This window comes from Ranitomeya imitator, chromosome 2 (genome assembly GCF_032444005.1).
Source record: "Ranitomeya imitator isolate aRanImi1 chromosome 2, aRanImi1.pri, whole genome shotgun sequence".
NCBI lineage: Eukaryota > Metazoa > Chordata > Amphibia > Anura > Dendrobatidae > Ranitomeya > Ranitomeya imitator.
This window is the reverse complement of record NC_091283.1, coordinates 549,016,424-549,088,512: the sequence shown is the minus strand read 5'-3', so window position 1 is coordinate 549,088,512 and position 72,089 is coordinate 549,016,424.

The following is a 72,089-nucleotide window of genomic DNA, read 5'->3' as shown; positions in this document are numbered from 1 at the left end:
TCACCACTCATGCCGGCTCCATTTCAGCGGTGTCAGCATTTGAGGTCCCAGGGTTGTGATGCGGTGGAATGATTCATGATGCCTGGTGCCCAATCAACGATGGCATTGCAGTCTTCCCCTTCGGACAAACTAAACATGAAGATGGTGATGTCAGCATTGATTGTATGACGGCGTCACGTACCACAACACCGCATCACAGCCCCGGGGGAAGCCAGTGCCGACACAGCTGGAACGGCACTGGCATGGGAGGTGCGTATTGGCTTTATTATTTTATGGAGGCCGAACATTTAGTTTAAGAAGTGGTTGTACTAGTAGTGGATAACCCCTTAACTTTGAGTTAGTGGTCTCAATTATCAAGTTATATACGGTGGTCCAAATTACAAATATTACAAATATGAGTGGGTAGTTTAGCAAGACTAAACTACCCAGACTACACAGTCCAGTAGCCGGAAAACTCCACCAATCTAAAATTTACTGTCTGCGCAATGGATACATGATAAATGTTCCTGCCTGGAATACGCTTTTAATTTTCACACCAAAATATGAAAATATGAAGTTATCTGAGTTTGGTGCAACAACAAATTGCATAGCAATATTCATTCTGTAGTCAGCCAGTACTTCCGCGATGTGTCTGTTGTCGCCCAAACACTTCATTTCTAACACAGCCTGCTGACGCTTACCACTAGCTGTTCGATAATGGGACACCTCATGTGCAACACTGGCAGCTGCGGATGGAGTGGTCGGGCAACTGCGCTCTGTGGACAAGCTTTCGCTTCTGGAGGAGGAGGAGGAGGAGGGGTGGCTAATGCCTACAGCCAACTGTTTCCTAGACTGTGGGCTAGGCAGAACTGTCCCACTATGGCTGTCCCCTGTGGACCCTGCATCCACCTCATTAACCCAGTGAGCCGTAATTTACACGTAACGTCCCTGGCCATGCCTACTGGTCCATGCATCTGTTGTGAGGTGCACCTTTCTACTGACTGATTGCCTCAGTGCATGGACAATGCGGTCTTTGACATGCTGGTGGAAGGCTAGGATGGCTTTTCTCACAAAGAAGTGTCGACTGGGTAGGTCATATCATGGTACTGCGTAGGTCATCAGGGCTTTGAAAGCTTCACTTTCAACCAACCGGTAGGGCATCATCTCTAACGAGATTAGACTAGCAATGTGGGCGTTCAAACCCTGTGTACGCGGATGAGAGGATGAGTACTTTCTTTTCCTAATGAGAGTCTCTTGTAGGGTGAGCTGGACTGGAGAGGTGCATATGGTGAAACTAGCGGTGGTGGTGGTGGTGGACATGGTGGATTGAGAGAGGGTTGGTGATGGTATTCTCGATGTTGGCCTACATACAGTGTTTCCTACCAAGAACCTTGTGATTCCCTGACTGCTTTGGCCTTGCGACGATACCTCCACATTTGCTGCTGGTGGTGTCCTAACCGGTGGGCTTACAGTGAGGGAAGCAATGTAGCGTTGCTGACTATCTTCATTCTGAGCAGGTGCACCAATGGTATGGGACGTTTGGTAGTTAGTCCAGGCTTGCAAGTGCATGCTGGTTAAATGTCTAAGCATGCACGTTGTATTTAAATTTAGAAGATTCTTCCCTCTGCTAAAGGTCTTTGAGCATTTCTTACAGATAACTTTTGACTCATCATTCGGATCTTGGTTAAAAAATTGCCATACTGCACTCTTCCTACTATGGAATACCTTTTCAGGCATTGCACGCTGTGCTACTTTCACCGGATGGCCACGCTGTCCTAAAACTGTTTTAGTTTTTGACAAACGTTTTTGGCCTGATACGGGCCTGCCAGATGTCAGCTGTTGCGATGTAGATGGCTGCTGTGGATCATCCTCCTCCGCTTCTGAGCTACTGGCAGCGGCACCCTTTTCCCCAATGGCTGCCAATCTGGGTCAACAACTAGGTCATCTATCACCTCCTCTTCAATGTCATGTGCACCTACCTCTGTGTCACCGTGTAAGGTGCTATAGCGTTCGGGACGGGGCACCATAGTCTCATCAGGGTCAGATTCTGGCTCAGTACACTGCGAGGGCAATGTAGTTATCTGAGCCAATGGAACAGCATTATAATCTAGCTGTGACTGTGCATCAGTGCACTTCATGTCCGATTCATCTTGTAATGGGCAGTTAACAATTTCCCGTTCTAACCCAGGCACGGTATGTGTAAAGAGCTCCATGGAGTAACCTGTAGTGTTGCCTGATGCATCCTTCACTTTTGGTTTGGGTGAAGGACACAAGGAGACGTCTTGTTCCTGACTGAGAGCATCTACTGACGACTCGCTGCTTTTATATTTGGAACTTTCTGAAGAGGAGGCGAGAGAGCTAGAGGCTGAGTCAGCAAGGAAAGCCAAAACTTTTTCCTGCTGCTCCGGCTTTAAAAGCTGTTTTCCTACTCCCAGATAAGGGAGCCTTCGAGGCCTTGTGTAGCCAGACGATGATGCTGGCTCAACACCTCGAGCCTTTGGTGCTATTTTGCTTTTCCCACTACCACCAGTTGCTCAACCACCACCACCACCACCATCAGTACCAGCTGGCAACGACTGCCCATGGCCTCTTCCACCAGACTTCCTCATTTTTGGAAAAATCTAACCAAAATAACAAGCATTATATGGTACTGTAAAACAAGGTAGAAGGTGTATATAAACGTGTTGAGATTTTAAATCTCCCTTTTTTGGGGGGGAGACTGAACAAAAAATCAGGCCCTGTGCAAAAAACAACACAATATAAGTGGCTGAAAGTAAATGGCTGATATACAACAAACTAACAGGACAGAAGTATATCCACTTTGTGAGAATTTGAATCTCCCCTTTTTTGGGGGGAGACTGAACCACAACTTAGGCCCAGTGTATATAACAACGCAGTCTAAGTGGCAGAAAGTGGCTGGCTGATATACGACAAACTAACAGGACAGAAGTATATCCACTTTTTGAGAATTTGAATCTCCCTTTTTTGGGGGGGAGACTGAACCAAAACTCAGGCCCAGTGTATATAACAACGCAATCTAAGTGGCAAAAAGTGGCTGGCTGATATACGACAAACTAACAGGACTGAAGTATATCCATTTTTTGGGAATTTGAATCTCCCCTTTTTTGGGGGGAGACTGAACCATAACTTAGGCCCAGTGTATATAACAACGCTATCTAAGTGGCATAAAGTGGCTGGCTGATATACGACAAAATAACAGGACTGCAGTAGATCCACTTTGTGACAATTTGAATCTCCCCTTTTTTTGGGAGACTGAACCACAACTTAGGCCCAGTGTATATAACAATGCAATCTAAGTGGCAGAAAGTGGCTGGCTGATATACGACAAACTAACAGGACATAAGTATATCCACTTTGTGGGAATTTGAATCTCACTTTTTTGTGGGGAGACTGAACCAAAACTCAGGCCCAGTGTATAAAGCAACACAATGTAAGAGGCAGAAAGTGGCTGGAAGATATATGAAAAAATACAAGGACTGTAGTACAATTTCAATCTCCCTACAATGATCTCAGGAAATGTATGGCAGCAATAAAAAGGACTGCTGCACATAAAAGTGTGGGCAAAAACAAGATAACTGTGCAGAAAGGAGCAACAGGATTTTTGCTTTTAAAAAATCAGTTGGTTTGCACAGCAGCGTACAAATAGCAATGCAGCCATCAGGGAGCCTTATAAGGCAGCCTAATAAGCTACAGAGCTGATGCACAAAAATATAGCCTCCACTGTCCCTGCAAAGAAAAGGTGGTGTTGGACAGTGGAAATCGCTACAGCACAAGCAGTTTCGGGGCTTAATCTTCCCTCCCTAACTATATCCCTTCTTCTGATGAAGCTGCGGCATCCTCTCCCTATGCTACGATCGACAGAAGTAAGATGGCGGTTGGCGTGCACGCCCCTTTATAGCCCCTGTGACACCACAGAAAGCAAGCCAATCACAGTCATGCCCTTCTCTAAGATGGTGGGGACCGAAACCTATGTCATCACGCTGCCCACACTCTGCGTCCTCCTTCATTGGATGAAAAATGGCGCTGAAAGCGTCACACGAAACGCAACTTTGGCGCGAAGATCGCCGACCTCATGGCCGATCCCACACTAGGATCGGGTCGGGTTTCATGAAACCCGACTTTGCCAAAAGTCGGCGATTTTTGAATTTGTCTGATCCGTTTCGCTCAACCCTAGTGTGGAGATTACATTGAGGGGGTCATCTTATAGTGTTGGAGCCATCAAACAGTTTGGAGGCTACTAAGGGGTCAGTATACTGTCTGCGGTGTACTATGCAGTGAAGGGCATTATACTGTGTATAAGAGAGAATCATTCTCCTCCACTATTAAGGTGCGTCACCCAGCTGTAATCAAGGTTACCTGGCTAGGGGCCCACTCAGAAGCTTGCCCCCCCCTGAGCCAGAACCCTAGCTACGCCTCTGCTTCCATCTCTTACCATCCAAACCCATTTTGTTCTGGAAATCACGTCCTAATCCTCCTGCTTCTACAACAAGTACTTAGTGGTTATACTGTCTATGTAAACCCCATGTGGGTAATGTTTTTTAAATTTGCAAACCTTTGTACATTGTGCAATGGTGAAATTTGGACTCCCTATCCCAATTACTGTATAATAACCTCAAAATTTATTGTACGGTCAGCATCATGTTTTCTTTCAGCATGTATGATACAGACCCCTTGGGTAATTTTTGGAAGCCTTTGCACATTTTGCAATGGTGAAACTTGTACTCCCCATGTTTAGCTATTACATTAACTGCAAAATGTATTGAGTGGTCCTCATCACGGTCTCTTTCACTGAGTATGATACAGACCCTTGGGTAATTTTTGAAACCTTTGTACATTGTGTAATCGTGCAACTTGTGCTCCCTATCTCTGGAAAAAGTATTTAGAATTGAAAGTCCTCAATGGTTGATACCTTTTAACAACACAGAACCAGAACCCAATCACAGGACAATAAAACTTTCACACTCTTTATCTATGAACCTTTCCAATATTTATGGCCACAACTGTTTATCCCTCTCCCATAATGATAGTTCTGCTTCACGTCACTTGTCTTATCTAATGCATTATTTCTGTGCTGTGTTGTGCATAAATACATGTCTCTTCAGATTTTGTATTAGTCTATGCCTGATGAAGAGACCTGAGTAGCCTCGAAAGCTTGCAATTTGTTACCATCTTTTCAGTTAGCCATTAAATCGTATCGACCACTGAGGACTCTCAATTCCAAATATTTTTATATCTACTGGCTAACACGGTACGAAGATATATATCTTTCCTGTAGCCTTATCTCTAGTAATTATAATAATTGGAAAATGTATTTGGATGTCCCCATCATGGTCTCTTTCAGCATGTATGATACAGACCCCATGTGTAATTTTTGGAAACTTTTGTACGTTGTGCAATGATCAAGTTTATACTCTCGATTTCTATATATTCTATTATTATTTTATTACTGTGTTTCTCTTCTCACTGTCTTTTTAAGTGTGTATCTGGGAGCCTGATGTTGATTTTTGAATCTGCACTTGGACATTGTGGAACATCAGTGCATTAATAAGTAAAGTCTTATTCAGCAAGCTACAGAGCTTACCGAATTAGCTGCAGAGGGAAACCGGCTTCCTGGATCGCGCCAGCTGATCGGCGCCGCAGCTGCATGTGTCGCGCCTGTGTAACAGTCACAGCACATGCATGGAAAGCCCAACAAACAGGCTCCCCAAGTACAAAATTCAAATGGGCATGTCTTAGCGAACAATTTCGAATGAGGAGTGAGAGCCCTCAAAGTGCAAAAGGAAAAACTAAAATAAAAATGATACGTGTGAACATATGCTAAAGGTGAGGTATAATTTTTTTTTCATAATTTTTTTTTTTATTTTGCATTATACACAAGCAATTGTGAACAAAAAAATGTTTCTTAACATTTTTCCCTTTAAAAAAAAAAATTAAGTTTGATTTGGTAGGTCTTCTTATAAATCCCTAAAACCGGCACAATTTTTCCCAGATACCATAGGTCAGTCATAAAGGCATGCAGCCATCTTCTTCATGCTGTTCATATTTAGTTTTAACACTTTACCATCCATTTCAGCTTTTTCCTCAGGTCCCCAGACCTGTTTGTTGGATCCAGCTTTCCCATTGACTTGCATTTGATTTATTATTCTATACGAACACATGAATATTAGAAATTATTCGCACTGATTTTCCAGAATCCGAATATTTCACTATTTGATCATCACTATACATCAATCATGACCTATGCTCTGTGGCTAAAATTAAGTGTAATCTTATGTGGAGATATTGTTCCCCATGCTCGAAGGCTAACATTTTTAAACTTTTTCTGTGGGGGTATTGCATACCATGCTCTGTGGCTGTAATTTTAAGGGCCCCCCCAAGCAAAGGTTTGATAAATATCTAATCCAGACTGGTGCTAAAGGCCCTATCATGCTCTGTAGATTAAATTTTTAATAATATTATGTGGTGGTATTGCTCCCCATGGTCTGGAGGTGAAGTTTATAAGCTTTGGGGGTACTCTCTCCCATGCCATCCTGGGTGTCAGGTCCGAGCATTCCTACATGGACAGTTTCCTAGAAAGTGGATTGGTCATTGTGGGCCAGTTGAATGGCCACCAAGGAGGTCTCATGATCTGACCCCCTTAGAACTTTTATCTTTGGGGTCATCTGAAGGCAATTGTCTATGCTATGAAGATACGAGATGTTCAGCATCTGAAACAACGGATACTGGAAGCCTGTGCTAGCATTTCTTCTGTGGTGTTGCTATCAGTGTGTCAAGAGTGGGAGAAGAGGGTTGCATTGGCAATCAAACACAATGGGAAGCACTTTGAATAAATTGTATAAGTGGTTATAAACTTGTAAATAACTCGTGAAAGAATAACGTTACGTTGAAACCAAGCACACCCTTGTTTTTCTTGTGAAATTCTCAATAAGTTTGATGTGTCATATTACCCTCTTCCCATTGGAAAAAAAATACAGTTGGATCAAAAATGGCCAACTTCAAAATGGCCACCATTGTCACCACCCATCTTGAAAAGTTTTCCCCCTCCCATATACTAATGTGCCATAAACAGGAAGCTGATATCACCAACCAATCCCATTTTGTTTAGGTCTATCCATATAAATGGCCCACACTATACAATCTTTCCCGTACATAGAGTCCACATTTTTCTGACACATTCACAATATGTATGTCAGTCACGAACAAGCAAATATATATCTGATTCCATGACACATAGTAATTGTTTAGAGAAGTGGTCTCGCTCCTCACCTGGATATTGGTTATTGTGGGAGGTTTATTTATTGCTGGCTCCTTGCTGTTCTTGTCGCCCTGCATTCTGTCAGATTCTGATAGATTTAATGAATTTGCCGTGCGGCTGATTCCCAGAGGGGGTCCGCTGCGTACTCCAGTGTGATACACATCTTATTGACTGCAGGGACTATATAAAACAAGTGGGGGGATGTTCGTTTCTTCTGTTTTTTCAAATCTTCCAACTTCTGGCTCAATATTTGGGTACAATCTTTTTTCCTTTATGATCTTATGCTTTTGGAAAAAAATGTACTGTATTGTAAAACATTTTTTTTTTAAAGCTATGTAAAAAATGTAGTTAGAATGGGAAAATAATGGAATGCAATCCATTAGGTGAAAGCTTTCCTTTCTCCTGGTACCTAGTGCTCTTGTCATTCAGAGCAAATGCGAAACGGTGAAATATAAACAGGCTTTTACCCATTATGAAAAGGGAAGCTTTAAATAAAAATAATCATATTTTAAAGGCTTTAGACCTGTGTATAAACTTTGAAAGTGGTTTAGTGGAGTCTCCACTTTAACGAGGAGTGTTTTTATCAGTTAAAGGGAACCTGTTACCTGAATTTGGCGGGACCAGCTTTTGGTCATATGGGCGGAGTTTTCAGGTGTTTGATTCACCCTTTCCTTATCCGCTGGCTACATGCTGGACGCAATATTGGATTGAAGTTCATTCTCTGTCCTCCGTAGTACACGCCTGCGCAAGGCAATCTTTTCCGCTTTAATATCACCTCCCCTTCTTTCTTCATATATTCAACATTCTGTTCCAATGTTTAACTTTGCTCAATTTCCTATAACCTGGCTTCCTTACTCTTTGACTCAACTTCATACTTACCTTTATACTCACCTGTGAAACTTACTGCATAGGATTCTAGAAAATCCATCATTGAGTTCCCTTCTGTTCAGTAGTGGTCACTTAGCCTCAGAAACTCTCATATGGAGCTAATATCAACATTCTTATACTGTATGTGTACCTCTATACAGATATCATTGTCTTCAGATGAATTTCCAGGAAACGTGTCTATACATTATAATGTATGTTTGTATATTGCAAGATGGCCGCTGGACAGGTCCTTGAGGGGAGATATACATCATCGAGGTTGGTAGCTTCAGTGATGTAAGCTTGGATAAGCATGCTCCAGCACATATAGCGCTGAGAGAATTAGTACGGAATTCCAGGGCCGGTTTTTTAGGAGCAGTCAAAATAGTTGGGTGGGAATGACTGCTCACATATTGTTCAGGTAGTTAGGTGTCCTTACACGGTTCTGTTGTTCCAAGGTGTCAGTCTGCATTTTCAGCTGTGCTGTTCCAAGGTGACTTTAGTGAAAGATAAACTTAGGCACTCAACTTAAATGGAGTTTTTTGTAATTTATTGTAGTCATCAAAATAAATGCGTCGCACTAGCACAAGCCGGCACCGGTCTCTTGATAACTAACTGTGGACACTATAACCCGGACTTCATTACCTCGAGCAGCTCATACTGCACTAGTGCCGTACATCCCACATCACATCCAAGGGACGCTTCTATATCTTCCTTATGGAAATTGTTACTGAAGAAGGCCGAAACGTTTATTTTGATGACTACAATAAATGACAAAAAACTCCATTTAAGTTGAGTGCCTAAGTTTATCTTTCACTATATACGGCTTTGGTTCTACTAAGGCACCATTTCCGGATAGTGCACGTGGTGTTCCTCTATATGTTTCAAGGTGACTGTCCTCACACTTGGTTCCTCTGTTCTTATGTACTTGTCCGTACACTCGGCTCTGCTATTTCAAGGGGCATGTCTGTATATCCAGCTTTGCCATTCCATGAGTGATATCAACATACTCAGCTCTGCCACTCCAAAATCAAAGAAAACTCATGAAAGACTTAAGTATGTTAAGACAGACAGTACATATAGTTTTATGTATAAGACAAAACTGCTTACATAGGTAGCAGACTAAAATAGGAACTGATCATCATATAACATGAAGAAGGGGAGGAGGAGAAACCAAAAATCACCAGAAAGTCCCATGGGATGTAATAATTGTATCAACTTTATCAAATCATTAATAAGACAGGTATGGGGAGACGTGAACAATTAGCATGTGACTAAAAATGCACCAAATGACGCGTAGGACACACAGAACCAAGGAGCCAATATATTCCATAAAACGGTTGTATTAGTATATTAGCAACGTGCTGAGACTAAGAGGAGGTGAGGAAATCCTCCAGTGTATTGCCAAGTATTGAGTACAAGAATTATGTACAAACTGTACTGGCCACATAGTGATGGCTAAAATAGTATGTTGATAATGCCAAAAGGGTAATTGTACCTGGAAGGGAACACAGGCAGGGACTCGCAGGGTCCGTGCATCCCCCCAATGCGCGTTTCGGATGCTAGCCTTCGCCAGGGGGCATCCAAAATCAAGCATGCCCTATTCTGATGTTCCACAAGTGCCATCCATCATACTCAGCCTCAAGTGCCAACCAGTCTATCTAATTCTGCTCTTCCATGCTGTTTCTGGATATATATATAACAGATGGGTAAACGGAGAAATTGGACCCCAAAAGTTGTTGTCCAATTGATCCTGAGTACGCTGATGCCCCATATGTGGGGGTAAACCACTGTTTGGGCGCACGGTAGAGCTCAGAAGGGAGGGAGCACCATTTGACCTTTTGAGAGCAAAATTGGCTGTCGTGTTTGGAGACCCCCTGATGTACCTAAACAGTGGAAACCCCCAATTCTAACTCCAACCGTAACCCCAACACACCCCTAACTCTAATCCCAACCTGATCCATAATCCTAATCACAACCCTAACGATAATCACAACCCTAACCCCAAAACAACCCTAATGTCAACCCTAACCATAACCCTAATCAAAACCCTAAATCCAACACACCCCTGATCTTAATCTCAACCCTAACCTCAAACCTAACCCTAATCCCAATACACCCCTAACCCCGATCCCAACCGTAACCTTAACCCTAATCCCAAACGTAACCCTAATCCCAAACGTAACCCTAATGCCAACCCTAACCCTAATACCAACCCTAATCCAAATCCTAATCCCAACTCTAACCCTAACTTTAGCAGCAACCCTAGTCCTAATTTAGCCCCAACCCTAACCCTAGCCCTAACCCTAACTTTAGCCCCAACCCTAACCCTAGCCCTAACCCTAACTTTAGCCCATCCCTAACCCTAGCCCTAACCCTAATTTTAGCCCCAACCCTAACCCTAGCCCTAACCCTAACTTTAGCCCTAACCCTAAATTTAGCCCCAACCCTAACCCTAAATTTAGCCCCAACACTAACCCTAGCCCTAACTTTAGCCCCAACCCTAACCCTAGCCCTAAGGCTACTTTCAGACTTGCGTTGTGTGGCATCCATCGCAATCCATTGTTTTGGCCAAAAAAATGGATCCTGCAAATGTGCCCGCAGGATGCCTTTTTTGCCCATAGACTTGTATTGCCAACGGATGGCCACACATCGCGTCCGTCATGCACTGGATCCATTGTGATTTGGCAGACTGTCGTCACAATAAAACGTTCAATGTAACCTTTTTTTTGTGCGTCGCGTCCGCCTTTTCCAACTGCGCATGCGTGGCCGTAACTCTGCCCCCTCCTCCCTAGGACATAGACTGGGCAGCGGATGCATTGAAAAACTGCAACCGCTGCCCACATTGTGCACAATTTTCACAACGTGCGTCGGTACGCCGGGCCGACACATTGCGACGGCCCTGTACCGACGCAAGAGTGAAAGAAGCCTAACCCTAGCACTAACCCTAGCCCTAACCCTAACCCTAAATTTAGCCCCAACCTTAACCTTAAATTTAGTCCCAACCCTAACCCTAACCCTAATTTTAGCCCCAACTCCTCTAGCTGCCGGCTAGCAGATCATGGCGGGCACACTATGCATGCACCTGTCATTTTCTTTCCCGATGAAGAAGCCGGCGGGCAGGAAAGGACGCAGGATGATCCAGGGACACCGGTAAGTGTAACAGGGTCCCCGAATCCCCCTATTTCTCTGTCTTCTGATGTGTGATCACATAAGAGGACAGAGAATGACAGATCTCTTTTTTTTTTTTGCGACCGCCGGTAAACGGTTAATTACCAGCGATCGCAACCCGGGGGTCGGTACAAAACCCCCGAATCATGTTCTCTGGGGTCTCGGCTACCCTCAGCAACCGAGACCCCAGAGAATATCCGACTCTGGGGGGCGCTATTCACTTTTTCCACAGCGCAGTTAATTAACGGTGCTGTGGTTTAAGTACCCTTAACTGCCGCCATTAAAAGGCGTATCGGCGATCGTTAAGGGGTTAATATTACTAATAATATCACTATAAAAAGCCCAAATAATTTCATAACACAATGCCCAATATGCAATTATAACTCAATAGTACCACCATACTGTTACTGCATTAAATCACTATGTGAAGACCAATTTTTATATTTTATAACTCATACAGTGACCATTTACGGTATTTAGAGTTTATTGTTTCACCCAGGAAAGAAATATATCTTGGTACCGTGTTAGCCAGTAGATAGAAAAATATTTAGAATTGAGAGTCCTCAGTGGTTGATACCTTTTAATGGCTAACTGAAAAGATGGTAACAAATTGCAAGCTTTCGAGACTACATACATCTCTTCATCAGGCAAAGATTAAAACAAATTCTGAAGAATCACATGTTTATGCACAACATCGTATAGAAAAAAACAAAAAAAAAAAACCACCATGGATAAGCCAGGTGACATGAAGCAGAATTACCATGGGTGATAAACAGTTACGTCTATAAATATTGGGTCAATTCTTAGATAAGGATTGTTTTATTGTCCTGTGATTAGGGTCTCTGTTGTGGTGACCCTTCATGGTCTGAGGGGCAAGTTCCTTAATTGATGTAAAAAGACATACATCCGTGTGACACATTCATTCCTGCATTTAGAGTGTCAAAGGACGACCTTAACTGTTTATGATGAGAAGGTAATTAATGCAGTCCAAATATAGTGCATACAACTAAGACATTTCGGTCATCTATGACCTTCATCAGTATGCTATAACAGAAATATAAACATAAGTACATAAAGCAAAAATAGTATATATATCCAATATCAAAATACACGAGTCATGATTCACTGGTGTATATTCACTGACACTTTTCTGACATTATAAATCAATTAGTAGAGATTGGCAAGCAGAAAGGGAAAAATAGCATCCTTAAGACTAATCCTTTAAATAGGGGTACATCAGGATAAATATCATTATGCACAAATGATTATCAAGGGAAAAAAGGGTGATCCGCAGGCATCTGTGGACGAATAGTGGACATGGGATATCTTGAAATCCCATCCACTATGCTGTCACATAAATATGCAGCGTCAAACCCTCAGCAATTCCTGATCATTGACACATACCCTTAGGCATCTAGGCAAAGGACATCAATGGAAGGAGTTACGATGTGCTGTATGTGTAGATTGCTTTATTATGAAACATCATAGTGCAGCATTCCCATAAGAAACACAGAAGATGAATAATCACCATAGAGTAGAGGCAGCAGTTAGGAGCGATACTGCGAAAAAGAGATAAGAGATTAGAAACAGGTCAAAATGGGGTGACAACCACATGACTGGGTACATTAGGAATCAATACAGAGTAACTTAAGCTGACCATATTAAATATATTTTAAAAGAAGAAAATCATATTAAACGGCCACCATAATCCAGGGCAAGCAAGTATAAGTATTATATGACGTATCAATTTAAAACCTTGCATCTCATAGTCACGGTTAGGACCCTAAGGTTCCAGGGTCTGTAATTCATGGATCCAAAATGCTTTTCTTCTTTTAAGGGTCCAGAGGGGATCGCCGCCACTGAGAGGAACAGGTATATCTAATATATAATTGCCTAGAATACTACTTCCTGCAATTTGTGCCAACTTCCGTGGCTTTGTCTGGAGCTAATGTCCGGAGCTAATGTCCGGAGCTAATGTCCGGAGCTAATGTCCGGAGATAAGTGACGTCAACAGTGTCCAGTGTCTGATTGGTTGCCGCCTGCTGCGAGCGACCAATCAGAAACGTGCCGTACTGTGACACACTCCGCCCGCCATTTTGGTGTGATTTTTGAATTTTTACCTCACAGCAAGTTTCTACTGCGTGGAGGCGGGCCCAGTGACGTTGCTCTTCAAGCTCCTGCCGAATTTCGTCAAAAAAATGATAATACCATTTACCAAAACTATATATATTTAGTTGTGAAGTGGTTCAGTGACATTTTCACACCAATTTTGAACTTTTGTTTGGTGTTTTCTCCATATACTGCCTATTATTTTTGTTCTTTCTTACTATTATTTATTAATTGTATTATTCTTACATTTGAATAAATAAAGTATATATGGATTCTAGACTCCCGATTCTTTAGAATCGGGCTGCCATCTAGTGTTCAATAACCTGATATTTCAGCTGTGATACCTGATGTCCCTTTAAATTAATATGATATGAGATGGAAAGTACCAGATTCTTGCACCTAATGGTGGATTGTGTTTGGAAATGCGGTGTTGGATATGGTGGGTAGTTTCACTAACATATCTGAGACCGCATGGAGATTTAATCAAATAGACCATGAAACTTGAATAGCAAGTAAAAAAATCCCCATGTGAGGTAACCCTTCCCAGGTGATAAAAATGATGCCCTCTTTGAAAGCTATTTCACTAATAGCATTGCAAACATGGGAATGTACCCTTCCAGGGGGTATGTAAATATTGTTGGCATGGTAACAATTTCAAGGGTCCTGCACCTTCACTGATAGTTTGTTTGATACCATGGGCCACCCTTGATCGCTTTAAGTCACCCTCCCATGGCACCCACCTGTGCAAATACAGTCCGGAACTTACAGATATTGTTATCCCTTAGGCCTCCACCTCTTCTTCCACCTATTCCTCTGAGACCACCACCTTTTCACACAGACTGTTCAAAGTGTGCTCCAGCATGTAGCATGTAGATGACCGGAATAGTGATGCTGATGATAGTATCATCAGTGCTAAACATCTTAGTAGCCAATTCAAAACTGTGGAGAAGGCCGCAGAGGTCCTTCATATATGCCCACTCTGCAGCATGATTTGTACCACGTATGTACTGCATTGGCCCAAGCTATGCAAAATGACATAACACACTAGTGGTCGTCACTGCTTCCACAGTCGCTGCAACATGTGAAGAGTGAAATTCCATCTTATCGAAACATCACAAATCAAACAGTTAACCGGTAGGCCAAAACACCTCTGTAGTGATGCACGTCGATGACCTGCAGGGAAGTAAAAACACAGCCATCATGCTTTCAAGGAGCGCATTCAGGGCAGGATATTGTCAGAGAAATATCTGTACCACCAGGCTGAGGACGTGAGCAATTCAAGGCACATGTGTGAGGTTGCCCTGGTGTAGGTCCGTCACCAGGTTTGCACCATTATCTCACACGGCCTACAGGTTCAGTGGAGACAGCCATTGATCTAATTCAGCGTGAATAGCTATCCACAACTTTTTAGCTGTGTAACTGATCTCCAAGGCAAATTAAATTGAACACTGCCTGATTGCCATGAGCCACAGCTGTGCATTACAAGGGGGGGATTCTATCTGCAATGTAGGAATGCGTGTCTGATTAAGGGAGAGGTTGATGGCACAGGTAGAGGCCCTAGAGAAGGTGGAGGAGCCAGCAGTGGAGAAAGTGTTAGATACAAAGGCTTTTCCCACAAGCCCTGGGTATTCAAAGACTTGTGGAGCAACCCCTTGACCACCTGCTTCCACAGCCACCAGGGTCACCCAGTGTCCAGTCAGTGAGACGTAATGCCCCTGCCCATGTATGCTTGTCCAGGCGTCAGTGGTGAAATGCATCCTGGCAAACAGAGGTTTTTTCAGAGACAGACTGAGGTTATATGCAACATGCTGGTGTAGCGCTGGCACGGCTTTCTTAGAGAAGTAATGGTGACTGGGCAATAGGTACTGGGGGCTTGCAACGGCCTTCAACTTTCTGATACCGTCTGTATCCACCAGGCGGGAAGGCAGCATTTCTGTGGCCAACAGATTGGAGATGGGGGAATTCAAGCTTTGGCATGTGTAGGATGAAACATTCTTTTACATGATGTGAGGCAGTGGCCCGTGTCACAGGTAGGGGTCGCTGTTTGTGCTCCCCAGGATGCGTACATAGGCATAGTGAAGTCACAAGGGGGTATTGCAGTCACAGGTGTGGCTGTGATTGCAATGGTGAAGCAGTGACCGATGTCACAGGTAGGGGTCGCTGTGTGTATTTCCCAGGTTGTTCATGAAGGTGCATATGTCCATAGGAGTGCATGGAAGTCACGGGCATAGCGGTGACTGCAATGCAGACTATTAGTAAAAATAAGTGTTAGTCTTGGAAATGCTATTGTCCAAGACAGTGGTAGGGGAAAACCAGCTCTGGAATGTGTGTTTTGAAACTGACTGCAGTTTGTTAGTGGTGCAGTCCATTTCATTTCGGGCCCGAGTTTTCCATGTGGCTGAAGGCCACAGGTCTTAGTGAGTCTGAGGTGTCTCAGGAGTCTCAGGTATGTCAGGATCAAAGTGAGTTGGTGTCTGCTGTCATGCAGAGCTGTTAGTGTGTTGCAGAGCACGGCCTGTGTAAGGCAACACAGGACAGAGCGAAGCCAATAGGCCTGGCACCCACAGCGTACACAGCGATGCTGCCGTCCATGATAACTTGTCTCGGATGTGGACAGTCCTGTGCCCAGAGGTGGATGTCTTGTGCCCGAAGGAGGACTAGCGTGTTTAGCGGTTGAAAACAGGTGGATATGGTGCCCAGCTGCAACCCGGAGGATATCAAGGACTGTGTACGGCTGTGTAAGTAAAATGAGACTGTGATACAGCAGTGCAGTACACCCACAGGAACAAGTCAGAAGAGGACTGGTGTGTGTAGTGCCTGTGATATGTAAAGCTGTGAGTGAAAGAGACATTGATACAGCATGCGGTCACCCACGTTAACTGGACAAAAGGAGGTGTCTGCATGTTTAGGGGCTGCAAACTAATGAAGTGAAGCTGTGTGTAAGAGACTTTGTCACAGCATGTAGTCGCCCATGGAAACTGGACACAGGGAAGTCCGGCGTGTTTAGGGACTGTGATTTGAAGCTGTGTACTATGTATTGCTATGAACTGGTGTGAACTGAACACTAATGAGATGCACTTGCGTGAAATGGACTTTAGTGCTGTGATGATAACACATTAAAGAGACTTTGTGTTTGAACTTTGTGGGTCACTGCCTCTTCATTGTGTATGGACCTACTGCTGCTCTACAGTGACCAGAACTGCAGGACCAAGGCATGGCTGCTGTGCTGAGAGAGGGTGTAGTATGGAAAACAGGAAAAACTGCTTGGCTGTGAGTGAGGTGCAAGCAGAGATGTTGTGTATGATTGAGAAAGATGTTTTCTGCTAGGTGACACAAAAACAGCAGTGATGCTTACTTTTGAAACCACTCACGATCTCTCACTCACGCTGACTGTTGGGGTTAGACAAGTGGAGTCTCTGAGGCCAGAGAGCAGTGTGAGAATACTTGGCAGGATGACAGAGTTGGAAGAAGCAGCAGATGTGGCTGATAAGATGGCCGGTGGTTGGCGAGGCCCACTAGTGCGCATTTTAGCAAGGGAGATTCCCACACTAAGGTATGTTGATTGCACAATGGGGCTGAGGATACAGTGCTTGTCATGGTTGCATCACTATGTGTTTGTGTGGGAAGCTGCAACCTCTCCCCTTGTCTTCCTCCTCCTCCACCTATTCTACTGAGCTACTCAGCTGCATACCTCTGGGTTCACACCTAGTGGGATCTACAACCTCATTGACATCCTCTCTGTTCTCACATTCGTCACCCTGAATGTCACCTTCCTTCTTTTTCTGCCCTGAGACCACAGTACAGTTCGCATGCATTTCTGGCATATGAGTATCATCAATATCATCTCCACTCCCGGTGGCTAACGTCTGTGTGTCTGAAATCAGCTTGGACCGTATTTCATCTGGCCCGGATCCAACATGAAAAAATTTTGGACATCAGTGCAGATGCTTTCCTTCTCTAGACTCTGTAAATCTTCGGAGCAGACTTTTGATGCCGATGGAATGGATGTGTGAACAGCTCTGCACAATGGCCTATCTGTGGTTCCCCACAGTCAGTTGGGCATTTGGAAAATTGTAATGCAAGGGTAAACTAGGATGAGATTGGGGTGCCACCTCTAATGATTGTACTGTGTGTGATTTTAAGGTGGAGGAAGATGAGGAGTGGCCACCTGATGCAATCTTGCCATCCACTGTAGCACATGCTCTTTTTGGCCCTCATCTACAAGGTGCTCTGCTGTGCGGCTTCCAAAGAAAGGGAGTGAAGAAGCCCATCCAGTAACAGATGTTGTAAGTTGTCTTTCGTGTTATGATCTGGTGGCCTTGGAGCAGCATGAGACGTACTCTGGAGAAGGTGGTCCCTGTACTGACCGCAAACCCTGAACCTAGCAGCGCAACTAAAAGTAGCCGTGGGGGGTACCTAACTCTCCCTAGACCCCTCGGCACAGCCTAAGATCTAACGACCCCTAAAGACAGAAACAGGAAACCTATCTTGCCTCAGAGAAAATCCCCAAAGGATAGATAGCCCCCCAAAAATATTGACTGTGAGAGGAGAGGGAAAAAACATACGCAGATATGAAATCAGATTTTAGCATAGGAGGCCATACTAGCTAAAAAGACAGAATAGAACAGAGTACTATGCGGTCAGTATAAAAACACTAGAAAATATCCACAGCAGAAAATACGGATCACTACATCTGACTAAAGACATGGGGGGTATATCTGCATCTCCAGAGAAATAGCTAGGCTGCAAAAAATCCTTCACAGACCAAGCTGGACAGGACAAAAACATGAAAATGCACAGAACTATAAGGTCCACTGCAGGTGGACAGCAAAAACAAAGCCAGGACTTATCTTTGTAGAAAAGCACAGCAAACTGGAGAGACCAGCAGGGAAGTGAATCCTTCAAGAACAATGGACAACTGGCACTGACTAAATGATCCAGCAAAGCCATATACCCCAGTCAGTTTTGCAATTAGTAGATACACCTGTCCACTCCTGCAGTCCAGGCACAACTGCATTACCCTCTACAACCACCGGAGGGAGCCCAACAGCCGAATTCACAACAGTACCCCCCCCTTGAGGAGGGGTCACCGGACCCTCACCCATCCAGTAACAGATGTTGTAAGTTGTCTTTCGTGTTATGATCTGGTGGCCTTGGAGCAGCATGAGACGTACTCTGGAGAAGGTGGTCCCTGTACTGACCGCAAACCCTGAACCTAGCAGCGCAACTAAAAGTAGCTGTGGGGGGTGCCTAACTCTCCCTAGACCCCTCGGCACAGCCTAAGATCTAACGACCCCTAAAGACAGAAACAGGAAACCTATCTTGCCTCAGAGAAAATCCCCAAAGGATAGATAGCCCCCCACAAATATTGACTGTGAGAGGAGAGGGAAATAACATACGCAGATATGAAATCAGATTTTAGCATAGGAGGCCATACTAGCTAAAAAGAAAGAATAGAACAGAGTACTATGCGGTCAGTATAAAAACACTAGAAAATATCCACCGCAGAAAATACGGATCACTACATCTGACTAAGCACATGGGGGGTATATCTGCATCTCCAGAGAATAGCTAGGCTGCAAAAAATCCTTCACAGACCAAGCTGGACAAGACAAAAACATGAAAATGCACAGAACTATAAGGTCCACTGCAGGTGGACAGCAAAAACAAAGCCAGGACTTATCTTTGTAGAAAAACACAGCAAACTGGAGAGACCAGCAGGGAAGTGAATCCTTCAAGAACAATGGACAACTGGCACTGACTAAAGGATCCAGCAAAGCTATATACCCCAGTCAGTTTTGCAATTAGTAGATACACCTGTCCACTCCTGCAGTCCAGGCACAACTGCATTACCCTCTACAACCACCGGAGGGAGCCCAAAAGCTGAATTCACAACAGTACCCCCACTTGAGGAGGGGTCACCGAACCCTCACCAGAGCCCCCAGGCCGATCAGGATGAGCCCGATGAAAGGCACAAACCAAATCAACGGCATGGACATCAGAGGCAGAAACCCAAGAATTATCCTCCTGGCCTTAACCCTTCCACTTGACAAGGTACTGAAGCTTCCGCCTCAAAAAACGGGAATCCAAAATCTTCTCAACAACATATTCCAACTCCCCATCGACCAATACAGGGGCCGGAGGATCAACAGAGGGAACAACGGGCTCCACATATTTCCGCAACAATGATCTATGGAAGACATTATGAATAGCAAAAGAGGCTGGAAGCGCCAGGCGAAAGGACACCGGATTAATAATCTCAGAAATCCTATAAGGACCAATAAATCGAGGCTTAAACTTAGGGGAAGAAACCTTCATAGGAACATGATGGGAAGATAACCAAACCTGATCACCAACCCGAAGCCGGGAACCAACACACCGACGACGGTTAGCAAAACGCTGAGCCTCCTCCTGAGACAGCACCAAATTGTCCACCACATAAGCCCAAATCTGCTGCAACCTGTCGATCACAGAATCCACACCAGGAAGGTCAGAAGGCTCAACCTGCCCAGAAGAAAAACGAGGATGAAAACCAAAATTACAAAAAAAAGGCGAAACCAAAGTAGCCGAACTAGCCCGATTATTAAGGGCAAACTCGGCCAATGGCAAAAAAGCCACCCAATCATCTTGATCAGCAGACACAAAGCATCTCAAATAGGTCTCCAAGGTCTGATTAGTTCGCTCAGTCTGGCCATTTGTCTGAGGATGAAATGCAGAGGAAAAAGACAAATCAATGCCCAGCTTGGCACAAAAGGCCTGCCAAAACCTAGAAACAATCTGGGAACCTCTGTCGGACACAATATTCTCAGGAATACCATGCAAACGTACCACATGCTGAAAAAACAATGGAACCAAATCAGAAGAAGAAGGCAATTTAGGCAAAGGCACCAAATGAACCATCTTAGAAAATCGGTCACAGACAACCCAGATAACCGACATTCTTTGGGAAACAGGAAGATCGGAAATAAAATCCATAGAAATATGCGTCCAAGGTCTCTCAGGGACCGGCAATGGCAAAAGGAACAGCAAGGCTTAGCCCACGCACAAATCCCACAGGACTGCACAAAAGAACGCACATCCCGTGACAAGGAAGGTCACCAAAAGGACCTACTAACCAAATCTCTGGTACCAAAAATCTTAGGATGGCCAGCCAACACAGAACAATGAACCTCAGAAATCACTTTACTAGTCCATCTATCAGGAACAAAAAGTTTCCCCACAGGACAGCGGTCAGGCTTATCAGCCTGAAATTCCTGAAGAACCCGTCGCAAATCAGGGGAGATGGCAGAAAGAATCACCCCTTCCTTCAAAATGCCGACCGGCTCAAGAACCTCAGGGGAATCAGGAAAAATACTCCTAGAGAGGGCATCCGCCTTAACATTCTTAGTACCAGGAATGTACGAGACCACAAAATCAAAACGGGAGAAAAACAGGTACCATCGAGCCTGTCTAGGATTCAGCTGTTTGGCAGACTCGAGGTAAATCAGATTCTTATGATCGGTCAGGACCACAATACGGTGCTTGGCCCCCTCAAGCCAATGTCGCCACTCCTCAAATGCCCACTTCATAGCCAACAACTCCCGATTGCCAACATCATAATTGCGTTCAGCAGGCGAAAACTTCCGAGAAAAGAAGGCACACGGTTTCATCAAGGAACCATCAGAATTCCTCTGAGACAAAACGGCCCCTGCCCCAATCTCAGACGCGTCAACCTCAACCTGAAATGGAAGAGAAACATCTGGCTGACGCAACACAGGGGCAGAAGAAAATCATCGTTTAAGCTCCTGAAAAGCAAAAACAGCCGCGGAGGACCAATTCGTCACATCAGCGCCTTTCTTGGTCAAATCGGTTAGAGGTTTAACCACACTGGAGAAGTTGGCAATGAAACGACGATAAAAATTAGCAAAGCCCAAGAATTTCTGAAGGCTCTTCACAGATGTGGGCTGAATCCAATCATGAATGGCCTGAACCTTAACCGGATCCATTTCTATAGATGAGGGAGAAAAAATGAAACCCAAAAAAGAAACCTTCTGCACTCCAAAGAGGCACTTCGACCCCTTCACAAACAAAGCATTATTACGGAGGATCTGAAATACCATCCTGACCTGTTTCACATGAGACTCCCAATCATTGGAAAAAAATCAAAATATCATCCAAATATACAACCATGAATTTATCAAGATAACTCCGAAAGATATCATGCATGACTGATTGGAACACAGATGGGGCATTAGAGAGTCCGAATGGCATCACAAGGTATTCAAAATGACCTTCGGGCATTAAATGCATATTAAATGCAGTTTTCCATTCGTCACCCTGCTTGATACGAATAAGATTATATGCCCCTCAAAGGTCAATCTTAGTAAACCAGCTAGACCCCTTAATCCTAGCAAACAAATCAGTAAGCAAAGGCAAGGGGTATTGAAATTTAATGATCTTATTCAAGAGGCGATAATCAATACAGGGTCTCAAGGAGCCATCCTTCTTGGCAACAAAAAAGAACCCCGCTCCCAACGGTGAAGAAGATGGCCGAATATGCCCTTTCTCCAAAGACTCCTTAATATAGCTCCGCATGGCGGTATGTTCAGGCACAGACAGGTTGAAAAGTCGGCCCTTAGGGAACTTACAACCTGGAATCAAATCAATAGCACAATCACAGTCCCTACAGCGCTGTTTTGGAATGCAGACTTTGATAGAATGGTCTGTGGGTGTTATGTTGCGATTGCAGAGCCCCTGATGTACCTAAACAGTAGTAACCCCCCACAAGTGACCCCATTTTGGAAACTAGACCCCCCAGGGAACTTTTTTTTCCACAAAAAAGATTTTGTAGCCCCCAAGTTTTTATTTTCACAAAGGAAACAGGAGAAATTGGACCCCGAACGTTGTTGTCCAATTTATCCCGAGTATGCTCATGCCTCATATGTGGGGGTAAACCACTGTTTGGGCGCACGGCAGAGCTCGGAAGGGAAGGAGCGCTGTTTTGGAATGCAGACTTAGATAGAATGGTCTGTGGGCGTTATGTTGCGTTTGCAGAGCCCCGATGTACCTAAACAGTAGTAACCCCCCACAAGTGACCCCATTTTGGAAACTAGACCCCCCAAGGAACTTATCTAGATGTGTGGTGAGAACTTTGAATGCCCAAGTGCTTCACAGAAGTTTAGAATGCAGAGTCGTGAAAATAAAAAAATATTTTTTTTCCACAAAAAAGATTTTGTAGACCCCAAGTTTTTATTTTCACAAGGGTAACAGGAGAAATTGGACCCCAAAAGTTGTTGTCCAATTTATCCCGAGTACGCTGATGCCCCATATGTGGGGGTAACCCACTGTTTGGGCGCACGGCAGAGCTCAGAAGGGAGGGAGCACCATTTGACTTTTTGAGCGCAAAATTGGCTGTCGTGTTTGGAGACCCTCTGATGTAACTAAACAGTGGAAACCCCCCAATTCTAGCTCCAACCCTAACCCCAACACACTCCTAACCCTATTCCCAACCCGATCCATAATCCTAATCACTAACCCTAACGATAATCACAACCCTTACCCCAAAACAACCCTAATGTCAACCCTAACCATAACCCTAATCAAAACCCAAAATCCAACACACCCCTTATCCTAATCTCAACCCTAACCTCAAACCTAACCCTAATCCCAATGCAATCCTAATCACAACCCTAACCTTAACCCTAATCCCAAACCTAACCCTAATCCCAAGCGTAACCCTAATGCCAACCCTAACCCTAATACCAACTCTAATCCAAACCCTAACCCCAAATCTAACCCTAACTTTAGCCCCAACCCTAGCCCTAACTTTAGCCCCAACCCTAACCCTAAGGCTACTTTCACACTTGCGTCGTTTGGCATCCGTCGCAATCCGTCGTTTTCGACAAAAAAACGGATCCTCCAAATGTGCCCGCAGGATGTGTTTTTTTGCCCATAGACTTTTATTGCCGACGGATCGTGACGGATGGCCACACGTCGCGTCCGTCGTGCACTGGATCAGTTGTGTTTTGGCGGACCGTCGGCACAAAAAACGTTCAATGTAACGTTTTTTTGTACATCGCGTCCGCCATTTCTGACCGCGCATGCGTGGCCGTAACTCCGCCCCCTCCTCCCCTGGACATAGATTGGGCAGCGGATGCGTTGAAAAACTACATCAGCTGCCCACGTTGTGCACAATTTTCACAATGTGCGTCGGTATGTCGGGCCGACGCATTGCGACGGCCCCGTACTGACGTAAGTGTGAAAGAACCCTAACCCTGAATTTAGCCCCAACCCTAACCCTAAATTTAGCCCCAACCCTAACCCTAGCCCTAACCCTAGCCCTAACCCTAGCCCTAACCCTAGCTCTAACCCTAGCCCTAACCCTAGCCCTAACACTAACCCTAGCCCTAACCCTAGTCCTAACCCTAGCCCTAAACCTAGCCCTAACCCTAAATCTAGCCCTAACCCTAGCCCTAACCCTAACCCTAACCCTAGCCCTAACCCTAGCCCTAACCCTAATTTTAGCCCCAACTGCTCTTCTCCTGTCGGCCGGCAGATGGCGATAGATGGTGGGCGCACTGCGCATGCGCCCGCCATTTTCTTTTCCCCGGCAGCCAGGAGGAGCAGCAGGAGGATCCAGGGACACCGGTGAGTATGATAGGGTCCCCGAATCCCCCTATTTCTCTGTCCTCTGATGTGCGATCACATCAGAGGACAGAGAATTACATTTTGATTTTTAATTACCGGCGATCGCAAAACAGGGGTCGGTAAAACCGACCACGATCATGTTCTTTGGGGTCTCGGCTACCCCCGGCAGCCGAGACCCCAAAGATTCTCCCGCTGCCGGCCGGCGGGCGCACTGCGCATGCGCCCGCCATTTTGAAGATGGCGGCGCCCACCGGGAGCCACGAGGAGCACCGGGAGAGATAGGTGAGTATCGGGGGGCTATCTGGGACCCCTTTTCTCTGTCCTCTGATGTGCGATCACATTGGAGGACAGAGAAATTAAAAAGAGATCACTTTTCTTTTTTTTGCGATCGCCGGTAAACGGTTAATTACCGGCGATCGCAAATGCGGGGTCGGTAAAAAAAACCCCGAATCATGTTCTCTGGGGTCTCGGCTACCCCCGGCAGCCGAGACCCCGGAGAAAATCCGACTCTGGGGGGCGCTATTTACTTTTTCCACAGCGCCGTTAATTAACAGCGCTGTGGTTTAAGTACCCTTAGCGGCCGCCGTTAAAAGGCGTATCGGCGGTCGCTAAGGGGTTAAAGATGTTCGGAGTAAACAAAGCTTTTGCTACTTGAAAAAAATCAGTAGTGTAGAATCTTCATGTCTCCGCAAGACAATGTTTGTTTAATTAGAGCCTCTCTATCCAGTCTATCAAGGGCCTTATATAATATAGTACAACTTCCTGAGATATGCCCAGACTTGCTTATATCGCCAAGAGCCTGAGTGTTTTCCTGGACCATATAACTGTATTGGTTTAGTGTTTATTGCATTTCTCATCCAAGCCAGTAATTCCAGCTCAAGTAAAGGTGTTATTAACCTCATATTGCAGAGGGGAACACGCATCACTGCTGTCAATAACTGCAAAGAAGTGATATTGATAACTGACTTGGATAGCACTAGTCGCTCAGGCATGAAATAAACCAGGTGACTGTCCTCAAGTTTCAGATTCTGCCCACATTCAATTTGATTTTATTTTTCTTAGGATGACAGGATGATATAATTTAGCATTTTCTGTCTAAGAAAAAGGATTCTGTATATGTATATATATATATATATATATATATATATATCTCAACATAGTATAAATGACTCCAAGGAAATGGTTATCAGAGCTTGAATATAAACTGTACTCAAGTATTTCATGTGGTTTAACTCCCTCTGGCAGAAAATGCTCTAAATTTGTTTATAGGGCACATATGTTTTTTTTTCATCTGAGGCAGTCCTGGTACAAGAGGGTGCGAAGAAGTGTCACATTTATTACAGGAGATAATATAGTATGTTACTGTAATCTACAACTGAATGTGAATTGGGCCACTTCAAGTAAAATGTCACTTCAGTCCATGAAATGTAAAAATAAAATAACTGGACTAATGTTTTAAAAGAAAAAAATATATATTTTTACGGAAATATGGTGATGGGAAAAATTGTCTCAAAATGTTCAAACATTATAGGATATCCTTTGTAAATGAATCTCACATTGTAGCAAAGGGTTAAAGCTGGGGTGGGGAACCTCAGATCCCCAGGCCATTTATGACCCACAATTACCTTCTTTTTCCCAGGGATTGCAAGATCCCAACAGCTGCATTTTTACTTTGATTTTTTCTTGCTCTGCGAGCACGCGCACACAGTGTTCACTACTAACTTTTGTGGTGCGCACAATGAAATATTATATTTGCACACTAGTCAGTGCCAGTGTCTGGACAAACTCTGTGGGCAAAGTTAGCTGGCAATGTGCTCCTGTCCCACAGAAGACTAAGTAGCAGTCCCAGCATCTCCTGTGATAACTATACTACAGCCCCAGAATCTCCTGTGATGACAATACCACAGCTCCAGCATCTCCTGTAATGTCTATTCTGCAGTCCCAGCGACTCCTGGGATGTATATACCACAGTCCAGGGGTGGACATACCACCAGTGCAGGCAGTGCAACTGTACCGGATCCTGAAGGTGGAGGTGGACCCTTGTAGATAGGGGTGTACTGACTATATTGCTTGACACCGGCCCCCTCCCACTACCACCCATAATCAATCTGCACCAGGAGAAGGGGATGAAGGCACTATGTTGAGTGCAGGAACTGAAAAACGGGGCGTATCATGCAGGGCGAGAGAGGCCTCTGGCCAATTAACTCTTCCCTATCATACTGATGAGAGTGCTCAGTGGCTGCTGTCTCTGTCCTCCTGCTTGGCCCGCATATATCGGGGAACCCTGCCAGACAGTACACAGAGGACAATAGTGGAGAAAGAGTAGAAGGAGATACAGTATTCTTCTCCCTGTACTGTTCCCTTCCCAGCAGCATCTCTTCAAATAGTAGGTGGTGAGGGAGGAGGGCTCATGGCATAGGACAGTGTAGGACAGTGGTCTGTGGTCCCCACCTGCAGAACCACTCCTTTTTTGAGTGTGTCTTGATAATTGCCAATAATTTCCATCTGTTGTCTATTCCATTTGCACAACAGCATGTGAAATTGATTGTCAAACAGTGTTGCTTCCAAAGTGGACAGTTTCAAAGAAGATTGATTTACTTGGAGTTATATTCTGTTGTTTAAGTGTTCCCTTTATTTTTTTGAGCAGTGTGTAATATATAATTTTTTTATATATATTTTAAAAATTACAAAAAGTAAAATGGTCTGATGCAAAACTTGAGGATTTGTGTGCTAACATAATTTTGACCACGGTTTCAGACCTTAATTAGCCTGTTAGGATTATAGCTTGTTCACTATCATCGTTAGGAAAGGCCAGGTGATGCAAATTTCCCAGCTTTACAAAAACCCAGCCTCCTCTAAACTTGTGCCAAAAACAGCAGGTATGGGTTTTTCTAAGCAGCTGCCTAGCACTCTGAAAATGAAAATGGTGGAAGCCCACAAAGCAGAATGCTGGAAGACCAAGCAACATTTCTGGGAGAGCTACTCATAGGATTGTGGAGAGGCAAATCTGAACTCCCTCTTGACTGAAAAAGAACTTCAGAACGATTTAGGAGACTCTGGAGTTGTGGTACATTGTTCTACTGTCCAGGGACACCTGCACGAATATGGCTTTCATGTCAGAGTCTTTAGAAGAAATTCTCTCCTGTACCCTCACCATAAAATTCGGAATCAGAAGCATGCAAAAGAACATCTAACAAGCCTTATTTATTTTGGAAACAAGTTCTGTGGACCAATAAGGCTAAAATAGAACTCTTGGGTCACATTGATCGAAGGTATCTGTGGAAAAAAAGGACACAGAATTCCAGGAAAACAACATCTTGCCAACCATTAAGCATGGGGTTGGATCAATCATGCTTTGGGGTTGTGTTATATCCAGTATCTCTAAAAAAAAATCTGAAGTTGAAAAGATAATAATAATAATAATCTTTATTTTTATATAGCGCTAACATATTACGCAGCGCTTTACAGTTTGCACACATTATCATCGCTGTCCCCGATGGGGCTCACAATCTAAATTCCCTATCAGTATGTCTTTGGAATGTGGGAGGAAACCGGAGTGCCCGGAGGAAACCCACGCAAACACGGAGAGAACATACAAACTCTTTGCAGATGTTGTCCAAGGTGGGATTAGAACCCAGGACCCCAGCGCTGCAAGACTGCTGTGCTAACCACTGCTGATGGCTTCTACAAATTGATAATTAATGATCCTAAATACATGTCAAAATTCACAATACACTACCTCAAAAGGCGCAAACTGAAGGTTTTATAATGGCCCTCATAGTCCCCTGATTTGAACATCATTGTGAATCTGTGGCTAGAACTCAAAATAGTAGTGCATGCAAGACAACCCAGGAATCTCACAGAACTGGAAGAATTTTCCAAGGAAGAATGGATGAAAATCCCTCAAGCAAGAATTGAAAAGAACTCTGGTTACAAAAAGTGTGTTACTTTCAAAAGAAGGTGCTACTAGGTACTAACTAGTGTTGAGCGATACTTTCCGATATTTGAAAGTATCGGTATCGGATGGTATCGGCCGATACCGGCAAAATATCGGATCTCGCCAATACCGAGTACCGATACCAATACAAGTCAATGGGACACAAATATCGGAATGTATCCTCGATGGTTCCCAGGGTCTGAAGGAGAGGAAACTCTCCTTCAGGCCCTGGGATCCATATTAATGTAAAAAATAAAGAATAAAAATAAAAAATATGGCTATACTCACCCCTCCGAAGAACCCTGGCTGTCACCGCTGCAAGCGTTTGCCTCCGTTCCTGAGAATTGCAGAGTGAAGGACCTTCGATGATGTCACGGCCAGTCACCTGACCGCTCACCTGACCCCTCACCTGACCGTGACGTCACCGAAGGTCCTTCACTCATTACAGTCTCAGGAACGGAGGCAGACGCTCGCAGCGGTGACAGCCAGGGTTCTTCGGAGGGGTGAGTATATACATATTTTTTATTTTTATTCTTTATTTTTTACATTAATATGGATCCCAGGGCCTGAAGGAGAGTTTCCTCTCCTCCAGACCCTTGGAACCACACGCACCGCACACTCCGATACCGATTTCCGATATCAGAAAAATATCGGAACTCGGTATCGGAATTCCGTTACAGCAAATATCGGCCGATACCCGATACTTGCAGTATCGGAATGCTCAACACTAGTACTAACCATGCAACATGCCCAAATGATCGCATTGGCACATTTTCCTTTTTTTGCTATTTTTAAATTGTAAAAGATGAAAATATATATATGTATGTATTGTAATGCAGGAGTGTTCACACAGTGCGGTAAAAGACAGTGACCCATGTCAGTCCCACTAGTTAACTCCTTCTGTAAACACTGCAAAAAAAATGAAATCAAAAAGACAAATGTAAGTCAAAATGGTACTGCTGCAAATGTCATTATGTCGCGCAAAAAACAAGCTGTCGCACAGCTCCATCAGCAAAAAAATAAAAAAGTCATAGCTCTCAGAATAAATTGATGCAAAAATAATTATTTTTTATATAAAATAGTTTTTATTGTGTAATAGGGCAAAAACATAAAAAAGATTTAAATTGGGTATTGCTGTAATCGTAGCGAACAAAGCTCCCTTGCCAATTTTACCTTAAGCGGAACAAAACAAAAACACAGAAAGCAATTCCTGAATTGCTGGTTTTTGTTCATTCTGTCTCCCAAAAATCGGAATAGAAAGTGATCAAAAAATGTAATTTGTTCCAAAATGGTACCAATAAAAATGTTAGTTTGTCCCGTAAAAAAGAAGCAATAGCATGACTCTCTTGGCTGAAATATGGAAAAATTCTAGCTCTCAAAATGTGGTGATGCAAAAACTAGTTTTTGCAATAAAAAGCATCTTTTAGTGTGGGACAGAAGCCAAACATAAAAACCCGAAATATAATCACTTAAACCACACGAGGAAAGGCGTAAAAAAATACCAATACCAATTCTTCACAAGCCGTTGATTTTTTAATTCTGCCTCCCAAGTTCGCAATAGGGCTCAGTGCACATTTATCCTGCGCTCTGCACTGAGCACTTACACTGGGGTTTCCGTGTAAATCTCTGAAATACGTAATTCAGATGGAACCTCTGGTGGAAGATTCCCAATAATGAGGCAAATTGAGGAACTGTAGGTGCCATAGGACCTGTGATCTGGTGGTGCAAAATTTGGAGCCAAAATAGCTTTTGAGGGAATGTGATTTTTTTCTTTCATTTTCACAGCTGAACATTAATAACGACTATGCTAGTTGTTGAGTTCCCGCCGCTGTTCAGGGGGAATCTTGAACCATGTCCACTGCAGTCTCCCATTCTTCTCCAGCCACAGTGGAACCTGCTCAGTGGAGATGTCAGTCCTAGCGTCTGGCTCGAGCTGATACTGTGCGGCTGGTTACTGCTGCCTTTCCAGGCTCTGCCCTTGTAGCCAGTACTGACCAGCCACGAAAAGGCTTTTCTGGGACTAAGTGCCGCTTTTCTCATACTGAGAATGCTCACGAGACGACCTCCCATTGGAGGTCGGGGGTCACATGTTTAGGTCCTGTTGCGGTTCCTATTGGACCATCTGGATGGTCCCGGTTTGCTACTGCTATAAAAGGTTCGCATGGCCACTCGGCCATGTGCTAGTATAAACCTTGATAATGTGTGTGTGTAGATGAATGACTGTCGATGGATGAAAGCTCCTTAATCATTCCCATTCCTCATGTTGTTGACTGCTCGCAAATGGTGGAAGCTATCTAGCACCTGACAGTGCTATCTGCACACTAAGCACATGTTGCAGTGCCTGTCTCTACGGCACCATGCGCCATCAGTGCGCTCTCCTGACAACTGTCAGTATAGGGTGGGAATTCCCGCTTGGACTTTGCATCTGACTCGGGGCGTCCTCAGGCGCGGGCTCAAAAGACACCGAGGGTCAGAGCCAGTTCAATCACCAGATTAGTGGGGGTGATTCTTAGGGATCCCACTAGTGTCTTGTAGCTGCATTTTGTGACTGCAAACAGGGTGCGACTCTGTGAAGCAACAGAGCTTGCTGCTACCATTTCACACGGGGTGAAGTCTAACCCACATGTAAGCTAAGTGTCCATCCGCCATTACATAGCAGCAGGTACCATCTCTGCACCCAGTGGACCCGGGCTGCGAACGCACCTCGTACCAATCTTTTTATTATTTGGTGCGTTCCGCTATCCCTAACAGACTGTGAAGTACCTGGCCGTTCAAGGTGTTCAATACAAATCTAGATAAGTTCCCAAAGGGGTATAGTTTCCAAAATGGGGTCACTTGTTGAGGGTTTCACCTGTTTAGGCACATCAGGGACTCTCCAAATGCGATATGGCATCCGCTAATTATTCCAGTAAATTTTACATTTAAAAATTCAAATGGCGCTCCTTCCCTTCCAAGCCCTGCCGTGCACCCAAACATTTGTTTTCCTCCACATATTGGGTATCTGCGCATGCAGGATATATTGCACAACTAATTGTATGGCTCAACTTCATCTTTTACTCTTATGAAAATGCAAAAATTTGAGCTAAAAAAGATTTATATGTGAAAAATGTGATTATATTTATTTTTCCTTTTTTTTATTTTCACAGCTCTACTTTATAAACTCGGTGAAGCACCTGTGGGTTCAAGGTGCTCAATGCACATCTAGATACCGTATATACTCGAATATAAGCCGACCCGAGTATAAGCCGAGACCCCTAGTTTTGTCACAAAAAAATGGGAAAACTTAATGAATCGAGTATAAGCCTAGGGTGGAAAATGCAGCAGCTACTGGTAAATTTCAAAAATAAAAATAGATACCAATAAAAGTAAAATTAATTGAGACATCAGTAGGTTAAGTGTTTTTGAATATCCATATTGAATCAGGAGCCCCATATAATGCTCCATACAGTTCATGATGGCCCCACAAGATGCTCCATACAAAATACGCCCCATATAATGCTGCACAAAGGTTGATTATGGCCCCATAAGATGCTCCATAGAAACATTTGCTTGATACAATGCTGCATAAAGGTTGATTACGGCCCCATAAGATGCTCCATAGAAACATTTGCCCCATATAATGAGGCATAAAGGTTGATTATGGCCCCATAAAATGCTCCATAGAGTAATATGCTGTCGCTGCGATTAACCCCTTCATGACCTTGGAATTTTCCATTTTCCGTGTTCGTTCTTCTCTCCCTTCCTTCCCAGAGCCATAACTTTTTTATTTTTCCGTCAATATGGCAATGTGAGGGCTTATTTTTTGCGAGATGAGTTGTACTTTCGAACGACATCATTGGGTTTTACCATGTCGTGTACTAGAAAATGGGAAAAAAAATTCCAATTGCGTTGAAATTGCAAAAAAAGTGCCATCCATGCGTGTTTTTTGTTGGCTTTTTTTTGCTAGCTTCACTAAATGCTAAAATTGACCTGCCATTATGATTCTCCAAGTCCTTACAAGTTCATAGACACCAAACATGTCTTGTTATTTTTTATCTAAGTGGTGAAAAAAAATTCAAACTTTGCAAAAAAAAAAAAAATTGTGCCATTTTCCGATACCCGTAGCGTCTCCATTTTTTGTGATGTGGGGTCAGGTGAGGGCTTATGCTGAGCTTTCATTTTTAATGATACCACTTTTGTGCAGATATGTTCTTTTGATCGCCCCTTATTTCATTTTAATGCAATGTCGCGGCGACCAAAAAAACATAATTTTGGAGTTTCTAATTTTTTTTCTCGCTACGCCGTTTAGCGATCTGGTTAATCCTTTTTTTTATTGACAGATCGGGTGATTCTGAATGTGGCGATACCAAATATGTATATATCTGATTTTATTTTTATTGTTTTATTTTGAATGGGGTGAAAGGGGGGTGATTTAAACTTTTATTTTTATTTATTTATTTCATAATTTTTTAAACATTTTTTTTACTATTGCCATGCTTCAGTAGCTTCCATGGGAGGCTAGAAGCGGGCATAGCCTGATCGGCTCTGCTATATAACAGTGATCATCAGATCGCTCCTATGTAGCTTAATTAGAGGCTTGCTATGAGCGCCGACCACAGGGTGGCGCTCACAGCAAACCGGAATCAGTAACCATAGATGTCTCAAGGACCTCAAGGATAGCAACCTCTATGGTTACTATCCTGACGCATCGCTGACCCCCGATCATGTGATGTGGAAGCGCCGGATAAATGCCGCTGTCAGCATTTGACAGCCGCATTTAACTATTTAATAGCGGCGGATGGATTGCGATTCCACTCGCCGCTATTGCGTGCACATGTCAGCTGTTCAAAACAGCTGACATGTCGTGGCTTTGATGTGGGCTCACCGCCGGAGCCCACATCAAAGCAGGGAATCTGACCTCGGACATACTATCCCATCCGAGGTCAGAAAGGGGTTAAAAAAAATGGCATACTCACCTCTTGACGCTCAGGCCCCCGGCACTTGCGATATTCACCTGTCCTCGTTCCACCACCGGGTGCCGCTGTGTCTTCCACGTCCTCTGCAGTGACTGTTCAGGCAGAGGGCGGTGCACACACTAAACACGTCCTTACGCCCTCTGACCTGAACATCACAGCCAGAGGACGCGGAAGACAGAGCGGCATGCGGCGGTGGAATGGGGACAGGTGAATATTGCGCAATGCTCACCTCCCTGTTATACTCACCTGCTCCCGGCACGGTCCCTGCTTCCCACTGACAGATGGTCTTGGCGCTGGCAGCTTGTTCAGGTGTTCAGCGGTCACTGGTACCGCTCATTAAAGTAATGAATATGCGCTCCACCTCTATGGAAGTGGAGTCACGTCCATATTCATTACTTTAATGAGTGGTACCATGTGACCGCTGAACACAGGAAGAGCTGCCGGCGCCCGGAGACCATCGGAGATGCAGGGACTGTGTCCGGAGCAGGTGAGTATGTGACAGCCGCCGCTGTGCCAGCAAATATATATTCAAAAAGTGAAATGGCGCACCTTCCCTTCTGAGCCCTGCTGTGCGCCCAAACAACAGATTTCCCCCACATATAGGGTATCGGAGCACTCAGGATAAATTGCACAACAAATTGTATTTGTTTCGTTGATATTGTTCTCATCTTATAAATTAGTGCATACTGCCAGAAAGTGCTGTTAGGAAGCCTCAAGTGGTATTTCATGGTCACTTTATGGCATTGCCCAACATATATTTCAGGTCCCTAATTTAAATTTAACTCTGATATGGCATCGCCATGACTTAGTAGAACCAACTGTATCACTCGACTATCTTTTAGTGTGCCATCAACTTTATTGAATGGAGTAGGATGCAGGAACATTGCTTAATTCTGATGGGGAACTCCAGAACCCCATTTTCTGCAACAGGGCTCAGAAAGTTGTTCCTTATCGTGTTCATAGGTGATACCTTGTATTTATTGTCCAACACTTTTAAGCTGCAAAGCTTTAATTATCACAGTAAAACAAGTTTCACGTTGAGTAACAAACATTTTTGTATTCTGAGTAATTTTCCTAGAATGTAAGAAATCTGCTTACGACTATTATAAATATCTCAACCTCTTTCAAAATGCAGCAATACTTCCTATAAGAAGCGTGGTGAAAAGTGGCTGGGAAAACCCAGCAGTAAAGCAAACCTTGACCATAATGCTGCTCATTTCATGAAGCCATATTATCTAACTAATTGCGCTGATTTATTTGCAACAATACCAGGCTTGTCTGCTGCGATGTAACTGTAAAATGATAATGTCATATTAGAAATGTATGCTAATAATTTTTTTAATTGCTTCTTGCCGCATCGATTACTCAATTTAGACCAGCATTGTAACACAAAATCTCATGGAAGTTCAGGAATTATTAGATTCACCATAAAAGATTAAAGCCTAACACTGCTTCAACCTAGCTTATGTATCCATATATCATTAAGTATTTAGCTGCCTGGTGCACTTGTTTTACCTTGAAAAGCTGTGTAGCTAGTTTTTATATGACAACCATGAATTTCATAAAATATGTTTTTGAAAAATTGGCTGAAGCTTCACGTCAACATTTGGTCAACTTAACATCAAAGTGGTAGGATTACTGTGACCACAATGTTTCCCTATGGACATGGCCAGCTGTGCAGTGTGTACAAATATTAGGTAATTTGTATTTGTGATTATTAATTATATTATTGAACAACAACAGCGTTGTCGGGCAATCCAAAAGGTTAGTAAAACTGAAACCTGAATATTTAAGAAAGTATTAGTGAGGTTTGGTCTCTCCTAGGAGAATATATATGTGTTTAACTATTAGTGTGCAGAATTATTATGCAACCAAATGAAAAACTTTCATTTTCCCATCTCAATTATTTATTTTCATGTACTACAGTGAGAATAAAAACCAAGCAACTCAGAATGCACAAGAATATACTTCTGAAATTCAAAAAATACACCAGTGACCAATATAGATGTCATTCTTTTTAATAACAGTCATAAGCCTCTCATCCATGGAGTCTGTCAGTTTACTAGTCTGTTGATTATCATCGTTTTATAATAATAATAATAATAATTTTTATTTATATAGCGCCAACATATTCCGCAGCGCTTTACAAATTATAGAGGGGACTTGTACATACAATAGACATTACAGCATAACAGAAATACAGTTCAAAACAGATACCAAGAGGAGTGAGGGCCCTGCTCGTAAGCTTACAAACTATGAGGAAAAGGGGAGACACGAGAGGTGGATGGTAACAATTGCTATAGTTATTCGGACCAGCCATAGTGTAAGGCTTGGGTGTTCATGTAAAGCTGCATGAACCAGTTAATTAATTTTTTTTTTTTTTTTAATATAGGCCACACAGGGATCGTTAGGTTAATGCATTGAGGCGGTAGGCCAGTCTGAACAAATGAGTTTTTAGGGCACGCTTAAAACTGTGGGGATTGGGGATTAATCGTATTATCCTAGGTAGTGCATTCCAAAGAATCGGCGCAGCACGTGTAAAGTCTTGGAGACGGGAGTGGGAGGTTCTGATTATTGAGGATGCTAACCTGAGGTCATCAGCGGAGCGGAGGGCACGGGTAGGGTGGTAGACTGAGACCAGAGAGGAGATGTAGGGTGGTGCTGAGCCATGGAGTGCTTTGTGGATGAGGGTAGTAGTTTTGTACTGGATTCTTGAGTGGATGGGTAACCAGTGTAATGACTGGCACAAGGTAGAGGCATCGGTGTAACGGTTGGTGAGGAATATGATCCTGGCAGCAGCATTCAGGACAGATTGGAGCGGGGAGAGTTTGGTAAGAGGGAGGCCGGTTTTAGGCCGCAGCAACCACAGCACCCCCCCCCCCCCCTTCCCAAGACACTGTTCGGAGGGGTGTACTGTTTTCTTTCCCCATAAATATCCTGTTCAACTAGTGCCCATTTGGGTTTAGGTCAGGTGAGGAAGGGGCCATGTCATTATTCTTTCATCTTTAAGGAATTTACTGGCAGCCAAGCAATGGAGTACCTTGATATGATGAAGCATTATCCTGCATGAAAATCATGGTTAGAAGAAAAAATACCGCACACTCGAAACTGGTATGATGCAAAAAGGTATATGCCAGATTTATTCACGAAAACAAGTCAACAATTGCCACTGTGATAATTCGTAGATAGAAACCCGACGTTTCGAACCTCCCGGGTCTTATTCATGGGGTTACTAGGAAAGCAAATAAACGGTATAAGTAACTGTATGTGCAGCACGCGACCAATCAGAAGCCGCGACGTCATTCGCAGGTCCTAAAGGCGCTCATTTTAAACAAAGAAGCCTGCCGGTTACCAGCGTGATCTCCAGGGGCTGCCGGAGAGGTGAATATATCAATATTTTTTATTTTAATTCTTTATTTTACACATTAACATGGATCCCAGGGCCTGAAGGAGAGTTTCCTCTCCTTCAGACCCTGGGAACCATCAGGATACCTTCCGATACTTGGTGTCCCATTGACTTGTATTGGTATCGGATAGCGATATCCGATATTTTTCGGGTATCGGCCGATACTATCCGATACCGATACTTTCAAGTATCGGACGGTATCGCTCAACACTAGTGATGGTGTCTCCGCAGCTTCTTTACATGCATCTGCATATTTCCCATAAGGGATGGGGGCAGTGTTCTGGAATCACTGCGTTGAGAAACACGTGATGGTGTCTCCGCGGTGTTGGATGTTTTGGTCTCCCCGAGGCCAATCATCTGTGCCTTTATAACTTTGCTAAATATAAACGTACTGTGGCGCAACTGAAATATCAGATAATCGAACAAGTCCCTAGACCCAGGAGGGGTGGAAATCACATCAAACAATTAAAACTGAGAGAGATGTTCTGGATCCATAAGCTAGAGACCCTATCTCCCAAGGGTCTCAATAGGGAAATAGACTGGATACTGCAATAATATACTAATCGTTGATATTTTTACCTTTCAGACACGTTGAATCTTCTATCTATTAGGTGAGTCCTCTGCAGCATATGGATCCCTTCATTTTTTATTCCCCCCTTTTTTTTGTTTTTTTCATTCATTTTCCTCATTTATATATATATATATATATATATATATATATATATATATATATATATATATGTATATATATATATATATATATATATATATATATATATATATATATATTTATTTATTTTTTTTCAATTTTATTTCTCTTTTTTTTTCCCTTCATTACATTTTATTTTTTGCTCATATTTTGCTTATCTCATGCCTACATATTCTTCCCTAACAAGAAATGTCTCCATATTGTTTATTTTGTTTGTCCATAGTGGGCCATTCACCTCTAATCCCCTTTGTGCCATTAACCTCATTTACATTTATATTCAACTTGACAGCCTTCTCTTTGTTGACTAGTGCTCCGCCCCCCATTAGTCATAGGACTGTGACACCTGTTCTGGGCACTCCTATGCCTTAAGGTACCTTCACACTAAACGACGCTGCAGCAATCCAGACAACGATCCGGATCGCTGCAGGGTCGCTGTTTGGTCGCTGGAGAGCTGTCACACAGACCGCTCTCCAGCGACCAACGATGCTGGTAACCAGGGTAAACATCGGGTTACTAAGCGTAGGGCCGCGCTTAGTAACCCGATGTTTACCCTGGTTACCATCCTAAAAGTAAAAATAACAAACACTACATACTTACCTACCGCTGTCTGTCCCCGGCGCTGTGCTTCTCTGTACTGGCTGTGAGCACAGCGGCCGTAAAGCAGAGCGGTGACGTCACCGCTCTGCTTTCCGGCCGTTGTGCTCACAGTGAGTGCAGGAAAGCTCAGCGCCGGGGGACAGACAGCGATAGGTAAGTATGTAGTGTTTGTTATTTTTACTTTTAGGATGGTAACCAGGGTAAACATCGGGTTACTAAGCGCGGCCCTGCGCTTAGTAACCCGATGTTTACCCTGGTTACCAGCGAAGACATCGCTGAATCGGTGTCACACACGCCGATTCAGCGATGTCAGCGGGAGAGCCAGCGACCAAAGAAAGGTCTGGCCCTCTAGCCCCGACCGATGACATCACAGCAGGATTCTGATCGCTGCTGCGTGTCAAACTAAACGATATCGCTAGCGAGGATGCTGCAACGTCACGGATCGCTAGCGATATCGTTTAGTGTGATGGTACCTTTAGTCCTACACAGAGACCATTGTGCAGCCTCACACTGTGCCATCACTCCCACAAGTGGGCATCCTCTTGCCCTCACTTGCGTTTAGCGCTCAGTGCGCATGCGCGGACCCTGTGATCGCGTCACTTCCGGTCCGGGAGTACGTACTTCCGGTTTGGCGGTATTTTAGGTGGACATGCAGGCATATCCCCACCTCCAATCCAGGACAGCACAGCTGGGCGCGGGATGTGCCGCTGACCCCCGGACACAGGAGAGAGCAGGTACACGGACCCTTCCCCCCTCCACCCTCTGCTTGCCACCTGGTAATATAACCCATTATGCTCATGTTACCTGCAGGACAGCTCCACATGCTGCGGCCCACCCTAAGCAGGATCCCTCTATTAATGCCACAGGAGCATTCACTGGACCCATTATAAGGTACCCTAAATACATTTCTCTAAACATGTGCGGCATTCCTTATGGCTATACCCTCTACTTGCCGTTTGGTAGTATAATCCATTTAGCTCATATTACCTGCAGGACTTCTTTATATGCTGCGGCTCACCCTAAACAGGACCCCTCTACCTACACCACAGGATCAATTATTGGACCCACTATAAGGTATCCATAACATATTCCTTTATACATCTGGGGTTTCTCCTGTTGGGGGTTCTCTTCACAGCCATACTTATCCCACACACGCTGCCCTAGGGGTACTCGGGATCACTGAGGAAACACCCCATTAGATTCTATACCCCATTTTATTATTCCTTCACACTTTACTGGGGCCATTGCATAATCTCCATCACCAAACGTGTCTGGAACACACTATCTTCCCTCCCATCCCCCATACTCATACAGGACTTAGGCTGTCTGAATGCTGATACACTTTGTAATGTTGATATTTTGTTATAATGACAGGTTATGCCTTAAAAGGACCATTGTCTTGCCTTCAATCACTGCCACTCCTATGTCTGTGTATCAAAAGAGTTAAGGTAAACATTATATTTCCCCTAAACAGTGGTTAACTGATGTACTAGAATTACCTCTTAGCTACAGGCTTACTTTTCGCTGCTCCGGACAGTATTCCCTTCATCGCCTCTGGTTGCCTTGTATATATTATACATATTATATTTAATATTTTGGTGTATGTTTATTACTTTGTCTTTTTTGTTCTTATTTGTTTTCTTTTACGTATAATGTTATGTCACATACAGCTACTTATACTGTTTATTTGCTTTCCTAGTAACCCCATGAATAAGACCCGGGAGGGTCGAAACGTCGGGTTTCTATCTACGAATTATCACAGTGGCAATTGTTGACTTGTTTTCGTGAATAAATCTGGCATATACCTTTTTGCATCATAAAAGTTTCGAGTGTGCGGTATTTTTTCTTCTACTATTGACTTGACCACACGGTCTGTTTTACCAGCACCTTTGTGTCCTTGACCAGAGTGCACACCATTATCCTTGTTCATGTGAAAATCATGGTTTACTTGGAAGATGCAGGCCTTTTCTTGTAAAGCCCATAGCAGTACCCCTCTTGCACCTTTCTGGTGCCTGAGCCTAATTAGAGGTCTGTGCACATGAATAATTCATCCCATCCATCGGGTCCATCAATCAGACCATAAAACCTTTGAAAACCCTGTCTTCAGATATTTCTTCACCCAGTCGTGACATTTTAATTCTGTGTCTTGTTCAGTGGTGGTCGGGTTTCAGCCTCACTTTCTTTGGCTGTGTCTCTGAGCACTGAACACCTTGTATCTAGGCTCTCCAGGGAGGTTGCAGTTCTGGAATATGACAGCCCTGGAGGACAATGGCTTCCTGACACTTCATGTTTGATTCTTCTGGAACAGGCTGCCACAACATGTGGTGATTTCTCCTTCAATAGATGTCTTCAACCGGAGGCTGGACAGACATCTGTATGAGATATAGAACCCGGAGAACAAGGAGCAAAACACGGAATTAGATATAAACAATTATTTTTATTGATACAAAACATTAAAAATTAATTATCAGTAATGAGTCAAGGTAAAGACATTTCCAATAAATACATGAAGGGGAAACCACCTCCCCACGACACCCCTCGCTGACCGTGAATGGTAGCCCAAACAAGCAGGGTAGAGTGTAGACCCTACAGGAATATTCAGAAAGCAAGCCCATGTGAACATGAATGCACTATATGCCATAAAACATCCATCCCTAGCGTAGGGGTAACAGAATGCATCCTGTAAATAATCAGGGCAAATTAACAAAGAAGGCGAGTGGGCTTACCACAGGAGGGATGAGGAGGGAAGGGCGCAGCCAGAGAGCGACCCCCCATCTGTATGTATGAGATAGTCCAGCCCCCTGAGCAGGGGACTGGACATGATGACCCTGGAGGTCCCCTTCAACTCGAACATTCGATGATTCTCAAATCTTTGGCAGATAAAGTGCATCTTTTTTTCTCAACACGTGTCTTGTGACTATTTACAGCAAATGTTTTTGTTGTTTTTTAGAATGTTTATATTAACATTTTTAGAATTACAAAAACAATATAAATAAGCAAAGAAAATAAAGAAATAAATGGTTGATTTGTCTAAAAAGAAACAATTCTATATGTAACTTTTTTGATATAAGTCAATGTAGCAATATAAATTACTGGACAATAGGTTAATGAACAAGCAACAAAACTTTTGATGGTTCTCTGATCATGCCCTCATATCACAGCAAAAGGCTTTCAGAGGGATGCATCATTCTTGAAATTAACAATTTTTCTCTTTATTGTCCCATTTTATCTAATGAAAGCAAACTGCCTAATACTTCTGCACTCCTTTGATAAAGGATGTTAATTAGTGATGAGCGAATATACTTGTTATTCGAGATTTCTCGAGCACGCTCGGGGGTCCTCCGAGTATTTTTTAGTGCTCGGAGATTTAGTTTTTCTTGCCGCAGCTGAATGTTTTACATCTGTTAGCCAGCATAGGTACATGTGGGGGTGGCCTGGTTGCTTGGGAATCCCCACATGTACTTATGTTGTCTAACAGACGTAAATCATTCAGCTGCGGCAATAAAAACTAAATCTCCGAGCACTAAAAAATACTTGGAGGACCCCCGAGCATGCTCGAGAAATCTCGAGTAACGAGTATATTAGCTCATCACTAATGTTAATATCTTTAGGCTGGCTCCTTTACCCCTCAACTTCTCCTTACTTCAGGGTTCCTCAACATTCCATCTTAGGCTGCCTCCTTTTCTTGGTACACCGCCCCTATTGGACAATCAGTGGATTCGGTTTTCAATACTATCTCTCGCTGATGACACCCAATTATACACAACGTTTCCCTGCATTACTACAAAACACCAGTGATTGTCTTTCTGCTGTCTCTAACATTATGTCCTCCTTTTATCTTAAACTGTTTATGTCAAAAACTGAAGTCCTTGTGTTTACTCCCTCCACTATCCTACCTATGTCTGATATTGCTATTTTGTGTGTGTGGTTCTACCATTGCTCCCCAGCAACATGCCCGCTGTCTTGGGGTCATGTTTGATTCAGATCTTTCCTTCACTCCTCACCTTCGATCACTCGCCCGCTCATGTCACCAACCCCTCAAAAACATCTCTAAGATTTAGGCTTTTCTTACCTTTGACGTGTTAAAAGCTCTTACTGTAGCTATTGTTCATTCTCATATAGACTATTACAATTCTTTACTCATCAGTTTCCCTCTAATTAATCTTTCCTCTCTCCAATCTGTCCTGAATGCAGTAGCCAGGATCTTATTCTTTTCCAACCGCTACACCAATACTTCTAGCCTGTGCAAGGGGGTTGCACTAGTTGCGTGTCCAATAGAGAGTTCAAAATAAACTTATCACTCTCACCCACAAAGCATTTTACGGTTCACCACCTCCCTACATCTCCTCACTCGACTCAGTCTACCACACTACCCATGTCGTCCTTTCTGCTACTAACTTAAAACTAAAATCCTCAATAAGCCGAACTTCCCATTCCCATCTTCAAGACATCTCGTGTGCTGTGACATTTCTTTAGAATGCACTACCCAGGACAATTCGATTACTTCCCAAGACCCACAGTATTAAGCGTGGCCTAAAAATGCATTTCTTTAAACTGGCTTATGGTCCCACCTCACTTATCTACATGTCCCCCTATAAAGCATAACATTTTTTCTTAAAGGGAACCTGTCAGTCAGATTGTGCACAGTAACCTACAGAGAGTGTCAGATTGGATCCGTTATACTGATTAAAATGATACCTTGGTTGATGAAATACATCTTGTAGTTGTTGTTTAATCTTTATTTTCATTTTTGAGATAATGATATGCTCGTGCTCCGGGGCGGCCTGTGGGTGGGTGGCTTCATGTTGTGCTCTCATTATCTATTCTTCATGAAGACTACTGACAAGGCACAAATTTCTCAGTGACCTACACACTAGTTTACATAACGAATATTATATGTACATTATGAAAAAAACCTTCTGCAGGCAGGCAATCCGATAGTTGCTATTTCTCAGGCGCCGCAGGCGCTATCTTGCTAGAGAAAAAAATATTCCTCCTCCAAGATAGCGCCGGCGGCGTCTGCGCAGTAGCAGCGATTGACAATCGTGCAGGCACCGATAGCGCCATCTTGGAGGAGGAAATGTTTGTCTTTTCTGGCAAGATGGCGCCACCAGCGCCAGCGCAAATGGATTTTTTAATATCTCAAGATAACCTCAAGCACATTAATTAGAAACACAGTACACATGCGATTAAGCTACAGCACAGGTGCCACGGCAGGAACCTTCCTATAGAAGGTTTTTTTAAGTATGTACATACAGTATATGCTGCTAGTTCAAAAATCTTACCCACACATCCCTTTATAAAGGGAAATTCGATATAATACCTCTGTTAGCATACGCCATATACTGATTATATGCACAGCACCCCAGTAGGTGGGTGGAACGACTGGGTACAAAATCAGTGTCTGAGGGTGAAACGATTGTGTTACGTCATTCCCACTCTGCTGTCCAGGAAGGAGGCGCTGATGACTCCTGTCCACAACCTGCAATTCCACAGACACAACAGTCAGCAACCACATCCAGTTTATTGTCCCATCGCAGCCTTCAGTTGTCCCTTGTCAGCTGGACAAAGACCATTGCAGACTTTTCCAGGCTCGTAAATGAATCTTTATTAAACTTCCCTTCCCTTATATTTTCTAAATTTGGGTCCTTACAAAAAATGGTGATGGGGTATTGGCTAGTTTATATACTTTTTAAGCTTGTCTAAAAAAGACTGGGTTAATATGCCCCACAGACCTATACAGGCCACAGCCTTACACATATTGGATCATGGTCATTACCACTCTAAGGTCTATACCTGAGCTCTGTAGCACTGCCTGTCACCTGAGTAATACACTCCACAGACCTCAACACTCTCTGGGACATATCCTGTAATTACTCCATTACTGCTCAAAACCATGCAAAAGATACATTCTGCCTGGTTGGGTAGTTTCCAGAAGAACTTGTACACGTTCCAGTCATGGATTTCAGACCTGACAGACTGACCACAATATAGGCCCTCACTTGCATACACTGTATTCAGAATTTAATTCTAATGCTTTTGGTGTCTGGTAGAATCCAATTTTCTGACATTGATCATACAGCTCCCCCAACTCCTGTATTATATTCACCTTACAGCAGCATTACCTGCTATGACAGTTGTTCCATTGGTATCCGGTGGTAAAAATGAACTGTGGAGCTTACAAAACACAGGTTTCACAACACCTGATAGCCCTCTGAAAATTTGAAGCAAGGGCCGCATGATGATATGGCAGTGGATGTGGTGTTGGAAGTGGCGAGCGAAGACCAAAATTCAATTGGGCATGTTTGAAATGGCATTTGTAAAGGGATGGGGAATATGTATTCCACTATCTTGCTAACTATTTGGCATGAGGGAGGACCCTCCCAAATGTATGAGTGAGAGTTCCATGAAGTTTATGATACAGGGTCACCTGGGTGCCCTTATCAAACTCAGATTTCACAACACCTGCTGCCACTCTGCAAACTGGAAGCGAGGGCCGCATAATGACATGGCAGTGGACATGGTGATGGTGACGGGTGATACCCGAAATTCAAATGGGCAAGTTTGAAATGGCATTGTAAATTGATGGGGAACATGTATTCCACTATTTTCCTAACTATATGGCATGAGGGAGGGACCTCCAAAACGTAGGAGTGTGAGCTGTCCCAAATGTATGATACAGGGCGACCTGAGGGCCCTTACCAAACTCAGGTTTCACAGCACCTGCTGGCACTCTGCAAATTAGAAGTGGGGGCCGCATAATGACATGGCAGTGTACATAGTGGTGCTGGCGGGCGATACCCAAAATTTATGTGGGCATGTTTGAAATGGCATTGTAAAGGGATGGGGAATATGTATTCCACTATCTTGCTACTATTTGGCATGTGGGAGGGACCTCCCAAATGTAGGAGTGAGAGACATCACAAATGTTAAAAGAAAAAATAAAGTCAAAACACTCCGTGTGAACATATGCTAAAGGGGAGGTATAATTTAAAAATAAATCATTTTTATTTTACATTATAAACATGTACTGTAATTATGAAGGAAAAATGTTTCTTAGCATTTAAAAAAAAATTGGGTCTTTTTAAAAATCTGCAAAACCGGCGGAATAGTCTGACAACATTATTCCCAGATACCATATGTTAGTCAGAAAGGCATGCATGCATCTTCTCGGTGCTGTTCCCATTTAGATTTAGCTCTTTCCCATCCATTTCAGCTGTTTGTTGAGCCCAGCAGAAAAATATTCGGCTTTCCCATTGACATGCATTGGATTCTTTATTCAGTACGAATACACGGATAGTAGAAACTATTTGAGCCGATTTTTTCTCAATCTGAATATTTTACTATATGCTCATCACTAGTCACGTCCTATACAAAGACAATTGACAATTTTTGTTACTGGACGGGCTACACCACTACCTTTCTTTGGCAGACGCACAGTGGTACACCTTGTTGATGAGGCACAGAAAGAGCATGTGCTCGCGAAAATTCAAGTGGCCTCCCCTCCTCTTTCTCCACCTCAACATCACACTCAGTACAGTCCACAGAGGTGGCTTTTCCAACCATACAACTGACTGTAGGGAACCACAGATGGGTGAGTCTCTTCACACATCCTGCATCATGGGCATCAGAAGTGCACTCAAAAGTTTCACAGTCAAGAGGAGGAAATCTGTTGTGAATTCTGTGGCAGAGCTCCCTCCTGTGGTCACAAGTGGTACTTCGGCTGATTCTCTCTGTGAGCTTCTGTTGGTGGAGGGAAGTGGTACTGCGGCTTCTGAGTTTCCTCCCTCAGGTGATCTGGTGAGGTCGTTAGGTGCTTCTCTACTTAACTCCACCTAATGCTTTGATCCTGGCTTCCTGTCAATGTTCCAGTGTTGGACTTGCTTTTCCCTGGATCATTCCTGTGGCCTGCTGCTCTGCATAGCTAAGTTCTTCTTTGCTATTTGTTTGCTATTTTTTCTGTCCAGCTTGTCTAATTTGTTGCTGGAAGCTCTGGGACGCAAAGGGTGTACCTCCGTGCCGTTAGTTCGGTACGGAGGGTCTTTTTGCCCCCTTTGCGTGGTTTTCTTTAGGGTTTTGTGTAGACCGCAAAGTTACCTTTTCTATCCTCGATCTGTTAAGAAAGTCGGGCCTCACTTTGCTGAATCTATTTCATCTCTACGTTTGTCTTTTCATCTTAACTCACAGTCATTATATGTGGGGGGCTGCCTTTTCCTTTGGGGTATTTCTCTGAGGCAAGGTAGGCTTATTTTCTATCTTCAGGCTAGTTAGTTTCTCAGGCTGTGCCGAGTTGCATAGGCAGAGTTAGGCGCAATCCACGGCTGCCTCTAGTGTTGTTTGGAGAGGATTAGGGATTGCGGTCTGCAGAGTTCCCACGTCTCAGAGCTCGTTCTATGATTTTGGGTTATTGTCAGATCACTGTATGTGCTCTGACCGCTATGTCCATTGTAGTACTGAATTGCCTTTCATAACAGTACAGGAAGCCAAAAGTACTAATGATTCTCAATTGAGGGAAAAAAGAAGTTCTGAGACCATTTTTTTTTCTTTGCACTGTGTTTTGCCTTTTTTTTCCCCTAGACATTTGGGTGGTTCAGTACACAGGTGTAGCGATGGACATTAGAAGTCTGTCTTCATTTGTGGATCAGCTCTCGGCAAGAGTAAAAAAGATTCAAGACACTATTGATCAGAAAGCTATGTTGGAACCAAGAATTCCTATTCCTGATTTGTTTTTTGGAGATAGAACTAAGTTTCTGAGTTTCAAAAATAATTGTAAATTATTTCTGGCCTTGAAACCTCGCTCCTCTGGTGATCCAGTTCAACAGGTTTTGATTGTTATTTCTTTTTTGCGCGGCGACCCTCAGGACTGGGCATTTTCTCTTGCGCCAGGAGATCCTGCATTGAGTAATATCGATGTGTTTTTCCTGGCGCTCGGATTGCTGTACGATGAACCTAATTCAGTGGATCAGGCAGAGAAAAATTTGCTGGCTCTTTGTCAGGGTCAGGATGAGATAGAGGTATATTGGCAGAAATTTAGAAAGTGGTCCGTGCTCACTCAATGGAATGAATCTGCGCTGGCAGCTATGTTCAGAAAGGGTCTCTCTGAAGCCCTTAAGGATGTCATGGTGGGATTTTCTATGCCTGCTGGTTTGAATGAGTCTATGTCTTTGGCCATTCAGATCGGTCGACGCTTGCGTGAGCGTAAATCTGTGCACCATTTGGCGGTATTACCTGAGCTTAAACCTGAGCCTATGCAGTGCGATAGGACTTTGACCAGAGTTAAACGGCAAGAACACAGACGTCTGAATGGGCTGTGTTTCTACTGTGGTGATTCCACTCATGCTATCTCTGATTGTCCTAAGCGCACTAAGCGGTTCGCTAGGTCTGCCACCATTGGTACGGTACAGTCAAAATTTCTTCTGTCCGTTACCTTGATCTGCTCTTTGTCATCGTATTCTGTCATGGCATTTGTGGATTCAGGCGCTGCCCTGAATTTGATGGACTTGGAGTATGCTAAGCATTGTGGGTTTCTCTTAGAGCCCTTGCAGTGTCCTATTCCATTGAGAGGAATTGATGCCACGCCTTTGGCCAAGAATAAGCCTCAATACTGGACCCAGCTGACCATGTGCATGGCTCCTGCACATCAGGAGGTTATTCGCTTTCTGGTGTTGCATAATCTGCATGATGTGGTTGTGTTGGGTTTGCCATGGCTACAAGCCCATAATCCAGTATTAGATTGGAAATCCATGTCGGTGTCCAGCTGGGGTTGTCAGGGGGTACATGGTGATGTTCCATTTCTGTCAATTTCGTCATCCACCCTTTCTGAGGTTCCAGAGTTCTTGTCTGATTACCGGGATGTATTTGATGAGCCCAAGTCCGATGCCCTACCTCCGCATAGGGATTGTGATTGTGCTATCAATTTGATTCCTGGTAGTAAATTCCCAAAAGGTCGACTGTTTAATTTATCCGTGCCTGAGCACACCGCTATGCGCAGTTATGTGAAGGAATCCCTGGAGAAGGGGCATATTCGCCCGTCATCGTCACCATTAGGAGCAGGGTTCTTTTTTGTAGCCAAGAAGGATGGTTCGCTGAGACCTTGTATAGATTACCGCCTTCTAAATAAGATCACGGTTAAATTTCAGTACCCCTTGCCATTGTTATCTGCTTTGTTTGCTCGGATTAAGGGGGCTAGTTGGTTCACCAAGATAGATCTTCGTGGTGCGTATAATTTGGTGCGAATGAGGCGACGAGATGAATGGAAAACTGCATTTAATACGCCCGAGGGTCATTTTGAGTATCTAGTGATGCCATTCGGACTTGCCAATGCTCCATCAGTGTTTCAGTCCTTTATGCATGACATCTTCCGAGAGTACCTGGATAAATTCCTGATTGTGTACTTGGATGACATTTTGATCTTCTCGGATGATTGGGAGTCTCATGTGAAGCAGGTCAGAACAGTTTTTCAGGTCCTGCGTGCTAATTCTTTGTTTGTGAAGGGATCAAAGTGTCTCTTTGGTGTGCAGAAGGTTTCATTTTTGGGGTTCATCTTTTCCCCTTCTACTATCGAGATGGATCCTGTTAAGGTCCAAGCCATCCATGATTGGACTCAGCCGACATCTCTGAAAAGTCTGCAAAAGTTCCTGGGCTTTGCTAATTTTTATCGTCGCTTCATCTGCAATTTTTCTAGTATTGCCAAACCATTGACCGATTTGACCAAGAAGGGTGCTGATTTGGTCAATTGGTCTTCTGCTGCTGTGGAAGCTTTTCAAGACTTGAAGCGTCATTTTTCTTCTGCCCCTGTGTTGTGTCAACCAGATGTTTCTCTTCCGTTCCAGGTCGAGGTTGATGCTTCTGAGATTGGAGCAGGGGCTGTTTTGTCGCAGAGAGGTTCTGATTGCTCAGTGATGAAACCATGCGCTTTTTTTTCCAGGAAGTTTTCGCCTGCTGAGCGAAATTATGATGTGGGCAACCGAGAGTTGCTGGCCATGAAGTGGGCATTCGAGGAGTGGCGTCATTGGCTTGAAGGAGCTAAGCATCGCGTGGTGGTATTGACTGATCATAAGAACTTGACTTATCTTGAGTCTGCTAAGCGGTTGAATCCTAGACAGGCTCGTTGGTCGCTGTTTTTTGCCCGTTTTGACTTTGTGATTTCGTACCTTCCGGGCTCTAAAAATGTGAAGGCGGATGCTCTGTCTAGGAGTTTTGTGCCCGACTCTCCGGGTTTGTCTGAGCCGGCGGGTATCCTCAAGGAAGGAGTAATTGTGTCTGCCATCTCCCCTGATTTGCGGCGGGTGCTGCAAAAATTTCAGGCTAATAAACCTGATCGTTGTCCAGCGGAGAGACTGTTTGTCCCTGATAGGTGGACCAATAAAGTTATCTCTGAGGTTCATTGTTCGGTGTTGGCTGGTCATCCTGGAATCTTTGGTACCAGAGAGTTGGTGGCTAGATCCTTTTGGTGGCCGTCTCTGTCGCGGGATGTGCGTGTTTTTGTGCAGTCCTGTGGGATTTGTGCTCGGGCTAAGCCCTGCTGTTCTCGTGCCAGTGGGTTGCTTTTGCCCTTGCCGGTCCCGAAGAGGCCTTGGACACATATCTCTATGGATTTTATTTCTGATCTTCCCGTTCCTCAAAAAATGTCAGTCATTTGGGTGGTCTGTGATCGCTTTTCTAAGATGGTCCATCTGGTACCCTTGTCTAAATTGCCTTCCTCCTCTGATTTGGTGCCATTGTTCTTCCAGCATGTGGTTCGTTTACATGGCATTCCAGAGAATATCGTTTCTGACAGAGGTTCCCAGTTTGTTTCAAGGTTTTGGCGAGCCTTTTGTGGTAGGATGGGCATTGACTTGTCCTTTTCCTCGGCTTTCCATCCTCAGACTAATGGCCAGACCGAATGAACCAATCAGACCTTGGAAACATATCTGAGATGCTTTGTTTCTGCCGATCAGGATGACTGGGTGTCCTTTTTGCCTTTGGCTGAGTTCGCCCTTAATAATCGGGCCAGCTCGGCTACCTTGGTTTCGCCATTTTTCTGCAATTCTGGGTTCCATCCTCGTTTCTCTTCAGGACAGGTTGAGTCTTCGGACTGTCCTGGTGTGGATACTGTGGTGGACAGGTTGCAGCAGATTTGGACTCATGTAGTGGACAATTTGACCTTGTCCCAGGAGAAGGCTCAACGTTTCGCTAATCGCAGACGCCGTGTGGGTCCCCGACTTCGTGTTGGGGATCTGGTTTGGTTATCTTCTCGTCATATTCCTATGAAGATTTCCTCTCCTAAGTTTAAACCTCGTTTCATTGGTCCATATAGGATTTCTGAGGTTCTTAATCCTGTGTCTTTTCGTCTGACCCTTCCAGATTCTTTTTCCATACATAACGTATTCCATAGGTCATTGTTGCGGAGATACGTGGCACCTATGGTTATATCTGTTGATCCTCCTGCCCCGGTTTTGGTGGAGGGGGAATTGGAGTATATTGTGGAGAAGATTTTGGATTCTCGTGTTTCTAGACGGAAACTCCAGTATCTGGTTAAATGGAAGGGTTATGCTCAGGAAGATAATTCCTGGGTTTTTGCCTCTGATGTCCATGCTCCCGATCTTGTTCGTGCCTTTCATGTGGCTCATCCTGGTCGGCCTGGGGGCTCTGGTGAAGGTTCGGTGACCCCTCCTCAAGGGGGGGGTACTGTTGTGAATTCTGTGGCAGAGCTCCCTCCTGTGGTCACAAGTGGTACTTCGGCTGATTCTCTCTGTGAGCTTCTGTTGGTGGAGGGAAGTGGTATTGCGGCTTCTGAGTTTCCTCCCTCAGGTTATCTGGTGAGGTCGTTAGGTGCTTCTCTACTTAACTACACCTAATGCTTTGATCCCGGCTTCCTGTCAATGTTCCAGTGTTGGACTTGCTTTTCCCTGGATCATTCCTGTGGCCTGCTGCTCTGCATAGCTAAGTTCTTCTTTGCTATTTGTTTGCTATTTTTTCTGTCCAGCTTGTCTAATTTGTTGCTGGAAGCTCTGGGACGCAAAGGGTGTACCTCTGTGCCGTTAGTTCGGTACGGAGGGTCTTTTTGCCCCCTTTGCGTGGTTTTCTTTAGGGTTTTGTGTAGACCGCAAAGTTACCTTTTCTATCCTCGATCTGTTAAGAAAGTCGGGCCTCACTTTGCTGAATCTATTTCATCTCTACGTTTGTCTTTTCATCTTAACTCACAGTCATTATATGTGGGGGGCTGCCTTTTCCTTTGGGGTATTTCTCTGAGGCAAGGTAGGCTTATTTTCTATCTTCAGGCTAGTTAGTTTCTCAGGCTGTGCCGAGTTGCATAGGCAGAGTTAGGCGCAATCCACAGCTGCCTCTAGTGTTGTTTGGAGAGGATTAGGGATTGCGGTCTGCAGAGTTCCCACGTCTCAGAGCTCGTTCTATGATTTTGGGTTATTGTCAGATCACTGTATGTGCTCTGACCGCTATGTCCATTGTAGTACTGAATTGCCTTTCATAACAGAAATCTGCACCAATGCCCCAAATTTTTTTGGCCTGGATCTGGGGCAGGATGAAGTAGGGTCCGAGCAGCATCCCGACCCCCGTGACCAGACGTTAACCCCGTTATCTGAGGCTTATGTGGACTGTACTGTGCTGTCAAGTGAGTAAGAGGAGGAGGGCATCTCTAAGGGCAAGGAATGTCATAATACAGAGGATGATGATAATAAAGTGGTAGATCCCAGTTGGCATGAACACAGAGAAACACAGCTGGGTGAGTCATCTTTGGAGGAAGACAAGGTGATTACGTAGTGCCTTACGTAACAGGCACGTAGTGATGCAGCCACAACAAGCAATGCATCCTCAGCCACAATTGTGGCTGTGATCAGCAGCGTTCATGGGTCTGCAGCTCCCAGGGGTGAACCACAATAGTAACACCTCATGGATAACAGCCAAAAATAAACAATAAAAGAGGATAACACAGTGATAATAAAATATATTAAAAAACCACCGGTATACTAAAAGACGAGTAGAGACTACTCATAGAGAATGAAAAGCCAACAACCATGGATGACCATAAAAATACCAGGCAAGGTAATACTGATAAAAAAAATATGCCTTTATTAATACATATAGCAGTAGAGATAATTAATTAAAATGTGCACACAACATAGAACATTTTAGATATATTCTGAAAATAACATAATTAAAATGAATCAAAAGGAAGGACCAGAAAATTATTTAAAAAGTATATAGATAACTAGACCAAAATGACACTTTGGACACTTGTAAAGTTCCTCCAACAAATAAATAGTTATTTATGATCCCATAATAAAAATATATATAAAAATATTAGCAAAAATGGAAAAATTCCTATAATTGTGAATAAATAAAGTGCAAGTAGTGTTAAATTACAAAGAAACAAGGGGGTGATCTCCATATAGGAGCAAAGTGCATAGTGTCAATAACAAAAATGTGAAAATATAAATTGGAGGTCTATACCTTTAAGGTCCACCTGGTCGCTATGGTGTGCGCACCCCGATTGAGCATTTCGGAAATAGTTTCCTTCGTCCGGGGGTCAGCTGGGGTCCGAGCAGACTCCTGACCCTCGTGACCTGACCCTCGTGATCAGACATTATCCCCCGGGAGGAGGTGATGCTGATGAGAATCAGATATCTGAGGCTTACATGGACTGTACTGTGCTGTCAAGTCAGGAAGAGGAGGAGGGCATCTCTAAGGGCAAGGAATGACATAACACAGAGGATGATGATGATGATAAGGTGGTAGATCCCAGTTGGCGAGAACACAGAGACACACAGCTGAGTAAGTCATCTTAGGAGGAAGACAAGGAGGTTAAGTTGTGCCATATGTCACAGGCACGTAGTGATGCGGCCACGACAAGCAATGCATCCTCAGCCACAACTGTGGCTATGATCAGCACTCAGCATCGTTCATGGGTCTGCAGCTCCCAGGGGTGGAAAGGATTGCCTAGCCTGGGCCTTTTCTGACACCACAAAGGATGAGCCAACTCACATAATCTGACAATTTAGCAAAATAGAAAAACTGAGTAGAGGGGAAAAGTGCATCTTCACATGTACAATCAACATGTATTACTCTGGGAATCCCACTGCACAAAAATGCAGACCAGTGGACCTCAAGAACGATCAACTGCCCCATAAATCGCATCTGCTGCTTATTCCTGCTCCTCTGTTACTGTGCCAAATATTGTGATGCAGGTCTCTGAATGCAGAACCTCGGGTTCTTTACCCACTCCAGTCATGCTAACTGATAACCTGCCACCAGCAATAACAGAAGCGGACATGCCTGCTGTTTTTGGCTGATCTCAGAGAAGGAGCACACCACAACTTTTTCAATCCACCGTTACATCTCCACCTGCACCTCCCTCAATGTCCAGTAGTTTGTCCGGTTCACCGTACTCTGCCTTCTCTCAGCAATGCAGCCAGCCCCCGGTCCCACAGTTGTGGCCCCATAAAATATTGCTTCCTCTTACTCATGTCACAGCTAAGAGTTTCGACTCCACCATCTCCAATCCGCTAGCCATGTTAAAGCTGCATTTCCGTCAGGTAGATACAGATGGTTTCCAAAAGCTGATGGCCATCGCAGTCTCCTAGTACCAGTTGCCCAGTCACCATTACTCATTCCTTGACTAAACCTATGTCTGCCAGGGTGCATTTCACCACAGACACTTGTAGAGAAAGCATGGCCAAGGGTGTTACATCTCGCCGATTGGGCATTGGGCGACTCTGGTGACTATGGGGGTAGATACTGCTTCACAAGTCTTGGAATCCTCAAGGCTTGCAGGACAAATCTCAACAATTAACACTTCCTCCACTGCTTCTGCCTCCTCCTCTACCTCCTCTAGGGCCTCCACCTGCGCCCTCAACCTCTGACTTAATGAGATACATGTTCCAACAGTGCAGAACGAATCCCCACCACTTCCGCACTGCGCAGTCAGACAGTGTTAAAATTGATATGTCTTGGAGATGCAGTCACATAGCTGAAGAATTGTGGACAGCTCTCCAGGCTGAGTTTGAGCAATGGCTATCTCCACTGAATCTGCATCCAGAAAAGGCCATGTCCAATAACAAAAAAATCCTGGTGGCGGCCCTAAGCCAAGGCAAGCTCACACACGTGCCTTGCATGGCTCACGTCCTCAACCTAATGATACAGTGCTTTCTCTGCCACTATTCTGGCCCAAGTGAGCTGATGCAGAAAGCACGGAAGCCTGTGGGAGAAGGTTGTGGTCCCAGAGGAAGAGGAGGAAGCAGAGAAAGATGTGGAAGGGATAACATTGTCTCAAAGTTCCAGACTGTCATCACACAGGTGAGTGCCAAGGGAGGGTGGATTACTGCAATCGAGGGGTGCTGATGATAACAGAAAAACTGTTAGTGAAGGTACAAGAGCCGAGGAACAAATGAAAGAGAAAGAGGTGATGGGTGAGCAACTGTCAGGAGATGAAGAAGATAATCATCCCCTCTCTGTTGTTCATGGATGGCAGGAGGGGACAAAGGAAACAAGCATAAGTGTTACCTAGCCACCAACACAGCATGGGCTAGGACCATCATGGAAGAGCCCGATACATGAGTGCCTTCTTACTGCACTATCTGCAACATGATCCCGGTATAGTTATGATTTGAAATACTGCTGTCTACTGGGTTTCCACTCTGTTAGATCCACGTTATAAAACCAAACTTTGCCAGATGCTTCCCACCATGGAAAGGGACCCGCGAATGCTGGAGTATTAAACATGCTTTTACACAACCTTAAGAGAGGTTTTCCCACAAGACAGCAGTGAGGCACACAGTGCACATCACAGCTCTAGACTTCCAACCTCCGGCACGCCAATTCGTCAATGCCAAAACATTAGCAGAAGCAGCTGCAGTAGTTTAAGTGGGAGAAGCAATTTCTCTGAGTCATTTAACACTTTTTTTTTTTACACAATACCAGCACAACAGAGTCCAAGTCTTACACATGGTGAATGAATGGAGAGGATGGTGCAGAAGTTTCTGGAAATTAATATCAATACCATCAGGGAAGGTTTGGACCCTTTCACATTTTGGTCTGCAAAAATGGATGAGTGACCTGAGCTCGCCTCTCACGCCTAGGAGGTATTATCATGTTCGGCAGCCAGCAATCTCTCAGAATGTGTCTTCAGCACTGCTGATGGTGTCCTGACAGATAAATGCAGCTGGCTCTTGATTGAAAGTCTAAACCACCCAACTATGAACAAATCATGGATCTCCAAAGACTTTAGCACCCCAATCGCATACTGTACAGACTAGACAATGTTGCATTTTTTATTGTGCTGCACTAATCTGGTGTAAGTTCACTCTGTGATATCTTTATTGTGGCTTCTATGCCTGCTGTTGCTGCTAAAGATGTTACCACAAATTTGTGGAAATGTGTACAATACAGTCATGGCTGGTCTGCTGCTTTGGCTGTAGTGGAAGACCTGTCCATCCCCATGATACTGTTTCTGCTCTGGTGATATTGATGCCACATTGGTGGTGTCTTAGAATATTTTTTAGAAATGTGGAGAGTCACGATTATGTCTCTCCATCTGCTGGGTTGCCTGTAGTGAAAGAGATATTGTTCTCCATTATACTATTTGCACTCTTGTGAATTTATGCCACTTCAGTGGTGTCAGGCCCTAATTTTTGGAAATGCGAACACTCCTGTTTGGGTGTCCATGTGATGTGTTGGCTTTAGTGGAAGAGATGTAGATCGCTATTATACTTTTTCTATTCTTGTGAAATTGATGCCACTTTGGTGGTGTCTGCCACTAATTTTTGGAAATTTGAGCACTCCTGGTTGGGTTTCCATCTGCTGGGTTGGGTGTAGTGAAAGACCTATTGTCCTTATTATACTATTTATACTGTGGTAAAATTGATGCCACTTTGGTGGTGTCTGCCAATAATTTTGGTAAATTTGGTCTCCTTCATGCATGTTGCCTGTAGCAGTAGGCCTCCCAGACTAGCAGGCCTCCACTTCCTTTGAGTCAACTACCCATGTTACTATCCTTAGAGTTTTCTGATAATAGTAGTCTACGAAAATGATATTTGTGCCACCTAAGTGTGGCTGAGCATGAAAGCAGGTTGAGTGGTTGCATGTGGTATCAGTGCTCCCAGCACAGCAGGCCACACCGATCTTTCATCCCTCTCATCTTTCTTTGACATTGAAAGCTGTAAATGCTGGCCCAGACCCCGATACCTCATGCATGGCTGATTGCTGTCGTGGGATGCTAACATTTTTACTGTGGGTGAATTGATGCCACTTTCCTGGTGTCGCCCCCTAATTTGATGTGTTTTGGCAGTTTTTGGGCCCTTTGAAGGTGTTCTGAATGCATTTGTTTTTGCTTTCCATTGACTTGAATGGCGTTCGGCTGTGTTCGGCAAATATTCGACTGATAAATCGGCGAATATTGCAATTTCGGCGATCGTAATCCGAACCAAACATTGAAATATTTGCTCATCTCTAGTAGTCATATCCATTTCCATTTACAGATGGTTCCTTAGTTAATTTGTACCATTGATCGAATTGTAAGCATTTTGCTTCTACATTTTGCTATTTTACAAACAAAAAGCACACATCAGACTCTACTTGGGTTTGGAGGCACATATCCATTAAATCAGTGTTGGTAATTGAACATGCTGCTGCTTTTAATTTATTCTACTATCCATTGTGTATCCACTCATCTGTGCCTGCGCTCTCTTATTTTACACATGTAGACGCCCCTAGAGAAGACTTGAGTTGATCTTCCAGGTATAGAATATAAATATTAAATGTGATATTTACTCAGACAAGGAACTCATGGTAGGGAGATTCTAATTATTTTGAATGTATGATTCATAAGAAATGAAATGTAGATTTTGCAGCTAACATTTAAAGTATATTTTCAATATTTACAATTTTAGACTACACGTTTATATTTGCATATGTCGTATGAAATACCACAGCACAGACGTATTCCAAGTGAGAAGATGTCATTTTAATGCAGCAAAAATTGTGTACAGTTTTCTGCCAACATTTCGGTCCTAAGACCTTGCTCAAGGCCAAGAAAAGAGGACATCTACCTACAGCACCGTATGCACATCTGTCCTCTTGCCTGGGCCATGAGCAAGGTCTTAGGACTGAAACATTTGCCTGAACCATGTAAATATGTTTTGATGCAGTATTAAAATTACATCTTCTCACTTGGAATACGTCTGTGTCGCGGTATTTCATATTCTATCAAGTTTATTCTACCACAGAGCAAAACATTTACCTTCACCATTGAGTACCCATCACATTACTCTCCATATTATGCATACGTGAGAAAGAAAATTAGAGCAGCACAAAGAAAGAGTCCCGGTGCAGAGGCCCCCAAGGCAAATACCAAACCTCATATTCAATTATAAAAATCCAGAAAAATTGGAGGCAGCACACCATTTGTAGTGAAAAGGAGCTATTTAACCAGCCCAGAAAGCGACATTTTGGTCCCAACAGGAACCTTTCTCAAGCTGAGAAAGGTTAACGTTGGGATCGAAATGTTGCTTTCTGGGCTGATTAAATAGCTCCTTTTCACTACAAATGGTGTGCTGCCTCCAATTTTTCTGGATTTTCATATATGCATATGAATATAATTTTATGTATGTATATATAAACTGCTCAAAAAAATAAAGGGAACAGTTAAACAACAGAATATAACTCCAAGTAAATCAAACTTCTGTGAAATCAAACTGTCCACTTAGGAAGCAACACTGCTTGACAATCAATATCACATGCTGTTGCGCAAATGGAATAGACAACAGATGGAAATTATTGGTAATTATGAAGACATACTCAATAAAGGAGTGGTTCTGCAGGCTGGGACCACAGACCACATCTAAGTACCAATGCTTTCTGACTGATGTTTTGGTCACTTTTGAATGTTGGTTGCGCTTTCACATTCGTGGTAGAATGAGACAGACTCTACAACCCACACACGTGGCTCAGGTAGTGCAGCTCATCCAGGAGGGCACATCAATGCGAGCTGTGGCAAGAAGGTTTGCTATGTTTTTCAGCGTATTGTCCAGAGGCTGGAGGTCACCAGACAGATCAGTACACCAGGAGACATGGAAGGTGCCGTAGGAGGGCAACAACCCAGCAGCAAGACCACTACCTCAACCTTTGTGCAAGGAGGAACAGGAGGAGCACTGCCAGAGGCCTGCAAAATGACCCCCAGCAGGCCACAAATGTGCATGTGTCTGCACAAATGGTTAGAAACCGACTCCATGTGGATGTCTGAGTGTCCGACGTCCACAGATGATTGTGCCACTGGCACCCTGTGCTCTTCACAGATGAAAGCAGGTTCACACTGAGCACATGGGACAGATTTGACAGAGTCTGGAGATGCCGATGAGAGCGATCTGCTGCCTGCAACATCCTTCAGCATGACCGGTTTGGCAGTGGGTCAGTAATGGTGTGAGGTGCCATTTCTTTGGAGGGCCGCACAGCCATCCATGTGCTTGCCACAGGTAGCCTGACTGCCATCAGGTACCAAGATGAGATCCTCAAATCTCTTTTGAGATCATATGCTGGTGCGGTTGGCCCTGGGTACCTCCTAATGCAGGACAATGCCAGACCTCATGTGGCTGGAGTGTGTGAGCAATTCCTGCAAGATGAAGGCTCTGAAGCTATAGACTGGCCTGCCCATTCCCCAGACCTGAATCCGATTGAAAACATCTGGGACATCATGTCTGGCACCATCCAAAAACGTCACATTGCACCACAGACTGTCCAGGAGTTGGCAGATGCTTTAGTCCAGGTCTGGGAGGAGATTCCTCAGGAGACCATCTGCCGCCTCATTAGGAGCATGCCCAGGTGTTGTAGGGAGGTCATACAGGCACGTGGAGGCCACACACACTACTGAGCATCATTACCTTGTCTGGAGTCATTTCCACTGAAGTTGGATCAGCCTGTAGCTTCATTTTCCACTTTGATTTTGAGCATCATTCCAACTCTAGAGCTCCGTGGGATATTAGTTGTGATTTACGTTGATCATTTTTACGTTTTATTGTTCTCAACACATCCCACTATGTAATTAATAAAAATTTACAACTGGAATATTTCATTCAGTGATATCTAGGATGTGGGATTTTAGTGTTCACTTTATTTTTTTGAGTAGTGTGGGTATATATATATGTTTTGAAGGATATTACCTTTGAAAATGATGTGTAAATGACATAGTGAATTGCTCTATGTAAAAGCTCATGTTAGAATCGCATTGCAATTGGATAGCAATCGCACTGCATTCAGATGTAATTTGGATGCTAGGTGTGAAAAATCGGATTGTACTCGTATGACACTCTCATGGCGCTTCCGTTACACTCATGCGACTCTCGGCAGGGAGACTCGGACCGACTTTTTAAATATTTTGTATGACTCCAGCCTTAGGCGGTGTGCATGTGCACTACGGCATTTTTGCAGCGCAAATTTATTACAATATCAGAAAAGATACTTGATGCCAGCAAAGTGAATGAGAATGTTAATGTGTCATGCATAAATTGCTTATTTGTGACTAGCAGATTTGGTGCAGATTCAAATCTGCAGCATGTCTATTCTTTCAGTGTTTTTCCATTTTTTTCATCCTTCAACTTCAATGAAGTCAGTTTAAAATGCTATAAAAATGCAGGTCTAAAAATGATTGCAGATTTGCTTTGTATTTGCTATGTTTTTGTAGCGTTTTTGCTTGCATTTTTTAATGGATTTTAGACAGCAGTAAATGTTATAGAGATAGATAATAAAAACCTACCGTATATACTCGAGTATAAGCCGAGATTTTCAGCCCAAATTTTTGGGCTGAAAGTGCCCCTCTCGGCTTATACTCGAGTCACGGTGGGTGGCAGGGTCGGCGGGTGAGGGGGAGAGGGCGCTGAGGCATACTTACCTGCTTCCGGGGCTCCTGGCGCTGTCCCTACAGTCTCACGGTCTCCGGGTGCTGCAGCTCTTCCCCTCTTCAGCGGTCACGTGGGACCGCTCATTAGAGAAATGAATATGGACTCCACTCCCATAGGGGTGGAGCCGCATATTCATTTCTCTAATCAGCGGTAACGGAGACCACTGATAGAGGAAGAGGCTGCGGCACCGAAGACAGTGTGACAGGCAGGGGCAGCGTCAGGACTAGGTAAGTATGTCATATTCACCTATCCCCGTTCCACACGCCGGGCGTCGCTCCATCTTCCCAGCGCCGCTCCATCTTCCCGGCGTCTCTCCGCTCTGACTGTGTAGGTCAGAGGGCGCGATGACGCATATAGTGTGCGCGGCGCCCTCTGCCTGATCAGTCAGTGCGGAGAGACGCCGGGATGAGAAGCCGGGAGCTGCAAGCAAGAGAGGTGAGTATGGCTTTTTTTTTTATTGCAGCAGCAGCAGCAATGGCAGAGCTTTCTATGGTACATCAATGGGGCAACAATGAACGGTGCAGAGCACTATATGGCACAGTTATGGGGCAACAATGAATGGTGCAGAGCACTATATGGCACAGCTATGGGACAATAAACGGTGCAGAGCACTATACGGCACAGCTATGGGACAATAATGAACGGTGCAGAGCACTATATGGCACAGTTATGGGGCAACAATGAACAGTGCAGAGCACTATATGGCACAGTTATGGGACAACAATGAACGGTGCAGAGCACTATATGGCACAGCTATGGGGCAAGAATGAACGGTGCAGAGCACTACATGGCACAGTTATGGGGCAATAATGAACGGTGCAGAGCACTATATGGCACAGCTATGGGGCAATAATGAACGGTGCAGAGCACTATATGGCACAGCTATGGGGCAATAATGAACGGTGCAGAGCACTATATGGCACAGCCATGGGACAAAAATGAACGGTGCAGAGCACTATATGGCACAGCTATGGGACAATAAACGGTGCAGAGCACTATGTGGCACAGCTATGGGACAATAATGAACGGTGCAGAGCACTATATGGCACAGTTATGGGGCAATAATGAACGGTGCAGAGCACTATATGGCACAGTTATGGGACAACAATGAACGGTGCAGAGCACTATATGGCACAGCTTTCTATGGGGCAATAATGAACGGTGCAGAGCACTATATGGCACAGCTATGGGGCAATAATGAACGGTGCAGAGCACTATATGGCACAGCTATGGGGCAATAATGAACGGTGCAGAGCACTATATGGCACAGTTATGGGACAACAATGAACGGTGCAGAGCACTTTATGGCACAGCTATGGGGCAATAATGAACGGTGCAGAGCACTATATGGCACAGCTATGGGACAATAATGAACGGTGCAGAGCACTATATGGCACAGCTATGGGGCAATAATGAACGGTGCAGAGCACTATATGGCACAGTTATGGGACAACAATGAACGGTGCAGAGCACTATATGGCACAGCTATGGGGCAATAATGAATGGTGCAGAGCACAATATGGCACAGCTATGGAACAATAATGAACGGTGCAGAGCACTATATGGCACAGCTATGGGGCAATAATGAACGGTGCAGAGCACTATATGGCACAGTTATGGGACAACAATGAACGGTGCAGAGCACTATATGGCACAGCTTTCTATGGGGCAATAATGAACGGTGCAGAGCACTATATGGCACAGCTATGGGGCAATAATGAACAGTGCAGAGCACTATATGGCACAGCTATGGGGCAATAATGAACGGTGCAGAGCACTATATGGCACAGCTATGGGGCAATAATGAACGGTGCAGAGCACTATATGGCACAGCTATGGGGCAATAATGAACGGTGCAGAGCACTATATGGCACAGCTATGGGGCAATAATGAACCGTGCAGAGCATTGTATATGGGGCACAGCTTTATATGGAGCATCTATGGGGCAATAATGAACTGTATGGAGCATTATATGGGGCTCCTGATTCAATATGGATATTCAAAAACACTTAACCTACTGATGTCTCAATTAATTTTACTTTTATTGGTATCTATTTTTATTTTTGAAATTCACCGGTAGCTGCTCCATTTTCCACCCTAGGCTTATACTCGAGTCAATAAGTTTTCCCAGTTTTTTGTGGCAAAATTAGGGGGTCGGCTTATACTCGGGTCGGCTTATACTCGAGTATATACGGTATTTGGCCTCAGTGTCAATGTATGAGTCAATTGCCTCCTGGGCTTTTTTGAAGCACATTCATATTGTAACTACTGTCCTGTATTGCTTACAGGTGTATTAAACATATTATGGTTATGTGTGGTTGTTATTTGATTTTGCACCTTAGTCTGCTCATTTGTTTGCATTGGCTTATTTCCCTCTTTGTGAAACTCCCATACTGTCACACCTTGGAGAATTATTTGCACATACCCAGTTTACTTTCTTTTGTTTTTATTTATACTTGGTATATCTATTTACTACTGTATCTTCAACACACTAACATCTATTATTTAAATGTTGTTTATATTCTATGGTGTATACCTTTCTAACTTTTATTTACAACTAATGTGGTGGTTTGATTCAGAGGTCTGCAGGTATATATGAATGGTATTTTGTCATAAACTTAGCTACCATTGATAACAATGTTTTTATATTGTGGGTGTGTTTTTTAACATCCTACACATTACTCTATTTTCTCTTTTTAAATCGTTTTAATATGTATAAACATTTGAATTGATGTACCAAAAAAGGATACTTATGCAATGCCCCAGGGTCCTGGTCGATGCAGTAATGTCCCTGACAGGGGTGGGATCCTGTCAGAGATTGAGGAAGAAGGACACGGAGCTGTGCATGCCATGAGAGCTGCAGCTTCCAGAAAGAGACACTGAAGGAGAACTGTATTGCAGAGAGGGTGAAAGAAGTCGTAGCAAAGGAGTGGATACCAGGAGGGGAACAGCCCTACACAGGCTGCCTCCTTCTGAGGCGCAGGATCCCGGTAGCCAGAACACCGAGGGAGCAGCGATCCTTTATTCCTTGCTCCAGAGACCAGCAGGACAGCTAATTTCATGTTACCTGCCCGCCCTTTACCTAGGAGGCAAGGTGGCACCCCTTAGAGGCTGGGGCATGATAGAGTCCCTGTAAAATGCCTCAAGCCACCGGTCATACGGGTTTGTCCTATCCTATCCGGGGGACAGAGAGAGAGAGACATAACATCTATAACATCTGTGAGGACCTTATGAGAAGCTTAGCAGTAAGGGACTACAACACCGCAGCGCTAGAGGAAGTCTACTGATTTCCACCTGGATAAGGGGACTCTGGACTTGCCTCCAAACCGGCCGGACTCTGCCTTCCTGTGATCTGGTGCTCTGGACTGTGGATGCTGAAGTCTTCAGTAAAGGTAAAGAGACTGGAACCTTGTGTCCTCGTTCTTCACTGCACCTCTCACCATCCACCATCTACACACTGAGAAGCCCTGGGGATATACTTCACTTGTGGGAAGGTATACCATCTAGCTGCCGTAACATCACCCCAGCGGACCCCTTAAAGCAGCGTCGGTCACCCTGACCAAATACTACAGGTGGTATCACGAACACAAACTCTATCCCTTTAAAGACCTTTTCCTTTTACATGGACGTCCCAGGGCCACAGACCGGGTCAGCCACCATGACATCCCCCCATGGGGGCGCTCCACTTACATTAACCCCTTTACGACATCGGGCGTAATTGTACTCCGATGTCTGACTTCCACCCTTTGATGTGGGCTCTGGTGCTGAGCCCACATCTTTTCCAGCACATGTGAGCTCTTTTGAACAGCTGACATGTGCCTCTAACACGTGATTCCACCAGCGGATATTAGCGAGTTAAATGCCACTGTCAAACTCTGACCACGGCATTTAACTCGCACTTCCGGCAAGTGTGCAGGAAATCCCACCCATCGTTGACACCATCACATGATTTCGGGTCACCGATGGGTTGGCATGACATTCAGAGGTCTCCAGCAGTTCAAATCACCTCCCTTTTGCCCCATTCGAAAAAAAAAAAACAATAAAAAAATCAAACATACACATATTTGTTATCATCGCTTTCAGAATCGCCCGATGTATCAATATAAAAAAAATAACCCGATCGCTAAACAACGTAACAATAGAAAAGTGAAAACGCCAGAATTACGGTATTTTGGTCGCTGCTACATTGCATTAAAATGCAATAACGAGCAATCTAAAGATTGTATCGCCACCAAAATGGTATCATTAAAACCATCATCTCGGCACACAAAAAAATAAGCCCTCACCAAACCCGAGAAAAATGGACAATCTATGGGTATTGAAAAATGGTGCAATTTTTTTTAACAAATTATGGAATTTTTTTCACCACTTAAATAAAAAAGAACCTAGACATGTTTGATGTCCTTGTACCTGTATTGACCTGGAAAATCATAATAGCACGTAAGTTTTAGCATTTAATGAACATGGTGAAAGACAAAACAGAAAACAATGGATTTCACTTTTTTTGCAATTTCACAGCATTGTAATTTTTTTTCCCATTTCACAATATGTTAAAATCAATAGTGTCATTCAAAAGTATAACTCATCCCACAAAAAACAAGCCATCATATGGCCATTTTACCAAAAAATAAAAACGTTATGGCTCTGGGAAGAAGGGGATCAAAAAATGAAAATGCAAAATCAAAAATACCTCTAGTTGTTAATGGGTTAATCATTGAAGAATAGAGTCTCTTTTTTTCTGTCAGATTTATAGAGATATAGAAAGAGATAAATAATAGATATAGACAGATATACGACATGTTACGATAAGATACGGTACACTTTATTGATATGGAAAAAAAAGAAGAATCCAGCTCCAGAATAAAATTGAGAAAATTTATTTCAACATTTTAAAATTGGAAAGCTGCTTACAGATGACCAGCAGATTATTGAATGTACCCCACAACTGGCAGCTCAATGTGACTAGGACACTGTTTTCCTGTAAAGTGCCACAGCGCTGTGGAGCAGCAGCTCAGCCATCAGCCATGGCTACCATCTGTGGCCACTTTACCTTAATTCACACCAAATATAGATAATAGTTAATATTTGATTCATTAGATATTTCAGATATATCATTCTCATTGAACTTGTGAGTGTGCTGTGTACCATCTTCCCATATTTGACTAAATTGAAGAATCTATACAGTATATAGCATCTTCCAAGTGGAAAAAGGCAAAAGAATGGACAGGTCAAGTCTTTTAACAGCTTGGCATTTTTAGAAACTGTTATAAGACGAATGGTAACATAAGATGCACCCCAAAATTCGGGGAAGAATATAGAAAAAAATGTTTTTAATAAAATGGTGGGGCATCTTATAGTCCACATTTACAGTAGCTTACCGGGGGGAGGCATCTGCGGTGGAGGCAGGGAGCCAAGATCTCTGGAGCCGAGACCTCAATCTGTGCATGTGCCTCCAACGGCGGCCATTTTCCCGAAGTCCACTTCAGTGAAAAGTATGGAAAGTACAAAAAGTCCTCAACATTAAAAAGGGAGCAGTGGGATATTACGATGTGGCTCTACTTTCTAAATGCCATGTATGGCTGCATAAAACAGCACTACATCTGACCAACTTTATTCATTGTTTTAAAACGCACTCATCTTGTAAATTAAATTCTTTCCCCTTTCTATTAATTAACCATTGATTTCTGTAGTAAACTTGTCTTTTTCAGAAATCCTCATGTTTCTACAGAGAACCTGCAGCTGGAACAGCATCAAGCATTAAAAATCTTGCACCTGTGCCAACATCCTGCAAGTTTCAGTCTGATTTCCCCTTCGCCGACACAGACTTGGAATAATCAAGAAAAATGTAGTGTACAATGGAGGGGTAGAATTAGCATATATAATACATAATCTTCATTAGCAGAGGGAGTTCCGTATTCAATTTTCCAGAGACACACACAGAATATATTTGTGCTAAAGGTGAATGGAGCCACAGTGAATAATTACATAGTATAATTGCACAATCCCTGCTGAAAGGCTATATTACCCCTCACCCATCTCCTGGGCATATTTTCCAACTCCCACTCAGAACTATTGCCAAATTTTAGACTATAAAATACCTTTTTATAATGTGAAGCAGAACATTCCTATAGGTTCTTTAACTTAAAAAAAAGATATATCACCTATATTATTTATACAGCAGATGTAAAACAGATTTTTTTTTTTAATTTAGAAAATTAAAAAAGATTTGTGTCAAGGCTGAAGAATTTCTAGTGGCACCCTTCAAATGTAAAAAACTATTCTTTATTACATGATGTTAATAGTGCAGGTAACCGCGGCTTCGCACTTAATAGTGCTTTTATAGGTCTCGGCATTAGTATGTGCGAAACAGCCGTCTCCTATACATGTATGGTAGTTTCTCCCCTAGCCTGTAACCTCAGTTTTAACATGATGTAATAAAAAAGAGTTTTATCACATTTGGAAAGTGAAGCTGGAAATTTTCCTCAATAGCTGAGCACCTCCTCGTGGAATAAGGTACCGCAACCTGATTACAGAGAACATGATCTCCATTGGATCATAGAAGTTGAAGAGATTCAATGTAGTGCTAAGTCATTTTTCTCCTTTTTTGACTTAATTAAAAAAGACTGGATTATTCACGAACTATTTGCTCAGGCTAAGTCACTTTCCCATGATGTATAAAGTCAAGTTTTCAGAAATACTGCCAGTACCACGAGGTTCACTAGAAAGACAGCAGAAGCTTAGAGTGATAAATAAGTGGCTTAGCAATTGGTGAAAGAAGGAAGGGTTTGGGTTCATGGAGAACTGGGCTGACATTTCTGATGGCTACAGGCTCTACAGTAAGGACGGGCTGCACCTTAATGGGGAGGGTGCATCTGTGCTTGGGGAAAAAATGGTCAGACGGATGGAGAAGTGTTCAAACTTGGATCTGAGGGAGGGAGAGTAGTTGTGCTACAAAGGGGGCAGATAGAGTAGACAGAGCGAGTGAGACAGTACGGATTACTGAGGATTTGGGGAGCTGGGATGTGCAAGGAAAATAGGGAGGTGAGTAGGAGCAATGTGCTAACAGTATTAAATGTCTGCAGGCAAATACAATAATTCTTTAAAACAAAATAAATGATTTAGAGACTCATGTCTGCCACAGATTAGGATGTGGTGGTCATTACGGAAACCTGGCTTAACGAAAGCCATAACTGGGTGACAAACATAGAGGGTTACACTACATTTAGAAAGAAAGACAAAAAAGTTGGAGGGGTGTGTATTTTCATTAGATCCAACTTAAGACCTGAGCTCAATGATGACTTAGGGGGATCTGCAAGAATGAGGATTCAGTATGGGTAAATGTACATGGGGATGGCAATAATGGAAAGCTAGTAATTGGAGCTTGCTATAAGGCTCCTAATATAGCAGAACAAGTACAGGATGAAATGATGCAACAAATTAAAAAGGCAGCAAATTATAATAGGGTCCTTACAAGCTCTTATCCGCAGTTCAAGACAATTACCTCACTCAGTTGGTAGGTGAACCAACCAGGGAAGATAATCTGCTGGATTTGGTTCTGTCAAATAGAACAGATACAAATTCAGATCTACAGGTCAGGGAGCAATTGGGATGCAGTGATGATAATGTGGTAACTTTCAATGTAATTTTCAAATACTCAAAATAGGAAATGCAAAAACCTGGAACTTTAGGAAAGCTGATTTCAACAAATTAATGGAATAGCTTAATCATGTAGAAAGGGACCTAAGGATGAGTGAGTTCTAAAATGTTTGGGTGCTCATTGCTCAAACCGAGCAATTCCTAATAATCACATGCTTGTTTCGAGTAACGAGTATAATGGGAGTCAATGAGAAAACCTAGCTTTTTTCCTACAGACCCTACTAAGAGGTCTGGAGCGCAGTGAAAATGGTCAAATGAATGTAAAAAGTGCTGAATGGAAGGAGTGCAGCAGGGCAAAACCCCTGGAAACATCTCTGACTCCCAGATCGCTGCTGAGAACAATAACATAGTAGCATAGTTATTAAGGTTGAAGGAAGACTTTAAGTCCATCTAGTTCAACCCATAGCCTAACCAAACATGCCCTAACATGTTGATCCAGAGGAAGGCAAAAAATAAACCATGTGGCAAATAGTAAGCTCCACTTTGGGGAAAAAAAATTCACTTTAAGAAGTGATAAAAAAAATTCCAATTGCAGACCAGAAATTGCATTTTCCAAGAAAAAAATGTGAAGAAACATTTTTTCCTGTATAATGACTTGTATATAAGGCAAAGTTTAAAAAGGATTTAGAAATATATATAGAATTTAACCCCTTAAGCCCCAAGGGTGGTTTGCACGTTAATGACCGGGCCAATTTTTACAATTCTGACCACTGTCCCTTTATGAGGTTATAACTCTGGAACACTTCAACGGATCTTGGCAATTCTGACAATGTTTTCTCGTGACATATTGTACTTCATGATAGTGGTAACATTTCTTCAATAGAATTTGCGTTTATTTGTGAAAAAAATGGAAATTTGGTGAAAATTTTGCAATTTTCCAACTTTGAATTTTTATGCCCTTAAATCACAGAGATATGTCATGTAAAATAATTAATAAGTAACATTTCCCACATGTCTACTTTACATCAGCACAATTTTGGAACCAAAAATTTTTTTTGTTAGCGAGTTATAAAGGTTAAAATTTGACCAGCAATTTCTCATTTTTACAACACCAATATTTTTTAGGGACCACATCACATTTGAAGTCATTTTGAGGGGTCTAAATGATAGAAAATAACCAAGTGTGACACCTTTCTAAAAACTGCACCCCTCAAGGTGCTCAAAACCACATTCAAGAAGTTTATTAACCCTTCAGGTGTTTTACAGGAATTTTTAGAATGTTTAAAAAAAATTAACATTTAACTTTTTTTTCACCAAAAATTTATTTCAGCTCCAATTTGTTTTATTTTCCCAAAGGAAAGAGAAGAAATTGGACCCAAAAATTTGTTGTGCCATTTGTTCTGAGAACGCCAATACCCCACATGCGAGGGTAAACCACTGTTTTGGCGCATGGCAGAGCTCGGAAGGGAAGGAGCGCCGTTTGACTTTTCAATGCAAAATTTACTGGAATTGAGATGGGATGACATGTTGCGTTTCAAGAGCCCCTGATGTGCCTAAACATTGAAACCCCCCACAAGTGACACCATTTTGGAAAGTAGACCCCCTAAAGAACTTATCTAGATGTGTGGTGAGCACTTTAACCCACCAAGTGCTTCACAGAAGTCTATAATGCAGAGCCGTAAAAATAAAAAATCTTATTTTTTCAGAAATATGATTTTTGCCCCCAATTTTTTATTTTCCTAAGGGTAAGAGAAGAAATTGGACTGCAAAAGTTGTTGTGCCATTTGTTCTGAGTATGTCGATACCCCACATGTGGGGGTAAACCACTGTTTGGGTGCATGGCAGAGCTCAGAAGGGAAGGAGCGCTGTTTGACTTTTCAATGCAAAATTGAATGGAATTGAGATGGAACACCATGTCACGTTTGGCAAGCCCCTGATGGGCCTAAACATTGAAACCCCCACAAGTGACACCATTTTGGAAAGTAGACCCCCTAAGGAACTTACCTAGCTGTATTTTGACAGCTTTGAACCCCCAAGTGTTTCACTACAGTTTATAATGCAGAGCCGTGAAAATAAAAATTATTATTTTTTTCACAAAAATTATTTTTTAGCCCCCAGTTTTGTATTTCCCCAAGGGTAACAGGAGAAATTCGACCCCTAAAGTTGTTATTCAATTTGTCCTGAGTACGCTGATACCCCACATGTGGGGGGCAACCACCGTTTGTGCGCATGGCAGAGCTCGGAAGGGAAGGAGTGCCATTTGGAATGCAGACTTAGATGGATTGGTCTGCAGGCATCACGTTGCATTTGCAAAGCCCCTGATGCACCTAAACAGTAGAAACCCCCAGAAGTGACACCATTTTGGAAACTAGACCCCTCCCAAAGAACTTATCTAGATGTGTTGTGAGAACTTTGAACCCCAAGTGTTTCACTACAGTTTTTAGCGCAGAGCCGTGAAAATAAAAAATCATTTTTTTCCACAAAAATTATTTTTTAGCCCCCAGTTTTGTATTTTTCCAAGGGTAACAGGAGACATTGGAACCCAAAAGTTGTTGTCCAATTTGTCTTGAGTACGCTGATACCCCATATGTGGGGGAACCACCGTTTGGGCGCATGGCAGAGCTCGGAAGGGAAGAAGCGCCATTTGGAATAGATTGGTCTGCAGGTGTCACGTTGCATTTGCAGAGACCCTGATGCACCTAAACAGTAGAAACCCCCCACAAATGACACCATTTTGGAAACTAGACCCCCCCAAGTAACTTATCTAGATGTGTTTTGACAGCTTTGAACCCCCAAGTGTTTCACTATTTTAGGGCTAGCGGAATGCACCGAGTAATAGGTAGGTAGCTACAAGGTGCGTTTGCACCCCTATGTCCCCCATGCAGAGATATCTGCTGCTAAGTAAAGGCGAATGGACTCAGCTACCCCGTGTGAACTGGTAGCGATCTCTGCTGCCTCACAGAGTCACGCTGTACACAAAACTAATACCCTAACTAGGGTTGTGCTTGCTCTGGAACTCTTCTGTGCTAACCTCACACATGAAGGAACCAGATGCTAAGCCAAGGCTAATTGCCCCCACTGACGCTAGCCGCCTGCCTGAGTGTACAGTCCCAATGCTAACAGCTTCAGACCACATAAGAACAGAGTGGTATCATATCCACTGGCATAAGCCAAAACACATTTGATACTAGCGCATGACCGTGCCGCCATGCGAGCCTTATATAGCTGCAGCAAGTAAAAGACCTTCCAAGAAGGACCAATGAGAGACTGCCATACCTGAGCATGTGACCCTAAATCTCCACTGAGAGATCTTGCGCTGGGCATGCTCAGTGTGTGCAAAGCAGGACTTAGTCCTAGCACCTACAGGACCTTCCTGAAAGGACCAATGGACTTAGGTGCCGTATCTGACCATGTGACCCTTGATCTCCACTGAGAGATCTTACTCAGGGCATGCTCAGAAAGAGAAAAGCAGGACTTAGTCCCAGAAGCGTCTGCTCGCCGCTGCCCAGCACTGACTTCAATGGCAGAAGCAGGAAAAGCAGCAGTAACTCTTTGTGCAGAGTGGGACTGAACAAGACGCTGGGACCGACGTCTCCGCTGAGCAGGCTCCACTGCGGCAGGAGAAGAATGGGAGACTGCAGCGGAGATGGCCAGAGATTCCCCCTGTGCAGAGGTGGGAACTCGACCCCTAACACACTACAGTTTATAACGCAGAGTTGTGAAAATAAAAATTATTTTTTTTCCCACAAAAATGTTTTTTTAGCCCCCCCAAATTTTTATTTTCCCAAGGGTAACAAGAAAAATTGGTCCCCAATAGTTGTTGTCCAATTTGTCCTGAGTATGCTGATACCCCATATGTTGGGGAAAACCCCTTTTTGGGCGCACGGGAGAGCTCAGAAGGGAAGGACCACTGTTTTACTTTTTCAACGCAGAATTGGCTGGACTTGAGATCGGATGCCATGTCGCGTTTGGAGAGCCCTGATGTGCCTAAACAGTGGAAACCCCCAATTCTAACTGAAACCCTATCCCAAACACACCCCTAGCCCTAATCCCAACCATAACCCTAACCACACCCCTAACCCTGACACACCCATAACCCTAATCCCAACCATAAATGTAATCCAAACCCTAACCCTAACTTAGCCCCAACCCTAACTCTAACTTTAGCCCCAACCCTAACTTTAGCCCCCACTCTAACCCTAACTTTAGCCCCAACCTTAACCCTAACTTTAGCCACAACCCTAACTTTAGCCCCAACCCTAACCCTAACTTTAGCCCCAACCCTAACTTTAGACCCAACACTAACCGTAACTTTAGCCCCAACCCTAACTCTAACTTTAGCCCCAACCCTAACTTTAGCCCCAGCCCTAACCCTAACTTTAGCCCCAACCCTAACTGTAGCCCTAACCCTAGCCCCAACTCTAACCCTAGCCCCAACCCTAACCCTAGCCCCAACCTTACCCCCAACCCTAACTTCAACCCTAGCCCCAACCCTAGCCCCAACCCTAGCCCTAGCCCTAACCCTAACCCTATCCCTAACCCTAACCCTAGCCCTAACCCTAGCCCTCGCCCTAACCCTAGCCCTAACCCTAGCCCTAACCCTAACCCTAGCCCTAACCCTAATGGGAAAATGGAAATAAATACATTTTTTTATTTTTTATGTTTCCCTAACTAAGGGGGTGATGAAGGGGGGTTTTATTTACTTTCATAGCAGGTTTTCTAGCGGATTTTTATGATTGGCAGCCGTCACACACTAAAAGACGCTTTTTATTGCAAAAAATATTTTTTGCATTATCACATTTTGAGACCTGAAATTTTTCTATATTTTAGTCCACAGAGTAATGTGAGATATTGTTTTTTGCGGGACAAGTTGACTTTTTTATTGGAAACATTTTTTAGGCAGAATGACCAAACACCAGCTATTCATGAATTTCTTTTTTTTTGGGGGGGGGGGCGTTTATACCGTTCTGCGTTTGG